Genomic DNA, 72,089 nt, shown 5'->3' on the forward strand with positions numbered 1-72,089 from the left:
ACTGAATGGAGTCATGCATGAAGCAAGCAATGCATGAAGCAAGTATAATAAGAATGTACTTTCTTATTAAATGAGCCAACAGATTTCCTTTTTCAACCTAAGCTAATTTGGGTTGGTTTTCTGTTCCTTGTTAAATAATAATATCCTGATGACTTGTATAGACACTGCCTGAGTATATAGCTTCCCACTTCAAGTAAAACTAGCAAAAAGCAATCTAAATCCTTGTAACCTAGTGTAGATTTGTGTAGAATGCTGCAGCAAGTGCAGAGAAGCTCCAGCAAGTGCAGAGAAGCTCGACTAAGTAGAGTAACTTGTGTTAAGACCTCGAGGTAAGAGAGATACCAAGACATATTAAGAAAATGAACAGTTAACAATATTTGCAATTTTCTGCTTCATCATGTAAGGAAGCCTGGAAGATATCACTTTGTCTTAACAGTAAAATGCTGCAAAAACTGAAAATATACAACCCTTCTTAGATCCACCAGAGAATTGAGATCACAAGACAAACTGCTGTCTTTCAAATTGGAGAGGCAGAAAGGCAGATACAGAATTGACATATTACTGATGAATCAAGTCTAAGATGTAAAAACGCCAGGGGGTCCAGGCTTGGGTTGTTGGGAGCGCCACACGTGAGAGTTTTACCTCCAGAAGCCCTATCAGGTTCTTACAGATGATATTGGTGAAAAATGCTCTCATGCCTTCAGCTGAGGGAGGAAAAAAATTAACTATTATGTAATAAATGCAGAGCATTCTGTTCTTCTTAATCCCTGATGTCAAGAGGTAATAATTTACTAGAGTCTAAACTATTGGGGTTTTGCCAGAGCCCAACTGTATCCCAATCTAAACATCCTGTCCCACCTAAGGGTGAGGGTGCGAGGAACTGAGAAGCAGCTGTGAAGGTCATGACCCCTATGCACAGGCTTACTAAAAGACTGAGATCTAATCATAGGGCTCTAGACTATTTTCTCTTTCCCCACATCTTACTTACCACCACATCACTAAGAGCAATAAGAGCATATTCACTAGTTTCTTTTATGCAATACATTATGTCCAGCTTTCAATATGTACAAGGCATAATAAAAGCAGAAAACAAAGTTTGAAGAGATAGAGCGAGCATTAGAATCAGACTCATTTGGCAGAAATGTTGGAATAATCATACAAGGAATTTTTAAAAACTATGATAAATTTGCTAAGGACTCTAATGGAAAAAGTAGGCAACATGCAACAACAGGCAGCTAATTTAAGTAGAGGGGTGGAAATTCTAAAAAAAAAAAAAAAAGAAAACATATAAAAATGCTAAAAGTCAAAACTACTGTAACAGAAATGAAGAATGCCTTTCATGGGCTCATTGGTGGACTAATCAAGGTGGAGAAAAAAAATCAGTGATCTTGAGGATATCTCAATCAAAACTTCTAAAGTTGACAAGCAAAGAGAAACAAGCAAACAAAAATCCTCAGAACAGAATATAAGAACTATGAGACAACAAAAGGTGTAAAATATACATAATAGGAGAAAAAAATAAAGGGACTGTAGAAATATAGAAGAAATAATGACTAAGAATTTCCCCAAAATTGACATCAGGTACCAAATCACGGATCCAGGAAGCTCAGAGAACATCAAGAATGATAAATGCCAAAACAAAAACAAAAATAGCATATACCTAGCATGGTATATTCAAAGTGTAAATTCAAAGGCAAAATCTGGAAATAAAATAATCTTGAGAGAAGCAAGGGTGAGGGATTTCTATGTATAGAAGAGCAAGGATAAGAATTGTATCAGTCTTTTCCTCAGAGCCCATGCAAGCAAGAGAAGAGGGGGGTGAAATAAAGTGCTGAGAGTAAAAACCCACCAACATGGAATTCTGTATCCTGTGAAATTATCCTTCAAAAGCAAAGGAGAAATAAAGACTTCCTCACAACAAAAATGAGGGAATTTGTTGCCAGTAGACCTGCCTTGTAAGAAAAGTTAAAAGGAGTTCTTCAGAGATTAGGGAAATGACAGAGGTCAGAAACGGATCTACATAAAGAAAGGAAAAGCAGTTGAGAATGAATAAGAGAAGGTAAAATAAAAACCTTTTTCTTATTCTTAATTGATCTAACATAATATTTTGTTAAGATAATAATAGCAACAATATAGTCAATAATTATAGCTATGAATAAATAAAATGAATGACAACAATGATACAATAGATGAGAGGGAGGAATTAAAAATAATTTGCTATGGTAAGGTACTTGTACAACCTGGGAAGCAGTACAGTTTTATTTGAAAGTGAACTTGATATAACAGTAATAGTTGTAAATGTATATTGCAAATTCTAGAGGAACTGAGAGGTGACAATGTGCTAGCAGCCCTCACTCTCAGCGCCTCCTCGGCCTCCAGCCCTGACGTCCACTCTGGCAGCGCTTGAGGAGCCCTTCAGCCCGCCACGGCACCCTGGGAGACCCTCTCTGGGCTGGCTGAGGCCGCAGCCTCCTCCCTCTGCTTCCGGGGAGGTGTGGAGGGAGAGGCGCGGGTGGGAACCCAGGCTGCGCTGCCGGGCCAGTGTGAGTTCCTGCGGGTGCGGGCTCTGTGGGCCCCCGCACACGGAGCGGCCAGCCTGCACCGCCAGCCCAGGGCAGTGAGGGGCTTAGCACCCAGGCCAGCAGCTGCAGAGGTTGCTCAGGGTCCCCCAGCATTGCCCGCCCGCCACCACACTCAAATTCTCGCCAGGCCTTAGCTGCCTCCCCGCGGGGCAGAGCTCAGGACCTGCAGCCTGTTATATCTGAGCTCCCCCGACTGCAGTAGGCTCCGCGCCGACTTAGCCTCCCCTACAGGCGCTGCCCCCTGCTCGGTGGCACCCGGTCCCATCCACAGCCCAAGGGCTGTGGAGTGCAGGCGCCGCTGGGCTTGGGACTGGTGGACAGCTCCACCTGCAGCCCCCATGCAGAATCCACTGGGTGAAGCCAACTGGGCTCTTGAACTGGATGGGGACTTGGAGAACTTTTATATCTAGCAGGAGGATCCTATGTGCACTAATCAGCACTCTGTATCTAGCTAACCTAGTAGAGACTTGGAGAACTTTTCCATCTAGCACTCTGTGTCTAGCTCAAGGATTGTAAATGCACTCTGTGTCTAGCTCAGGGTTTGTGAATACACCAATTGGTACTCTGTATCTAGCTAACCTAGTAGAGACTTGGAGGACTAGCACTCTGTGACTCTCTGTCTAGCTCAAGTATTGTAAATACACCAATCAGTACTATGTGTCTAGCTCAAAGTTTGTAAATACACCAACTGGTACTCTATCTAGCTAACTCTGTATCTAGCTAACTAGCACTCTGTAACCCTGTGTCTAGCTCAAGGATTGTAAACACACCAATCAGCATTCTGTCAAAACGGACCAATCAGCTCTCTGTAGAGTGGACCAATCAATTCTCTGTAAAATGGACCAATCAGCAGGATGTGGGTGGGGCCAGATAAGGCAATAAAAGCAGGCTGCCCAGCCAGCGGCAACCCAGTCCGGTCCCCTTCCACACTGTGTGGGCTTTGTTCTGTCACTCTTTGCAATAAATCCTGCTGCTGCTCACTCTCTGGGTCCACACTGCCTTTATGAGCTGTAACACCGAGGAAGGTCTGCAACTTTACTCCTGAAACCAGCGAGACCAGTAACCCACTGGAAAGAATAAACAACTCCAGACAGGCTGGCTTTAAGAGCTTTAACAGTCACCGTGATGGTCTGCAGCTTTACTCCTGACAGCGAGACCACTAACCCACAAGAAGGAAGAAGCTCCAGACACATCTAAACGTCTGAAGGAACAAACTCCGGACACACTATCTTTAAGAACTATAACAGTCACCGCAAGGGTCGGCGGCTTTCTTCATTCTTGAAGTCAGTGAGACCAAGAACCCACCAATTCCGTACACAGAACCACTAAGAAAAGCTTTTGAAAAGTATAATTTGTGTGCTAAAAAAAACACAGAAAAAGAGTCATAAGAAAGAAACCAAAGAGGAAGTAAATACATGAAAATATGTATCATTTTATTCCAATTTTGTGGATAGGAATACTTAATATTATCAAGATTTCAGAGTTTCCCAGCTTGTTATATAGATCCAACATAATACCAAATAAAATTCTAGCAAGTTATTATGTGGGTATCAACAAACTGATTCTAAAGTTTTTATGGTGAGGTGAAAAACTGGGAATACTTAAGACAATATTATAGGAAAAATGTCATAGACCTGAGTAGTCTTTTTTGTTTGTTTGTTTGTTTGTTTTTCCTTCAATATTGAAGGGAACTGACTGACACTTCTGCTCTGCAAAAGACACTGACAAGATAATGAAAAGACAGGACACAGACTGGGAGGAAATATTTGTAAAAGACGTATCTGATGGAAGACTGTTATCCAAAATATACAAAGAACAATTAAAAATAGAAAATAACCACATTAAAGAATGGGAAAAACATCTGAACAGTCACTTCACCAAAGAGGATATACAGATGGCAAATAAACATATGAAAAGATGCTCAACATTCATGTCATTAGCGAATTACAAATTAAAACAATAGCAAGATACTACTACTCACCTGCTAGAATGGTCAAAATCCAAAATGCTAACACCAAATGCTGACAAGGATGTGGAGCAACAGGAACTCTTATTCATTCTAGTGAGAATGCAAAATGGTACAGCCTCTTTAGAAGGTGGTTTGGTGATTTCTTATGACACTGAACATATTTTTATCATGAAATCTAATTATTGCACTCCTTGTTATTTACACAAATTAATTGAAAACTGATGCCCCAAAACCTATATACAAATGTTTATAGCAGCTATATTCATAATTGTCAAAACTTGTAAGCAAACGAGATACCCTTCAATAGATGGTTTATCCAGACAATTCTGGTTTATCCAGAATATAGTTCAGCATTAAAAAGAAATGAGCTAGTAAGACAGAAGAGACATGTAGGAATCTTACATGTATATTAGTAAATGAATTAAGCCAGTCTGATAGGATTACGTACTATATAATTTTAACTATATAACACTCTGGAAAAGGCAAAACTGTGGAGACAGTAAAAAGATGGTTGGTTTCCAGAGATTAGAGAAAAGGAAGGGATGAATAGGTGGAGCATAGAGAATTTTAGGGCAGTGAAACTTCTATGTATGACAGAGGTCCTCAACCCCTGGGCGACAGAACAGTACATATAGTCCCTGGCTTTTTGGAACCAGGCCAGGGCTACATAGCAGGAGGTGAATGGCAGGTGAGCAAGCCAAGCTTCATCTGTATTTACAACTGATCCCCATCACTCACATTACTGCCTGAGCTCCGCCTCCTGTCAGATTAATGGTGGCATTAGATTCTCATAGGAGCATAAACCCTACTGTGAACTGCAAGGGACCTGGGTTTCGAGCTCCTCATGAGAATCCAATGCCTGATGATGTGTCACTGTCTCCGATCACCTCCAGATGGGACTGTCCAGTTGCAGGAAAACAAGCTCAGGGCTCGCATGGATTCTACATTATAGTGAGTTGTATACTTATTTTATTATATATTACAACGTAATAATAATAGAAATAAAGTGCACAATAAATGTAATGGGCTTGAATCATCCCCATGCCACCCCACTGCAACCTGGTCTATGGAAAAATTATCTTCTATAAAATCCATCCCTGGTGCCAAAAAGTTTGTGGACCACTGCTCTGTGATACTGTAATGGTGAGTATATTGACATGATACATTTATACATCATTATGAACAGTTAAAAAATACAGAATGCACATCACGGGGTGAACCCTAGTATAAACCATGTGCTCTGGGAGATAATGTTTCAATGTATGTACCTTGACTGTAACGAATATACCACTCTGCTGCAGGATGTTGATATCCGGGGAGGCTGTTTATGTGTGGAGGCAGGGAATATAGGGGAACTCTGCGTACTTTCCTTTCAATTTGGCTGTGAACCTAAAAGTACTTTAAAAAATAGTCAATTAAAAATGACCTAGAATATAAGACCAGGAATAAGGCATATGAGAAAATTACAAGGGCCCAAGCATAAAAATCATGCAGTGTTCTTGAATGTTGTGATAACACGTTCAGGTTTTATTCATAATTGGGTGCTTTTTATGTACTTAAAGCAAGACGATTATATCAACTTGTTCCATATATAGAAAAATTGCTTTTCTGAATTGTGATAAATTGATCTGATGAGTTAGAATGGAGAAAATGAGACCAGTTCAGGGAAGACTATTGTAATCATCTAGGTTAAATGCATGAGAATGTGAATAAATAAATGGCAGATAAAGGGAAAGATTCAAGAAGAATTTAGGAACTCGAGTAGTAGGACTTGGGTTAGTATCAGGACGGGGATTGGATGTGGATAAAGAAGACCAGGCTGGTCCCACACATTTCAAGGTGCCAGTATCTGAGTCAAAGACATTCTTTAAACGTTATAAATAGAACCATCAGCCTTTCAACTAAAATATGCTCTATTCTCCTATCTTGAAAAATATAGCTTTATAACAATAAATTAACCACAGTGTTAATCTGTGATTATTATATGATGATGTTGGTAAAATATCAAAGACAACTCAATTTAATAATTATTGTACATGTCTGAGTGTTTTGGTCAGCATTTGTTACATAATAGCAATCATTTAAGGACTTAAAAACTAAAATGTAATTTTACTTAAAATATATATAATTTAGTATATTTTCAACAAAATTGTAAATATAAGTAAAAATTGTTTATTATACTTTTATGAAGAGTTTTGCCTCCAAAATAATTCAAATTATATATTATAATTAAAATGCAATAAGAATACTATAATAAAAATCATCATTTTAAGTACAGTTTTGACATTCACTGTCTATCTGGTTGCTAATGTAAAGAATTGGTATCATGCTTCATATATGTTTCCTCTACACCTCTATATATGCAAATATATATGTACTATTACATATACAAATCAATACGAATTTTTATTATTGCTAAGTGTTCTACAGTCTCCATTGAGCAGTTTTGGAAATACAATACTAATTATTGAGGACCTCTGGAACTGCAAATTGGGATATGAAGAGAACAATAAAATGGATGCTTGTTGCTAATGGGAAATGATATTTCATTATTGCAAACATTTATTATAGTCACGCTTGCTGAAGAAGGATTTAGTAAGTTCATTAATTTATCTTTTCATTTAACTAAGCACATCCACAGCCTGAATCTTCATACCTCTCCAAGCAAGTTCTCTCTGTGAAGTCAGTAGTGACACAATCCCCACATCTTCTCATCATTAAGAAATGTTCCCTTTTGTTTCAAGATTATCAGACAAGAGATGTGAGAACCTTTCTCATGGATTCTAAAGGGTGCTAGTTAGTCAAGAGAAAAAAAAATGGTTTTACCGTTCACCTTGTGCCAATGCTGAGTGCCAGATCCAGAGTGACAGAGGTGCTCACGCCTCCCTTTATAATTGTGTGTGTGTATCTGTGTGTGTGTGTGTGTGTGAGAGAGAGAGAGAGAGAGAGAGAGAGAGAGATGTTCAGTCTCCTCTAAATGTGTGACTCCATGCAGGGATCCCTCTTGCCTCAGTACAAGGCCACTTGGAGGAAGACTATGGCGATTTTACATTGTGCCTGGGTAACTGGTATGCTTTCAGAAGGGACAGGGATAATCATTGTAAGAAGAACAGGTTTAGAAGAAAATTATAGGTTCAATTTAGACAAGTTAATTTTGAGATAATGGTGGGATAGCCAAACTGAAAGAGTTAGTTGAGTTAGAATACAGCTCTAGGCTACTGAATAGAACTGAGTTTGTAGTATAGACTTGAGAATTGTCAGCTTTGTAGGTTCTAGAGAAAAGGAAGATTTCAAGGCTTTAGCCTCACATTTTCCTCCTTATTTCTCCCGAAGGAGAAATCTATTTATTAGATCCCACACTGAACAGGCTAGATCAGCCAATGAATGAAGTTAATTTGTGTTAAATGGCTAACACCATTTGAATTTATCTCTCATTTCTCCTTTACTCTTGAAGTTAACTTGTTCTTCTCAACGTCCTAGGGTCTGCTTTCTTTGTCTTTCTTTGCATATATCTGCCTCTTCCTGCCATGATGTTGTAATGTGATAATAGTGAAAACCTGCCTTAGATTGAATTGGTGTGTGTCTGAGAGTTTAAGTGAAATAGAGAAGGTAACAGATCACGCTCCAAAAACCCCAGTTTATAAGGGTCATAAGTTTTGAGAGTTAGGGTTAAAGACAGCCTTTGCTAAAAGCTTCAGTCTGCCATTTTTCATTGTTCGTTGCGTGTCAATCTCTGAAATACAGTGCAGTGTAGGTTAAGATTTCAGTATTACTAGATATCTAGTTTATCTAGAGTTGTGAAATGTTACTATGATATTAAGTGCCAGGATATTAGATAGTAATACTCTTATTATTTGCATCGATAGTAATAAAAGAACAAATTCAAATGGTAGCAACTGAACATATGCACAATAAAAAGTTTTTATCCCAGTCTAGGTCCTGAGTCCCAATTGTCAGCACAAACAGGAGCATTCCCTACATATTCCTCAGTGCTGTACTTTCTTCATTTAACAATATGCTGATGGACAACAGCACTGTTAATAAATGCCAGTACTTATATTTTGTATATATGTACATATAAGAATATATTCCCAGAAGTAAAATTTCTAAATCAAATAATTTGTGCCTTTGAATTTTTATTTTGTCAAATTGTTCTCTAAGGAGATTGAGTCAATTTTTTTCCCTTCACTAGTGTATGAAAATGTCAGATTAATATTACTAAATACTTTTGGTTTGGGTAATGTTTATGGTAAAGATGATATTAATTTTTTATTTTAAATTGCATGTTGTTGATTATGATAAATTTGTAAATTTATAATATTTCTTGTTTATATAATCTATCCATTTTTAGTGGGTTGTTGTGTTGTTAATGTGTTATCTTTAATGCCTTTATATCTTCAAAAAACATATTCTTCGCTTATTATTTGCCATTTGTACTTCTTTGTAAGATTTTCTCCTGTACTTACATTTAATAATTTTGGTATAGGCAATTTTAACAATAGTTTTCTCTATAGTTCCTGGGGTGTGTGTCCCATGAGAAAAGTTATTTCCTACACTAAAATAATAAATAAATGCACTCGTTTATTTATTCCTTATGACATTAATTTTTACATGTTCCATTTTGATCTGTCTAAAAATTATTGTGGTAAAAGTGTGAAGATACAGATTTATTTATTCCAGATTGCTAGCAGTTATTCCAAACCACTTTAATAAAACAATCTTTTCTCTTATTGGTGTAAAATGTCACATCTCTAAATCTCCATATATGCATTTGCTTCATTTATGGTTTGTATTCTATTCTTTGGATATGTCTACTTTTCTCACCCCAAGAAAGATAAAGTGAACAACAATTATGAAATTTAAATAACCTTAAAATCAATAGAGTAGATTTTATACAAACACATATACCTGCACATAAATATATATATATATATAACCAGCAAATATTATGTATAGACAATTTATAGAAGAAATGCAAATGCCCTGTAGAATTCAAAGTATAACCAGTTCACTCAGAATCAAAGACAATCAAATTAATATGACAATGACATTCCATTTTTTGCCTCTCACGTTGGCAAAAGTTAAAATATTTGATTAACACAGGCGCTCGCTCACCATTAATGGAATTAAATTGGCACTTTTTCTTTTGATTAACCACTTGATAGTAACTGTCAAGACCGAAATTGCTCATAATCTTCAACCCAATGATTTCCTACAGATATACTGGTATACATTTAAAAAGATACATATACAATATGTAGCATTACTTGTAGTATCAAGTACCAGAAATGACCAATCAGAAGTATGAAACATGTTTCAGTGAAATATTACATACAGATCACACGTGATAGCTTACACCTCTGATCCCAGCACTTTGGGAGGCCAAGGCAGGAGGAATGTTTGATGCCAAAAGTTTGAGTCTGAAGTGATCTATAATCACACCACTGCACACTCTCTAAGTGATAGAGTGAGATCCTTTCTGGAAAAAAAAAAAAATGCATACATTTTAGTGTTACCAGTCTTTAAAATGAAAGTGTTAATATATATTGATGATTAAAAAATAACCTCTGCAAATATACTATAAACAAAAAAAAAATAAAAGCTTATTAAGCAAATACTGAATAGCTTGTAAGTTAAGATGTATGATAAAGGAAATACATCCCTTATATAGAAAAGGTATACACATATATAGCTGCATATGGATAAAAAAATTCTGAAATATACAAAACTACTGACGGTTGATCACTCTAATCGGTGATGGGATGGAGTTTTTGCAACATAATTGACATATGGATTATTTATTTAGTTATAAGATGTTTTTATACATAAGAAAGTCAACAGTTCTTTTAAAAAGGGGACAAAATAAACCAGTAAGCACTTTACATAGAAGAAATCAAATACAATTGGCCAACCATACCACAAAATGATTCTTTTTTTTTTGTTCTTTTTTTTTTATTATTATACTTTAAGTTCTAGGGTACATGTGCATAACGTGCAGGTTTGTTACATATGTATACTTGTGCCATGTTGGTGTGCTGCACCCATCAACTCGTCAGCACCCAAAATGGTTCTTAAAATGAAATTTTGTTCTTTACCTATTAGATTAGGAAAGTGTGGCAATAGAAAGTGTTAGTAGTTTTTCTTCATAGTTTGTAATGTAGGATTACTTTATGTCTAAGGAGAGCTAAATAGTCTATTTTGTGTGTGCAGGGGGGAGGGGTGGGTGTTTTCTGGCTTTTGAAAATAAAAAGATACTATAGATGTCTTTTTTTTTTTTTTTTTGCTATATATTCTTGATTTTCTGTTTGCCTCCACTCCCACCTCAGACACCTTCTCTGACATCTTTGCGCAGCACTAGTACCCAGGGAGCTGACCTTTAGAGACTGTTTATCCAAGCTCTTTTCTGGCTGGCTTCCTTTTAGGTTTTACAAAAAAAAGAGGTATTGAGATCATTACAGAGAAATCAGAGAGAGATTGGGAAATTTCCTTCTCCATCATCCATTCTACTATGATACTGTTGAAACAGGAAAAGTTCCCTTATTCCCCTCGCAGGACTTGTGACTAGGGGTGTGACTCGTGCCCTGTTGTTCAAATCCCTAGGGGGAGAATGCAGATGGGCAGGTCATGGTCATGGTCTCCAACCCCAAGGCAGTGTCCAGGGGTGAATGTATACAGCTCCTGAAGCCCCACCGGGCGGGCGTTACAGTGTGCTCTTTTAGTTTTGCCACTTGTAAGTGGCTTGTGTTAATCAGCTCAATTAGACCCTCTGCCTTATCCTAAGAACAGAGGGCTTTCTGTATCCCGCGGTTCTTGTCCTAGTGTACTGGAAAAATTGGATCACATGTGGGCTTGGAGAACGAGTGCTGGTTTTATTGAATGATGCAGATAGCTTTCAGCAGATGGATGCGAGCCAGAAGGGGGATGGTCCCCCCCTGAAGTCAGGCCGCTTACCAGTGGGGCTCTCCTCTGACCGCCCTCGACTGAGCTCCACACAGTCCGGCTGTAGATGGCCTCCTGGCCTCTGCTGGTTTTTGCCGGTGTGTTCCTCTCGACATCCAGCTGCTTGTGTATGTGCGCGCTAGGGTCTCAGGGTTTTTATAGGTACAGGATGGAGGCGTGGTGGGTCAGAATGGTCTTAGAAAATCAACATTTGGACATGAAAACTGGAGTGCCTGTCCTTACCTAGGTCCGTCGGCACAGGCCGGAGGGCAGAACCCTTGCCAAGGACCCTGCCTTTCTCTATCCAGCACTTCCCTGTCCCCCTGCCATATCACTCTTTCTCTATAAGTTGCTGAATCCTTCTTCAGTTAAAGCATGCACCAGTTGGGTCCTCTTGCCTGGATCCAGTTCTCAATGTGTTTCAGGAGTACCCTATCCCCTTCAAGCCTAGGAGTGGTAATGGCTTCTTTTGTGAGTTGCTGCATGCTGTTTCCCTAGTTTGTTATCTTAACCCTTCCAACACTTCTGCAAATAATCTCTTCAATAAAATCCCTTCATTTAAACATTAAGACAGGAACCACATAAGGAAATCTGTGTGAAAAGCCTCAGAGTACAAGCAAAACCAAGAAAAAACATTTACACAAAGGGCAATGCAAGGTGAGATTTTAAATTACTAAATATTATATGAGATCTTATATAACAATGACATCAAATCAATAAAGCAATGAAATTTGGCATTCAACATAAGGACAGCATTGGTGACTTGGTGGTCTTATTGCAAATAATTTCAGCAGAGGACTGGAGCAGAACAAATAGATTGGGTTGGTCATTATTGGCATACCATATTTAGAAGCCTTAAATAAAAACTCTATTGTATTTATTTCATATAAAACGACAATTCAACCAACCCAGTGAATTAAAACACTGGTTAATTTTTTTTTTTTTTTTTTTTGGACTAAACATAGTGTATTTTCTCATCTTTGTGAAATTAAAAACTCAGCTATGGAATGTGAAGGCAATAGAGGATAGATTTAAACTACTTTTCATTAAGATTTTTCACCAACCACCCAGTCACTAAAGTGGTTCTTAAATTTATTTTCAGAAAGGTTTTGTATAACCAACCCCATTCACGAATACAGCTCAATAGTGATACAGTGCCTTTAAAATTCTGTTACCGTATACTGGAATTGAAGATCACTCCTCTATCACCTCTCTTAATATGAAATATTAATAACCACCTAACTTAATATTTTCATAGATGTCAATATCTAAAAAAAACTCTAACATCATTAGAATAATATGTACATTAGAGTTGATAAATAAAACATAAATAAACAAGCTAATGGAACTATCCAGTGAAAATGCTTGCCAGAAAAAGTTTAGTTTAATGGAAACTCATATATTTTTCATAATGTTCCTGAGAAGGAATTTTTTGGATAGTGTCTTACTTTGCTTAATTGCAGCTGAATCATGTCAATTTTAGTATCATTTTCAATATATCAGTTTAGAAATGTAATGTTTTCTGGAAAATCAAGCACTAAAAAGAAAGCAAAATCAAGACCTTTACCCACATCTTATGAAATGCAGATAGGACACTAGATTTTGGCACAGTTTTCAGGCATGAGTTAGAAGACTATAGACATCAATTAATATAAGACTTTCCAAGCATTTTAAATTTCAATGAAAAGCCATGTCTATTGTTTTATCTAAAATGAGTGTTGACTTTATATTAGTAGCAATTAAAATTATCATCAAATTTAGTTCTGAAGAAAAGCATCCACCTTCAAGAAAGAGTAATTTTCTATATTATTTAACTTGGGCACTGGATCAGAACACTGTGTTTTTTACCACCCAAGTCACATAAGCCATGCCTTTTTATGAAACCCAAGAGGGCACCGAAGGTAGAGCCAGAGACGTGCAAATCACTTGATTGAAATGATACTAATAGAGTCAGATATAAAGAGAGCCATGTTCTATGAGAAGGAGAATAAAAAAGTAAGTGAAACTGAAGGAAACATTTACTGAATGAAGAAAATAACTTGACGGTGGCTGATGGTCTGATAATTCTGCTTTGCAATAATCTGTCTACACAGTGTATCTAGATGTGGCATGGCCAACTGTGTCAAGATAGAAAATTAAATTTTCTATAAGGATAGAAGGTTAAAACTTTTGGTGGAACCTGACTTTGTCTGCCACAGTCTGATCATTTTTCTTTGCAAAGACATGGAAAACAAGGTGATGATTTCCATGGTAGGTGGGGTCTAGATGGAAGAAGATTAAGTGGCCGGCTCTATGCTTGAGACATGGAAACAGAAACCCAGAGTAACCAGAAACAGTATGCCACATAATTTATTGTAACATAAGAGAAGTTAGCTTTTCTTACCTTGTGTCCATGTTTTAATCTCAGAGCAGTGTTGATAGTTCTGAGATATTTCTAACTAAGAAATTTACTGTGTATTTTTCTCACTAGATGTTTTGGAAGAAAAACAAAGAGAAATGTCTTTCTCTTTGCCTTTTCCAAGATAGCCATAATTTTTATCTCTCTAGGCTCTCTTGAGAATCGGCGAATATATAATAATTGAATCTCTTTGTTTGGGGGGTTCACCTTAAAATAGGTAACAATGTAGGCATTATTTATGAAGACAGGCTCATCAAAAAGCTTATCTGAAATTGTCCGTGAGCAGCATTGTCCAATAAAATATAATGTGAGCCACACTTGTAGTTTTATTTTATAGCTATATTTTTTAAAGTAAAAGGAGTGAAAATAATCTTAATAATATATTTTAGTTAACTTAATATATCTAAAATATTCTTTCAATACGTAGTCAGTGTAAAAATTGTTAATTTAAGTACTTTAAGTTCTTCCTTTCATATGAAATATTTGACACACAGTATGATTTTTATATCTATAGAATACCTAATTCAGACTGGCCACATTTTCATGGTGCTCAATAGCTATATGGAGCTAATGGCCACTGGATTGGATAGCACTGCTCTTGAGAGTTAGAAGCAGAGAGAGCAGGGTGGGGATAGCCTGATCTGGGAAAAAGTGTGAAAAATTCTCTCACACTGTGAGAACTGAGAGATGTCAGAAATCTATTCTCCATCTCCTGCAGTGTGACAAGAGTTCAATGGGGGAAGGCTACAAAATACCTATGAAAGTTGGTTCATGGACACTGTGGCTGTGAGAGCAGTGATGAAGGTTCTTATTGAATAATACTGGATTAAAGCTTTAGGAGCATCTCTGTGGTTCACCAGAAAGAACACGGCTCATTCAGGATTTATGAATCAACATTAGGCAGCTACATACTCTATGCTGTCTCCCATGTTCCTGAAAAATATTGAGTAGGCCTCAATATTCTTATAAAATCTTAAGGAGAAAGGATGGAGTTCTCCAAATGCTTAGACATTCTGTCATCTTAGTGGCTGAAGACTGCAAGCTAGGATAATTTCATTTAAAATATGGCATTTCTTGCATTTGGTTACTTTTTATTGAATTCACACCCCTTTTCACGGGCGTTTACCTCCAAATAAACAGTTTTATTTTATTTATGTATTTTTTCCCCAAAATGGAGTCTCTCTGTGTACCCCAGCCCGGAGTACAATGGCGTTATCTTGGCTCATGCAACTTCTGCCTCCTAGGTTCAAACAATTGTCCCTGCCTCAGCCTCGCGAGTAGCTGGGATTGCAGGCACCCACCACCAAGCCCAGCTAATTTTTATATTTTTTAGTAGAGATGGGATTTCACCATGATGGCCAGCCTGGTCTTGAACTCTGGACCTCAAGTGATCCACCCACTTCGGCCTCCCAAAGTGTTAGGATTACAGGTGTGAGCCACCGTGCCTGGCCCAAATAAGCAGTTTTAGACTAAAACTTCTAAATTGAGTAAGGTATACACAACACCTCTACTTGAAAACCTACCACTTGTGACTCAATCTGATGTGGCCTAATTTACACTTTAATCCCCTGTTAAAATTAATTACACTAGTACAAAAAAGAAGAGAGTTACTAAAATCAGGAAAAAAAAACCCCTCATAATTAGAAATTGATATGAATAATACATTTTATGAAACTGTTATCATTTTCTTCTACAGCAAATAAAGCTGGTTAATTGAGAATAAATTCTACATGCCATGTAACTTGATATTTTTATAGTACCAAATGTTTCATTAAGGATTTATAGTATACTCAGTATTACTTTACTCCTGGGGAAATGAGGTTTACAATAGAGGAAACATAACAAACACTTTTCATTTGATATGTTAACTCTAAAGATTTGGTAATGGCCACTCTCAGCTCTTTGTGAAGAAAGTACCTGGGGCTACATTCAAATGTTCTGGGGTTGATTAGCAATGTCTGCATTGAGTTCAGGAGGTAGACTGGATTAGATTATGCTTTAGATGGATTGGATTATGCTTTTACTGGACTAGATTATAAAACTGCATACATTTTCTGCAAATATGTTAGACGCTTTTCCTCCAGAAGTCATCTTTGGAGAGGAAGACACACCTTAGACTTGTTTCTATCTCATTTTAGTGTGCAGCACCAAATCTCTGCTCAAAGACCCTCTGTGACTATCAGGAACAGACACAGCATCAGTTAAATAGAAGCATGGTGTAGTGGAATGAGAACATGGGCTTTAGAATTACTTTGATGTTAATCTTAACTCTGTACACTTAGTTATGTGTCTTTGGAAAAACTGATTTCCTCTTCTGTAAATGAGGATAGTACTAATAACTGTCTCACAGGAATGTTGTGAAGTACTCCTTAATGAATAAAGTGTTTGACATTTATTGTTTTTACCTAAGTATGCTTTGGGGCCACTATGAAAATTTTAAGGGCAGGCACCATGACTTATTTTTTTTGTATGTATGTATGTATGTATTTGGCATAGGTAATCAATAGGTGTTAAAGCAAATTAAAGACTTTTAAACTGGAATGTTTTCAAGTTTTACTTTTTGTGCACTTCAAAGCAAAAGGATAAATTTACATTCTTTTTGAGTGGATCTAAATCTAGGCTTTATTAGAGACAGGATAAGACACTGAATTACTTCTTTGAGATGCTTCCAGCCCTTTGTTTCTTTGCCACCTACATATAAAGGCAACAAACAAACAAACAAACAAAAAACCTGCCCATGAGAGTCTTCAGTAGGGATTCATTGGTAGTCATCATGCAGTTGTTGTAAAATACAGTTTAGTATTTTATGGCAGCTTAATCTACTTTGCCTTTCATCTGTGCATCTGTGAAAAAATAGTGACAACATGGAAAATATTCTAAATCAAACATATGGAGTGCTGGATACTGCAGCCAAATCCTGTCCCTACCAAACTGTTATTGAGAGAAAGTAGAAATTTCAAGGCTGGTTTGTATACTAGATGTTTGTAATGTGCTCAAATAGCCACTCCCTCAAGTTAAGATTGTGTTTAAAAAATACCCCCTGGAAGAGAATAAAGCGCCACTAGAAACATTTTTTTACTGATCTTATCAAATGTTTATAAAAGAAAGAAAATAATTTTCAGTAAAGCCATATATTATGACCACACACAGCATGCATACTTAAGAGAAGATTTGAACACAAATTAATATGTGTGTATTCAAAATTAGAGATTTTGAAATAAAAATAAGCTGTTAACACACATTTTCTGTTTCTTACAGTGTTGTTGTTGTTTTAGTGCTGTACTCTGCCTCATGCATATGCATATAGGAGAAAAATGGAGCTCACAAAGTGCTACTTGCAGAAGATGCACAGTGTTTTTTCATCCTGACTCTACCATCCACATCTGCAGAGGAAGTCAATCACATAGATATGGTGTGTAGGGCAACCTTTTGAATTGTGCATTGAAGACGCATCCAATTTAGAAAGATGTTCACATCATATGAACTTCAAATAAATAACTTTTGGGGTGATGGGATGGTGATGCCATCTTTTAGTATGACATTGTAAGTTACTAGATTTTCTACCTCTTGGCACAATATGCATTACTTAGCAATCTTTCTGCTAGAGCAATATTCTTCAAAGGTTAGCTGCATTATAATCACTGGAAGGTTTGTTAAAAATTCCTGAACTCGGCCGGGCGCGGTGGCTCCCACCTATAATCCCAGCGCTTTGGGAGGCCTAAGCAGGCGGATCACCAGGCAGGAGATCAAGACCATTCTGGGTAACACGGTGAAACCTCATCTCTACTAAAACTACGAAAAAATTAGCCAGGCGTGGTGGCAGGTGCTTGTAGTCCCAGCTACTGGGGAGGCCAAGGCAGGAGAATGGCGGGAACCCAGGAGGCAGAGCTTGCAGTGAGCCGAGATGGTGCCACTGCACTCCAGCCTGGGCGACGGAACGAGACTCTGTCTCAAAAAAAAAAAAAAAAAGAAAAAGAAAAAAAGAAAAAAAGAAAAAGAAAAACAACACACAACAACAACAACAAATTCCTGAACTCCACCCATAGTTTCTACATTTGGGATAGAGTTAGTAAGTTTTGGGTAGAGAACAAGAATTTTAATTCCTACCTAGTTCCTGGGTGATACTAATTCAGCTGGTCCGGTGACTACATGTTGAGAACCACTTTCTTTGAGTGATAGTCGAAACAACATACATATGAGTAAATGAGCAAAACAGCAGAGCTGTCAAAACGTTTTTAGTAATTATTTTTTTAAATTTGCACACATGGAAATTTATTTTATATAGCACTCTGAATAGAAAATGTCATTGTTGATTATTTAATTAGACGCTTTTTTTTTTTTTTTTTTTTTAGACAGAGTCTCACTCTGTCACCCATGCTGGAGTGTAGTGGCACGATTTTGGCTCGTTGCAACTTCCATCTCCCAGGTTCAACCAACTCGCCTGCCTCAGCCTCCAGAGTAGCTGGAATTAGAGGCACGTGTCACCACACCCGGCTAATTTTTGTATTTTCTTTTTTAGTAGAGACAGGGTTTTGCTGTGTTGGCCAAGCTGGTCTCAAACTCCTGGCCTTAAGTGGTCTGCCTGCCTCGGCCTCCCAAAATGCTGGAATTACAGGCATGAGCCACTGCACCGGGCCTTATTAGATGCCTTTTTACTCAACTTTAAATATCCAGATATTTAGCACCATGTAGACACTTGCTTTGATTACCCTATATTTTACCTTCTGCTTCTTTATATGAACTTGCTGGATGTGAGATTATATTTCTAGTCAAGTTGTTAAAATAATAATTTTAAAAGAAATCAGACTAATTGGGAATATTCTTGCTTCAAGAGGGGTTGTTCAAGCATTCAAGATGTCAAGAAAAGTTTCACTTCAGGGCTTGGTTATTGAGTAATATTTATTCTTTTTCTGTGTACAGTCATCCCTCAGTATCTGATAGGAATTAGTTCTAGAACTCCTGCAAATACCAAAATTTGTGCATGCCCACATTCACAGTAGGCCCTGCAGAACCCACATATATGAAAAGATGACCCTCTGCTATACACAGGTTTTACATACATGTGTATTTTATTCACAATCTTTGTTTGGTTGAAAAAATCTGAGTGTAAGTGGACCTGTGCAGTTCAAATCCAAGTTGTTCAAGGGTCAACTGTCCTGTGTTTTCAATTATTACGTCTATCACTTGGTGCTTGTTAATTGTGATGTAGGCTTTGCAATTAGGCTACTTCCAGCCATAGATTAATTAAGAGATAAATAAACCATAGAGAATTTGGCATATGAATCAAACCCTTCAATTCCAAGTTAAGGAGAAATTCTGACTTTTTTCTTAAAATTAATATTTAATGCATCAAATAATACCATAGGATGTTCTTTTAAGGAAAAACAACCAAAAATACCTAAAAATAAAACCAAAATAAAAAAAATGGAAAACAGCAAAATGATTACTGATTACATTCATTGTATTGTTTAATATTTCTATTCACCTTAATTAAATATAATGAATGGTATTTTTGAAAAATACAAAAAATTACAAAACATACAAAAACATAAATCAGGAAAATTAACACAAATTGTACATACAAACACAGCAGAATAATTGAATACACAATTTTTAGACTTTGACATCCTTTCTTTTGTTGATCAGAAACAGAAATCCAATCAAGCTTAACCACAGAGAAAAGATACAAAAATCCCATAGAAATCCACAAAAGCTGAAATACTTCTCCTTAGACAATCAAGAATTGGAGTAGCTTCAGGTGACCACCACCTGGTTCTGGAGGGCTTCTCTCTAATTTCTCTTACTTCATTTTCACGTACATGTGCTTGCTTTGTGTGCTTTTCTTACAGTTTTGCTAAACTGTGTCTCAGTCTGTCAGTACCTGTACTTAAATTCCAAATTCCAAATTTAACGGGTGGCCTAATCTGTGGGTAGAATAGTCTCAGGCCAATAGTTTGTGGGTTTGTTTTTTCTTTTTTTCTTTTTCTTTTTTTCTTTTTCTTTTTCTTTTTTTTTTTTTTTTGAGAGTGAGTCTCGCTCTGTCGTCCAGGCTGGAGTGCAGTGGCGCGATCTCGGCTCACTGCAAGCTCCACCTCCTGGGTTCACACCATTCTCCTGCCTCAGCCTCCGGAGTAGCTGGGACTACAGGCGCCAGCCACCACGCCCGGCTAATTTTTTGTATTTTTAGTAGAGACGGAGTTTCACCCTGTGAGCCAGGATGGTCTCCATCTCCTGACCTCGTGATCCGCCTGCCTTGGCCTTCCAAAGTGCTGGGATTACAGGCGTGAGCCACCGTGCCAGGCCGGTTTGTGGGTTTCTTAATCATCTTTGGTCAGATATCATAGAGGCACATGTTATATGGAATAGTCTTTTCCAGGGATTCTGGCTTAGTAGAGTTCAAATATGAAGGCTAGGTGGATATCATAGGCAAATAATTTTTTTAAAGCATTCTTAGAGGAAGTCGGACTGGTTGGGTCATCATATTATAAGTAAAACCAGTGATTCATGTGCTGAGGGAGTACTCATTTTACAGAGAGAATAATAAAGGGGAAATAAATGACCTTTTAGGAATGAGATTAAAATTTAAATATACAAAATAATGAAATCACACACAATAGGAACAAAGCAGAGGCCGTTGAGGAAGCAAAACATTTCTTGTAGTAAAATAGTATTTGATATAGAGGGAAGTAAACAGCATTTTCTAGGAGAAATCAAATATACTCAGTCCATTAGAAGTGCCTTGAGAGTTTTGATGAATAGCTTACCTTTATACTTCATAATAATATTATGTTATAACTTTAATAATTCTATTTATAAAATGAAAAATTTAAGCCCTCATGTTTACAACTACTAATGTCATCTAGTATTATCTGGTTATGGATCCCTTATTAAATGTTTTTCTATTTATTATCGAACCCTTCAAATTTAGAAATACATATATTTTCCTGTCTTGAAATTAAGCTTTACATTTATGTTAACAACCAATTTTCAACAATGGAAGAAATGGATGAAAACTGATAATATACTTTGTCACCGGAACTTTTTGCAATTTACAATTCAATTATATAGTGATTGATGTTCAAGAGTAATGTATTATACCAAATAAGAAAAGTCTCTCATTAAAGAAATTTTTTAATATAGTTTTAAATTAAGTTGGTTTAACCAATCTTCAATATTGACCATAACCAAAATTTGTAATGAGAACATGCTTTTTCACTAAGTGGAATGTTTTTCACCTAGTTATCCCTTTAGAGTTAGCCATTTAATTCAACAGATTAAATTTTAAAAATCATAGATGACTTTTCATCCCCAGAAAAAAAAAAAATCTTCTCTTTCTTATAGTTTCTCTTAACCAACTCATATACTTTCCCATATGTAATAATTTATTTCTATAATCTAAGGTCACACATTAGTTAGCTGTCTACACTTTCTCATGCATTGAGTGGATAAAATGAAAGAGAGAGAGTGAAGACTGGAAAGGTAAATTAAGGCCAGATTTCTGAATTAACTGGCAGGCTTTCCTAAGACTTCTGGCTTTGTGACCCTTGAAATGAGTTGTGCCTTTAATCATGTTTTATTTATTTTAAAACATTTTGGGTACAATGACCTCGTAATATAGATTTGTATTAGCAAAGTTTCGGATAAGACCTTGGAAACTATAGGTTGAAGAACAAGCACTCTGATATTTAGAAAAATCTATCTTTGATATTTGATAGTGAGAGTCAATGAATTTTTTTTTTTTTTTTTTTTTTTTTTTTTTTTTTTTTTTTCTTGAGATGGAGTCTCCTTCTGTCACTCAGGACGGAGCGTGGTGGCACAATCTTGCCTCGCTGCAACCTCCACCTCCCGGATTCAAGTGATTCTCCTGCCTTAACCTCCTGAGTTGCTGGGATTACAAGCATATGCCACCATGCCCAGCTAATTTTTGTATTTTTGGTAGAGACGGGTTTTCGCCAATGTTGGCCAGACTGGTCTTGAGCTACTGGCATTTAGTGATCCGCCCTCCTCAGCCTCTCAAAGTGCTGGGATTACAGGCGTGAGCCACTGTGCCTGGCCTCAGTGAAGATTTTTGAGCACAGAAGTATGAGCAAAGATATACTTTAGAAAATCCCTTTAGAAAATGATGAGTTTTAGGAGTTGGAAACTTAACACAGGGAAACAAGTTAGAAGATAGTTACAAGAAGCTGAGAAAGAGTTGATGAAGGCCTAAATCAAAAAACACTGGCAATGAGAATTGGAAGAAAGAAAAAGATTCAGTAATGGAACAAAAATTTGCTGAGTGTTTCCTACAAATCAGGTATTATACTAGGTATTATGGATACAGCAGAAAACAAAACAGAAAATTGAAACATGTTTATTCTTGGAGATGTTGTATTCTATTAGTGTGAGACAAAAAGCAAACACATTAATTAAATAATAATATATGCATGTCAGAGAGTCTCAAATACTTTGGAGAAAAAAAAAGAGAGACGAATAGGAAGTACCTAGTAGAAGAAAAGGTTAAATAAGATGATTTGGGAAAGCTTTACTGAGAAAGCAAAATGCTTTAGACACATTTAGAGGAAATGAGGATTCAACACTTGCAGTTGTCTGAGGGAAGGTTATTCCTGGCAGAGGATAATGCCAGTGGAAATACTGAAGCCTGGAAGTGTGTCTTGCATGTCCCAGGAAAGACAAGGGGGTCAGTGCAGTTGGATGGAGGAAGAAATGGGAGGAATAGTAGAGAATTTGGTCATATTGACCTTGGGATGCCAGATTATTGAGAACTTTGTAGGTTCTTGTAAGAACTTTGGCTTTTGTCTAATTGCAATAGAAAACCATTGGAAAGTTTTGAGCAGTGGAGAGACACAACATGCTTTAAGTTATAATAGAGTCACTCTGACTGCTGTGTTGATAGACTATGGGTGTCAGGGGTAGAAAGAGAGAGAGAGGTTAGGAGAGTATTGTAATAATCCAGTAGTTGGTCCAGTGTGGTAGCAGTGAATGTATTGAGAATGTGTTAGTGTCTGGAGACATTCTGAAGATAGAGACAACAGGATTCTCCGATAATTTGATGTGACATATGAGAAATAAAGAGATGAAGTGGCTATTAAGTGAGAAGGACAAGTTGCAGGTAGAGAAAATGGGGGAGAAGAATATCAGGAGTTCAGTTTTGAACAGTTAAATCTGAAATGAATATTAGGGCCTCTAAGTAGGGATAGTAAGTAGGAATTTCAATCCTACAACTCTGGAGTTTAGGAGAGAGGTCACTCCTGAGACAAATTTGGCAGTTCTCAATTCATAAATGATATCACCAAGGGATTGATGTTGACAGAGAAGAGGAGATATCTAAGGACTAAAACTTAGAGCATTCCAACATTAAGAAGTTAGGAAGATGGAGAGGAACAATTAAAAGAGACTGAGAAGAAGCACCAGTGAGGTAGGGGAACACTAATAAATTAGGCTGTCTTAGAAGCCAGCAGGAAAGAAAAATATTTCAAACTGGGGAGAGTAATTAACTGAATCAAATGCTGCTGATAATTCAAACAGGAATTCCAAAAATTGACCTTGGAATCCCATACAATCTGAAGAATTTTGCTGACATTGGCAAGAAGAGATTCTGTGGGGAGATGAGATGAAAGTCTCACTGAATTGTGTTCAAGGGACAATGGGAGCAGAGGAATTGGAGCATTAAAGAGTTTTGCCTTCAAGGACCCAAGAGGAGATATCAGATGGGAGAAAGATTTGAAAAGCTAAAAAGGAAAGGTATTTGGTGGTTGCTCGCTCCCGTCACAACAAAATTGGTTCATATGCCTAGACTGATGACAGCATGCATATATCAAGAGGGTATGAAAAGCTCACATAATGGGACTATCAGTGACAGCAGGATAGGCACAAAAGCTTGAGCAAAAGGAAGGGCTTTGTTTTTATTGTCATTAAGGGCAGCCTATAGTAAGAGTTTCTATGTGTGTGGTTTAAACAACTTCCTGCCAGTGGCAAGGGAGGAAGAGTGAGGGCTTCCTTATTGGCTTTTCCAGCTGTGGGACAAGAGGAGAAAAGGGATTTGGACATACAGAGGCCAAACATCAAAAATGGAGTCAAATTATAACAAAGGAACTTGGTGGAAAATTTTGAGTGAGGTTATGAACACGAGATGAAGATGGTTCTCTAATCTGAAGCTTGAGAATTGAAGATATTGATGCTGTTCAACTGAGATAGGAAACATAAAATACAATCAGGTCACATCTAGAAATGCCAGTCCATTCTGGCCATAAGAAAGAAGCAAGAGGAATAAGGGAAGAAAGGTGAGCAGAAAGTTAAGGTAAAGCAATAAATGTTGACAGTGTGAATTTTGCCATTTGGATCTTGAAGCAATCTTCTCCTGTATCTCAATTTATCTACGTTAAAAAAACAGTTCTGGTTTAGCTAGGATTTTTGAATTGTGAGAGGCAGAGCCAAAAGGATCACTTTCTCTGGAGTCTGCCTTGTCACTCATTTTTAATTACTCTGAATCTTTTGTTGTCAATGTAATCTTTAATAGCATTCAGTAAGGTTCTGTTATGAATCTTCTTGACTTCTGATTTTAGTTCTAAAGTGTAAATAGTTTGGAAGTCATCTCTGTTGCCCTTACAATAAGAAAAAGAGCTGAAGAAATGGAAAAGCAATGACTTTTCTTGACTCCATCAGATAACTGAAATTGCAGGGCAAATCATCACCTCCAAATCTGGGAGAACATGTGAATCGAGAGAATCACAGTAAAAATCCTGCTTACCTGGAGCAGAAGACCCTTGGGCCATAAATTGGCAGAAACACGAAATGGTAATTTTGGTGAGTTGCTGGAGGCTGAGTGTAGACTAGCATGAATGAAAGAAACTCACAGGAACTACAGTCTGATGAGATCCCCACACTCTCTTGGGTTTTACCTGTAGGAACCCCATTCACCTCTTAGGTTGAAGAACTAAGAAAGATCCCCTCCTGGCTCTGGTAAGGGTAAGAGAAGACTAATCACTATGAAATATACATGATCATTCTTCATAATAAATACCTACACTTCAGTAGAAAGGGTCTTATTAGAGAATTAACTCCCTGGAGACAGGGCATTCTTCATACTCTAGCCCCCTCTAGACTTTCTGCATCAACTGAGGAGAAAAAAAGTTAAGAAACACTTGTGAAGGTCACAGTCCAGTATACCAGCCTTCTAAAAGCCTGATATTTAATGGTAAGATTATGGGATATTTCCTCTTCCCCAAATGTTACCCCTAGAGAAAGAAGGCTTCCCTGTAATAGCATTGCAATATAGCTAAAAAGCTCCAAATTGTAGACTCCCTTTGAGAAGGAGTACTTAGGAATCCTGAAAGACAACAGGAGAGGTAAAAACAAGCATACTATAGGAAGTTGAAGTCTCTGGCACCTACAACTACTGCAAACATTAAACATAACAAAACTCTTAGCCATATTCAGATAAATGTCTATTTATTTCAGATCCTATTATCTGATCATACATATCTGGCTTTCAACAAAAAAGTCACAAAGCCCGAGAAAGACAAGAAAACACACACACACACACACACACACACACACACACACAGTATGACAAGAGAAAGCAATAAGCAGAACCAGACTCAATTATGACACAGATGCTTGAATTATTGGACTGCACATTTAAAATATCTATGGTTAATGTGTTAAGGGTTCCCAAGGAAAAAGTAGACAGCAGGCAGCAACAGATGGATATTATAATCAGAAAGATGGAAACTCTAAGAATAAAAAGGAAATGTTATACATGAAAACCACAATAAAAGAAATGAATTATGCCTTCTGATGGAATCATCAGTAGAATGAACAGTTCAGGAAAGATTTAGTGAGCTTGAAGAAAGGTCATAAGAAACTTCCCAAACTTAAATTCCAAAACAAAAGGATGAAATACACACTCATACATAACATCAGACACACACACACACACTCACACACTAGGAGAGAACACCCAAGATCTGTGGGGCAGTTTCAAAAGATAAAATATATATGTAATTGGAATTCCAAATGTAGAAGAAAAAGAGCACAGAGAAGAAGAAATGTTTAAAGTATAATGGTGAAAAACTTCCCCCAAATTAATGTCAAACATGAAACCAGAGATCCAGGAAGTGCAAAGAACACCAAACAGAATTAATTACAAAATATCTATACCTAGGCCTACCTTATTCAAATTGAATAAAAGAAAAGGCAAAGAGAAAAATTTTGAAAGAAGCTAAAGAAGATGAGGTAGGCAGGGGATCTTACTTATAAAGGAACTAGAATAATAATTAAATGGTATGGGTAAGAACATGCATCTACATAAAGAAAAAGCAACAGAGAAAGAATAAATTAATATAAAATAAAATGATTTATGATGCTTAGAATAAAAGTTAAGTAAGGGGACTGGATTCAATGTCACAAAAAATTTTGGCCAATGAATTTTAGGAAGAAAGTTGTAATTGGCACTTGTTAACATGCAGCAAGTAAAAGACATACTAATTCCATATGTAATTAATTGAAGAAATACTTTTCTAAAGACGATCATGAAAACTACAGCAATAAAATGATTTTTATGCTGCTCAATGTTTTCTATATAATTCCTTCTTCCTCAGGGTGAATACCCAGATATATGCTCTGTAGAGGTGAGACTTGTTTTATTGACTGCAGTACTTCCCAGTACTAAAACTGTTCGGGATATAGCAGGGAGTCACTACATTTTCTTAAATAAAGATAGCTAATGAAGAATAAGCAGATGAGACAGAGAAGAAGTGAGGGTTTCTAAAGCTATTTCGAAGTTTAAATGAACTGATTCAGTTTTGGATTCTTTGGTGCCTTGATAGATAATGGGGGCATTAGCTGACAATGGCAAGTAGGAGGAGAAGGAGCATGTGAAGGGCAATTTAATTTTGGATTCCTTGAGTTTCAGGCTTCTCAGGGACACACATGCAGTGATATTTAGTAGTTGGAAGAGATAGAATTGGTAAACGTTAGCATAATGATCAAAGTTGAAGCCCTAGGAATACATAAAATTAAGTATTATGTAGACCAGGGGTCCCCAACCCTCAGGCTGGTTAGGACCAGTACTGGTCCAAGGCCTGTTAGGAAGTGGGCGACACAGCAGGAAGTGAGCAGCAGGCAAGCAAGCATTACTGCCTGAGCTCCACCTCCTGTCAGATCACCAGCAGCATTAGATTCTCATAAAAGCCGAACCCTATTGTGAACTGTGCATACAAGGGCTCTAGGTTGCGTGCTTCTTATGAGAATCTAACTAATGCCTGATGATTGGAGGTGGAATAGTTTATTACTGAAATCATGCCCACCCCTGTTTCCTGTGGGAAAATTATCTTTCATGAAACCAGTCCCTGGTGCCAAAAAGGTTGGGAATTGCTGATATATATCTGAAGCATATCTACCCTCTTCCAAATTCACTCATTTATGTTCAACCTCAGCAAACAGTAGCAACCTCCACATATTTACTCAAGTCAGAAAGATAGATGCTAGTTATGATGATCTTTACTCAACAAATCCAATTTCATTAACAAGTATGGGCTGTAATAACAAGGCATATAGTAAATCTGTTCACTTCTCTCCATCCTATTTTTCTCCCTTCTCCAAGGCCCTTACACTCTCATCTGGACTTCTGTGTTAGTTCCCAACTGACCTTACTGCTTTTAGGCTTGCCTTATTCCTACATTTATCTATACCCTACATGCTTTCCAATGGCTATACATCATACTTAAAATCCAAACTCCCTACTTGGTCTGGTTCTCCTCCATCTCAGACTTCATCACATACATTTTCCCCCAGGCAATGATACCCTAGCCTTATTGACTTAGGAAAGTAAAAAGAACAAAGCTGGAGGCATCACGCTATCTGACTTCAAACTATACTACAAGGCTACAGAAACAAAAAGAGCATGATACTGGTACCAAAACAGAGATATAGACACATGGAACAGAACAGAGTCCTCAGAAATAATGCGACACATCTACAACCATCTGATCTTTGACAAACCTGACAAAAACAAGAAATGGGGAAGGATTCCCTATTTAATAAATGGTGCTGGGAAAATTGGCTAGCCATATGTAGAAAGCTGAAACTGAATCCCTTCCTTACACCTTATACAAAAATTAATTCAAGATGGATTAAAGACTTAAATGTTAGGCCTAAAACCATTAAAATACTAGAAGAAAACCTAGGCAATACCATTCAGGACACAGGCAAGGGCAAGGACTTCATGACTAAAACACCAAAAGCAACGGCAACAAAAGCCAAAATTGACAAATGGCATCTAATTAAACTAAAAAGCTTCTGCACAGCAAAAGAAACTACCATTAGAGTGAACAGGTAACCTACAGAATGGGAGAAAACTTTTGCAATCTACTCATCTGACAAAGGGCTAATATGCAGAATCTACAAAGAACTTAAACAAATTTACAAGAAAAAAATCAAACAACCCCATCAAAAAGTGGGCAAAGGATATGAACAGACACTTTTCCAAAGAAGACATTTATGCAGCCAACAGACACATGAAAAAATGCTCATCATCACTGGTCATCAGAGAAATGCAAATCAAAACCACAATGAGATACGGTCTCACACCAGTTAGAATGATGATCATTAAAAAGTCGGGAAACAACAGGTGCTAGAGAGGATGTGGAGAAATAGGAACGCTTTTACACTGTTGGTGGGAATGTAAACTAGTTCAACCATTGTGGAAAACAGTGTGGCGATTCCTCAAGGGTCTAGATCTAGAACTACCATTTGACCCAGCAATCCCATTGCTGGGTATATATCCAAAGGATTATAAATCATGCTACTATAAAGACGCACGAACATCTATGTTTATTGCAGCACTATTCACAAAAGCAAAGACTTGGAACCAACCCAAATATCCATCAATGACAGACTGGGATAAGAAAATGTGGCACATATACACCATGGAATGCTATGCAACCATAAAAAAGATGTGTTCATGTCCTTTGAAGGGACATGGATAAAGCTGGAAACTATGATTCTGAGCAAACTATCGCAAGGACAGAAAAGCAAACACTGCACGTTCTCACTCATAGGCAGGAACTGAACAATGAGAACACTTGGACACAGGGCAGGGAACATCACACACCAGGGCCTGTCGTGAGGTGGGGTAATGGGGAAGGGATAGCTTGAGGAGGAATACCTAATGTAAATGATGAGTTAATGGGTGCAGCACACCAACACAGCACATGTATATATATATAACAAACCTGCACATTGTGCATTTGTACCCTAGGACTTAAAGTATAATAAAAAAAAAAAAATCAAACATGTTAAGTTTGTTCCTACCCTGTGACTTTTGCACTAGTTCCTTATTTTGCCTGAAATGCTCCTCCCAGTCCTTGATCTTGCTGTTAGGTCCTTATCATTCAGAACTTAATGTAAATGTCATACTCATAGAGGTCTTATCTCACCAACCGATTTAGTATAGCTAGGCTGTCTCTCACTTTCATATTTCTCTGTTTATTTAAAAAACATTTTTATTCACAGCATTAACTATGATAAAATATTATTCTCATTTATTTGTCTATATCTTGTCAGTCTCCCTCAATAAAATATAAAGTCCATGAGTATAAAGATTATAGCTGTCTTGTTCCCTATCTGCAGTGCTAAAACAGGGCCAAGCACATAGTAGATAGTCACAAATATTACTGAATGAATTAATTTCTTTGAAGAAAATATATTTGATATTAGGTTTCATTTGCTTTTCAAAGTAAGGTATTGCATCTTACACATCTTCAAAACCCTCAGATGCTCAATGGATTGCTTTACACAGAGCACTCAAAGTGTGAGCTCATGTATGTATTATTGCAAAGTTTGTGTTTTCATGAAAATACTATATATTCTATACTCTGAATATTCAGGTCTCTCTGTCTCTCTCTTTCTCTGTCTCTTCATCTCTCTCACTCCCTTATCCAAGTGTTAACAGTATTTTTATCTAGGTATTGAAATTATAGTAGATTTTTCTTTATTTTTGGGAGAGGGCTGAATTTCTGTGGAGCAGAACATTTCTTCTTTGTTGTGCCAGGATCAGAGAGAGTCCATCAACTGAAACAGTAATTTAAGGTAGAGTCATAAAAATGTTACATAATTGCTGCTTTACTTCACGTCATGAGTTCCCTTATTAGCATAAACTAAGATGTGGTCTGAAGGGCCCACCATGATGACAAATAAATTCTTACTACTTAGAAAATTCCAAAAGTTTAAGAGATTACCTCACAGGAGTCAGGAATAGTTTGGAACTCTCTTTGGGCAAGGCCAAATCCATTATTACACAAGTCATAATTATAGTAACATGAACATCTGAAACAAGTAACTCTGGTGACAGACACAATGGTCCTATTGCAATCCTAAAGTTCAGTTCTTGAGGGCTAGAAATTCATATGCATCATAGGAAATGAATAATAGAGGGAGAATTCACTTGGTCAGTATACTTTCAAGGAACTTGTTAGTATACTTCATGTTATTTGTGGAAATGAACATGATGAAGTCATGAGGATTTTCTGTTGATATTTTGAACTCTTAAAAATAATTATGGATTCCTTGACTTAAAAACATACAATTAAATACAATTATTAAAATAGTTAAAAGGTAATTTTTAAAAGTTTGATATTGTTTGAATGTTTGTTTCTCCATAAAATTCATATGTTGAAGTCTTAATCTCCAAGATGATAATATTAAGAGGTGGAACTCTTGATACATGATTAAATTATACAGATGGAGCCCTCATGAATGGAATTAGTACCCTTATAAAAGAGACCCAAAGCTCATTGGTCCCTTTTACCACATGAGGACACAGCTGGAAAGCACCTTCCATGAACCAGAAAATGTGCCCGCAGCAGACACTAAATCTGCCAGCACCTTGATGTTGGACTTCTCTGCCTCCAGAACTGTGGGAAATTTCTGTTGTTTATAAACTGCCCAGTTTGTGGTATATGTTTTAGCAGCCCAAATGGACTAAGACAAATAAGTATTAGTAAATAGGATTAAATATTTATGATTTTATCTGAAAAGAGTTTATTTTTAATTATATTACAAAGTATCTATTAAAAATCATTATTTATTGTTACCTTACCTTCCAAATATCAAAATGTATACTGTTGGAGGTGGAAAGATCTTCAGAGTTCCTAGTTCAGGCTCTCATTTTTTATATGAGGAAACTGTAAGATGTTAAATAACTTGTTCAATGTCAAACAATTTCTGGCAAAGCCTTCACTGCATTCACGGTTCCTGAGTTCAGTGCAGAGTTCTTTATGTAGAACCGAAAAGGCAAAACGTATGACAATTGCTTATGTTCTAATTGAGAGACAGCATGACACAGGAGAAAGAGCTTCATTTTGGAATCCAGTCTACAATTATATATATATTTTAATTATTAAATGTTAGGTACTTTCAGACTTTCTACATTTCTGTTTGAACTAGAATATGAGTAAGGTAACTTATCATTTCCAATAAGGTAACTTATTTCAAATCTGAGCCCTTCTGATTTCTAAATCCAACCATCTGAGTTCATGCTTTGCAGTTCATTGCTTCTTTAACTCTCCCATGGAGACCATTATTGCATCATTCAAAGGGCTGAAATGAAAGATTTCTATTTCCTGGAGTGTTTTAAAAGTCACTGAGAAAATTCACTGAGGCTTAAAACTTTTCAGGCATGCTCAAATACCAAGGCAGGTTTCTTGTATGAAATATAAAATATATTGAGGTAAAAATATGGACAAGAGGCTAAAAAGGAAGAGAACATGATTGTAACAACTTCTTAAATAGGAGTAATGTGAAATAATTATGTTTTAGTTTGCAAAAGTGCACTTTAAAATTTTGGCTGAATGCTAAGCTTTCAGTTAAATGTATTTTTTAAGTCATTTACAAGTCATTTCATTATTTTAAGATCTCACTTGTGGCACACTTCTGTATATGCCAAGTTACGAACTTTGTAGCAAAACATCTACTACATATTTCTCTCTTTCCGTTCCTATCTTATTTGTATAATGGATTTATGATGTTAAAAGACAACTGGGAATTATGTGCAGTAACTGTAGCACAAAATTCTAAAGATATTATCTGCAACAAATTTATATCATGTGAAATATGAAATCATTTAATTTAAAGACATAAGAAGAGTTCACTTGAATGCATAAACATTTGTTTTTCTGTGTGTGCTGGGCACTCTGCTACGAACTAACATAGAAGTTAATAAGACATAGCTGCTGACTCTTCAAATTTCTCAAACTAGTGCTGGAAAATTGTATTTGTCCATTTGCTATGGGCAGTTTCTTCACTTTTACCTAGACACACATGATGATTAGGGGACTTCCAATCTTAATTGGTGCAAACAATTAAGATTGGAAGGGAAAGGGAAAAGCAAAGGTACTTTTTCAATTTATTTAATACATGTGGTTGAGAGTTACTCAAAGCCAATACTGCTGTGTGTCATGCGATGCTTTCTCTTCAAATATTTCACTCTGGCAGAAAAGACTGTTTATTTTTAAGAACCCAAAAGGAGAAACTAGTTGATGTGATAACATACTACCAAAGTATGGTATTTTGAGTCTCAAATTAACATTGCTTTAAGTTGCCCAAGAAGATGTTTTGGGAGTTAGGCAGACCCCTGAGTAGTGCTCCTAAGAACACATACTACTCAGATCACAGAACTAAAATTTAAGAGAAGGTTTAAACCATGCTCTTTTCCTGATAGAATTTTATTGAAACCAGATACATGAAAAGCTGTTACCTCTTTGGTTATTTGAAAAAAAATAATAAGGATGGAAAAAGGCATAAGTCAGGTACTCTACACTTTGATCGAAAGACCACAGACAGTCTGAGATGTGCAATATGACTTCATACCACAAAGATAGAGGCATAATTGGAGTGGCTAAGCTTTTCAAAGGCCATGATCAAAGGAGAGCTAGAGCACATGGAAAGAAGAGTGCCAGATCAAGCACTACTAGATTTCCAGAAGACTCAGTTATGCTGCTGGAACACAGAATTGCCAGGCTTAGGACAAGGGTCCTTGGGTTACATACAAAAAGAAAAAAAAATAGCAATAATTATAACCTTACATGAAAGAAAGGCAAGAGAAAAACAATGTCATTTTAGCAGTTAAAAAAATGGGACAGAATTTGAGGCAGTGGCTACATCCTCTGGGACAAATGTTATGAAGTCATATAAATGTGTTGCAATTGAATAATGACAGCAGGAAAGTGGGATTACATTTATAATTACAAAAATTATGTTTTATATACAGGTCTAGTCAATTGTATGATAATACTCTAATTCACTCAAGACAATAATACATAGTCAATTTTAAAATACATTTGGGAGATAAAAAGCAATTCTGTAGAGTTTGAAATTATAAAGGAGGTAATTGTGAACAATTTTCAAGTGTTTAGCAATTAGAAAAGCTATATTTGAGATAAATAATTGAGCACAAAAGTTAGGTTAGATTATAAAATTTGTGAATTTTATATTGTTTAAAACATACATGAGAGACAAGGGTTCTACAAGAAATGTTAATCATATTGTTAAAATCCTGGTATAATTGAGTAAAATGGAGGTTCATCAGTTATTGTTTAAGAACTATTAAAAAGAGAAAGATGAGAGATTTTATTTTTACTTTTTGAAATACTAGAAACTGGTTTGCTTTAAGGAGAAGAAAAATGATGATTCTGTAAAGGCAACTTTAAAAATAATTTCAACTTAATGCTTAGCTACAAGACATATGGTTACAATGAACGTTCTCTATGCTAAGAACGTGTACTTTTTTTCTCTACTGTATTTAACACTGCTTTGTTGGAACTATACAACAATGCATGCATGATTGAGATAAGAAAGTCGGGTCTAATACTTACTCAGATGAATGGAGAATGAACTATCTATTTAAAAACAATAGGAGATTAAATTCATGTGAAAAATGTGATGTCAGCAGTTGACTACATGTTTTGATGCTTAAAAAGTTTTAATTTTATAATCCCTTTTTTTTTTTTTTTTTTTTTGAGACAGAGTTTCCCTCTTGTCACCCAGGCTGGAGTACAATGCCGTGGTCTGGACTCACCGCAACCTCTGCCTCCCAGGTTCTAGCGATTCCCCTACCTCAGCCTCCCAAGTAGCTGGGATTACAGGAGCCCACAACCATGTCCAGCTAATTTTTGTATTTTTTTAATAGAAATGGGGTTTCACCATGTTGGCCAGGCTGGTCTCGAACTCCTGACCCCAGGTGATCCACCTGCCTTGGCCTCCCATGTAGAATATGTTATTCTAAGAAAGGCAAGACAATTTTTTTATATAACTTCTTTTACAGCTGTATACAGTGAATGGTAGATAGGAAGATACTAGCACTTAAGAAAGGATTTAAACCATATCCTTTTCCTTAGAACTTTACTGAAACCAGGATAGTGCTTCTTAAACTTTATGATGCATCTGAATCATTCACTATCTTGTGAAAAGTGCAGATTCCTGTTCAGTTAGGTATGGAGTGGGGTCTGTGATTCTACACTTTTATTTTTCTCCTTGTCTGTGGGCCACATGTTGAATAGCAAGTCTCTATATCATGTCTGTAAAATGAAGGATGTGGACTACCAAGCCTCTGAAATCTCTAAGTGTGCTTACATTCTGCATTCTTTTAAAGCTGACACTTTTGTGACAGGATCAGACTTAGCTTGTATTTCTGGAAAGATGTATTGTTCTGAAACACACCCCAGTGAAGATGATAGGCACTGAAGGACACTGGGAATGCACATCCAGATAACTGGAAGGAGCAGATATTTTCTTATGAGTACATAATGCCTCACTAAGATATTAGTTTTCACAACTTTTATACCACCATTAGAGTACCTTTAAATTCCATTTATGTGTACTATAAAAGCTTATATTCTAGTATAGATGGGATGATGTAAACTGATGCTTCCTTGGTAAAAAAGATAGACTGGGAAGTAAGTTTCCAAATGGAAGAAGACTGGGATGATTATAAAACGGCTATTGATCAGAAGTGAGTGGCTTGAAGAAGGGCTCTCATCTGTGTTTCAAAATGAGAGGGACTCAATTTGAGCAGATACTCCTGACATAAAGATAGCAAAGTTTTTTAAAAAAGGGCAAGTCAGGGAAAGTAGAGGTGAGCCACAAAATTTTATGTAGTGCAAAAAAAAAGAAGTGTCTCGGATAAGAAAAGCTGGTCACTAAGTACATGGGTGAATTGTCAAGCTTTAGTACAAGTAAGTATTTTTTAAAAACCCTTGAAATAAGGACCAGTAGGAGATGATGATGAAGTGAGGTAGAAGGAAATGAGAAGCACATTTGAAAGTCCAGATTTGGGCAGATCTTTTTTTAATGACCTAAAAGAACAGTGGTTTTTGGTTTACTATTTTAAGTCTTTAGAAAGGAAAAACTTGGAGTCTGGAATTTTCTTATTTCTCAAAAACAAAATAAATAATAACAATAACAAATAGGATGAAAAACAATTCAAAAAATTAATGAAAAGAGGAACTACTATAACACTATAAATCATGATTTATCAAAAAGAATAAGAAGTTATAAAGTTAATCTGTTCATTTTCCCATAAGTAATTCTTAACTCCTTCCCTATCTACCAGCTTGATGCTGAGAACTGTCTAGGAGATGGCAGGGCCATAATATGGAAATAACCAGAATCCCAGAATCATCATGTGGAGGAAAACAACAGGAACGTACGCATAGAACTGCTATATGATTGAGAAACGCTTTTGCAGTCTGGTCAGCCACTTATTCGGTGGTTGTTTATTACAGTAGTTAGGTTAACCTAACATAACAATGATATCAGAAGTGGGGTGCTGATTTAAGAAAGCACTTAAATTTGTGCCATTGGTTCAGCAGGTGGTTGTAGATAGTAAATATTGAAGGCCATAAAGCTGGAGATCCTTATTTGTCAAGACAAAAACATTTGATAAAACTGCCACTTGTGATAACTTGGAAAGTAGATCAAGTGCCTACTAAGGTCTGTGTCTCTTAAGAAGTTTTTGAAAAGAGCCAAAATATTAGGATATATTGTTTGCCTTTCACTGGTATTACCAACGTATCACAAAAAAAAGATAATTTTCAGGCATAAATGATAAAGATTTTCCATGATTGCAAAAGCCGATCAATAGCTTCTGGAGTTCAAATAATAGTAAATAAGACAGAAAAGACATTGAGGGCATAAGGACCATCTAGACTTCTCAGGTAACAAATGTGGCTCGGTTGTGGAGCCATATAATTATAAGATTAACAGAGTTGGCCTTCAATTGAAGCATATTATTTCAACTGGCCTCGAAGTAGCAGAAATTTAAATTTCAAAGTAGTAGTAATAGACCTTTCTTTTGTGGAGGGAGGAGCAGAGATGAAAGAAAAAGATACCGTAGCAAGGAAGACTTGAGAACTATATTTAGAAAAGACTTTTGAATGTTTCAGAACATTAAACTGTCTGAATGACAATAGATATAGTTTTTGAGGGAATTTTTTTTCTGTATTCTCTTATGGAACTGTATTGGTAAGGAAACCATGAGCCTCACCAAAAATAACTTGACTCTAACCAGTCTTTAACACATACTTCCAACTTGCCACAACAACAAACAGCCCAATAAGGTTATGCAGACTGCTATCTCCTAAGGAGGACAAAATTTCCTACACCCTCCCAGTGGGCGCAGCCAGGTACTACCTAGTCCAATGGATAATGTGGTTGCTTCCAGGTAACCAAGTCCGGGTCTGAGCAAAGAGCCTGGAAGGGATCTTCACAATCACTGCACAGTAGGATTTCCTCATTCCTGTGGATCCATGACTGCTGTGTGTTTCCTGTTTTCCCTTTTTAGAGTAGGATTCATGAGGTATATCTTGTCCCTGCTTCATCATTGCATATTGGGTTGTTTGTATTAGCTGGCGATGCAGCAAGTTTGTCACTTTGGTTTATATGTTGCTACACCATAAGGAGTACCTTAGGACCTAAGGGAGACGATATTACATTACCTAAAGATCCTGCAATGCAAGCTGGGTTAAATAGCCAAATGGAGCTTTGGGTATTCTTTCTTTAAAAGGGGAATGAATGTGTCCCGAGAATTAAAAAAAAAAAAAAAAAAAAAAGATACAAACAGATAATTGGTGTCAAGAAGAGAGATTGTAGCAAAAACCAGTAGCTATTTGCCAAATCTGTTTCTTTTTTTCTTGGGCACAGAGCGAGACTACATTTCTCAGGCTCCCTTGCAGTTAGGGATACCTATGGGACTGAATGATATCCAATAGAATGCAAGCAGAAGTAATTTGCACAACTTGCAGACGTGACCCAAAAACTATCATGGACAGTTATGTGCCCCATAATGGAAAATATGATATATAAAACATTACAGACATAATAGGGAATAAAGAGATGAAAAATCCTAATAATCAATTTCTTTGTAATTAGCAGTGGGTTTAAAGACAATCTTACTTGAGTTCTCCGTGTACTATTGGCTGCCGTTGATTTATTTTTTACCTTGTGAAAGAACAGACTGATTGAAGGAAAAATTTAAAAAGTGGCATAGTGATATGTTTTCTCTCCTCTTCCTCTGGAAGTCATATTTGTAGCTCTTGCCCTATGATAAAGTATTATTTATTTGTTTAAAAGTTTTAATCTGGCCTGTTATTGCCCCTCTTCATTAATTTCTTCATTTTGGCAGGATACTAAATAAAAGCACTTTTACAATGGCAATGCACAGAGCAATACTGATTGCAATTGGTCTATGTGGATAGGCATAATAATGAGCCAATGATGAACTCTGACTGCTATGCTTAAAAGTACATTTCCAACACAAGCACTAATGAGTCCTTTGGAGCCATTATATTTTGCCTGTGTCATTACCAGACTGAGAAAAACTTTTGGAGAATGTGGGACCGCTGAGTCTGAGTTATATCTGAATTCCTTTTCTTGATCTATTCCTGTAGTTCTTGATAATTTCTCAATACAAAAATTATAAAAATGTGAAAGTTGGACACATATATAAATATTATATTTTCTTAATTCTATATGGGCAGTTATATGTGATTTTATGTATATCTGAATTATATACATGGATTTATATGTAATTTTACATCTCTAATATAGGTAATAACAGAAAAGTCATCTTTTGGTGTCTGATTTGAAAGATAATTTTTTAAGTCTTGGGAGGTAGATAGAATTGTGTCAAGGACATTGTATTTTACAATACATCTCATAGGCTATTAGCTAGCAGCACTTGTGAGGGTAGGGTGACCAACTGAGGAGGTGAGTACACCAGACTATGAGTGAATTGTGTATAAATTGAACTAAAAGCAAAAGCAAAATCAAGAGAAGAAAAAAATAGAAGGTTAAAACAAATGGACAATTAAAGAGGCAAAGTAAAGGGTAATCTAAAATAAAAGAAAATAGTGTAGTAAGTGAAATAACTTAGAAAGGAAAGGTTATGTCCATACTACTACTGTGCAGAGAAATTTCATTTTCACGAGAATAAATTAACCAGTCACCCTCACATGTCATATGTTCACATGTGCACACACACACACACACACACAACCATTCTGTAGCAACAGTTGATAGTTATAAAATACTGGTTTAGAGTGTTTCTCTCTCTCTGTGACAGAGTGTCTCTAAGTAACTGAAGGACCCCTTTGTTGAAGTCTAGGACTCTTGACCAGATCTCTCCTTTTGCCATATATTTTCTTTATCAATTGTTGCCAGGCAAGGTTGAGGCATGCTTGAGCTTGAAATAAAAATGTTTAATTTATAAAATGAGCCAATTTGGTATACCTGAGGTGGAAATCCTTTTTATTGCCAAGGTCTTTGCTTTAGCAGAAATGAGGTTGCCTCTAATTGTCTGCTTATTGAAGATCTGTGTATGAGGAAATATCATCAAATCAGCAATATTTTGTTTTGTTAAGGCAAAACAAAATTTTGTTTTGTTAAGGCAAAGACCTATGGTCAATTGTTAACTGATCCACCGAAACTTGAGCCTGTTTCTTCCTACACTGATGCAAACATATGTATACCATTTGCAGACACTCTCAGTACACATGGCCCATTCATCTCCTTTGTTTTACTCTCCCTAATTATTGAACCATGAAAGTAGTTAATTACTAGCAAAACACCACGGATATGTTTTATGTATAACTGCTGTAATTGTTATACCATCATCTTTATGATTTCCTCTTATGATTAACTATTGCCATTACCATGATTGGTATACGACTTGACCCATAACAACTACTCACTTGTAGTTGCCAGCAGAGGTTAAATGCATGTGGGGAAGATCAAACGCAGTTAATACTCCAACTTGTGAACACCAAATTCTTGCTAAAATTTTTCTCTTATGCATGATATAAGATTTCCTTTAGAAAGAGTTGGGCATGAGAGCGGCAGAATCTAAGCACAGATCTTAGGGACAGAAATCCACACACAGGAGAGTTACTAATAGAGGTGCTACATGCCAGTCAATATCTTTCCCAACATTGTTGTGTTAAAAAAAAATGTAATTTCTTTGTTTTTTTCCAGTAGAGCTGTCACTCTTCCCTGATTCTAATGCTGTATGTAAATCAACTATAATAGATTTCTAGAGCTGCCAAAATAAAGTATCATAGAATCTGTGGCTTACACAACATAAATTTATTTTCTCAAAGTTCTGAAAACCAGATATCTGAGATCAAGTTGTTGGGAGGGTTGGCTTCTTCTAAGGACTGAAGAAAGAATCCATTTCAAGCCTTTCCCATTGGCTTATAGAAAACCATCTTCTCCCTGTGTCTTGACATCATCTTTTTTTCTGTTGTCTGTGTCCAAATTTCCTTTTCTTATAAATACACCAGTCATAAAGGATAAGGCTCCATGCTAATGACCTCATTTAGCTCAATTACATCCTTAAATAATCGATATCCAATTATAATTACATTGAGGTACTTAGGATTAGGACATCAACCCAATCTGAATTTTGGAGGAACAAGATTAGTTGTATATCATTCACCTTCTTAATAATTTTTTATCTCTTATGGTGCATATCCCACTGTGAGACACATTGTATGTGGAACGTATAGAAGTTAAATACATTTTTTTTTTTTTTTTTGGAGACAGAGTCTCACTCTGTCACCCAGGCTGGAGTACAATGGTGCAATCTCAGCTCACTGTTACCTCCACCTCCTGGATTCAGGTAATTCTCCCTACCTCAGCCTCCCAAGAACCTGGGATTACAGGTGCCCACTACCATGCCTGGCTGATTTTTAAAATTTTATTATTTATTTATTTTTTTTTCGTAGAGACAAGGTTTCACCATGTTGGTCAGGCTGGTCTCAAACTCCTGATCTCAGGTGATCTGCCCACCTCAACCTCCCAAATTGCTGGGACTACAGGTGTGAGTCACCATGTCTGGCCCATTTTAAAATAGATTTAGGGGGTACAAGTGCAGTTTTGTTACATAGATATATTGCATAGTGGTGAGGTCTAGGCTTTTACTGTAATCATTTCCCAAATTGTGTACATTGTTCCCAATAGACAATTTCTGATTCCTTACCCTCCCACCTTTTGAAGTCTCCAAAATCTATTATTCCACTCTGTATATCCGTCTGTACACATTGTTTAGCTCCCACTTATAAGCGATAACATGTGGTACTTGATTTTCTCTGAGTTATTTCACTTAGGTTCATGGCCTCCAGCTTCATCCATGTTGCTACAAAAGACATGATTTTGTTCATTTTAATAGATGAGTAGTATTTCATGGTATATCTGTGTATGTGTCTGTGTGTGTGTATGTGTGTGTGTGTGTATCTCACGTTTTCTTTATCCAATTATCCATTGATTTGATGGACAGTTAGATTGACTGCATGACCTTACACATTTCTGTGCTATTGCGAATAGTGGTGCAATAAACATAGGAGTACAGGTGTTTTTTCTTTTTTTTTAATACAATGATTTATTGACCTTTCCTCCTTCTCAATTTTTTGAACCAGTTTCAGTAAGATTGCTAGAGGCTGAAAAGCAAACAATTGCTTGAGAAATTTGCATAACTAGAAGGGAGTTGAGTGCTGATAGCAAAGACAATGGGAAAAAGGCTTCCAAGGCATTTCAAAGATCTCCAGAGTAGACCCCTCCCATCATTGGCCCTGAGGCCTAAGAGGACTGAATGGTTTCATGAGCCAAGCCTAGGGCCCCACTGCCCTGCAGGGCCTTGGGACACTGCTCCCCACATCTCTGCCACTCCAGCTCCAGCCTTGGTTTAAAGGACCACAGATATTGCTAGGGCCTTCACTTGGTAGAGCTGAAGCCACCATAAGCCTTGGTGGCTTCCATGTGGTGGTAAGCCTGCAGGCCCATAGAGTGCAAGAGTGGTGGGGACTTGTCAGTCTCTGCCAAGATTTCAGAGGATGTATGAGAGAGTTTGGGTGCCCAGACAAAAGCCTGCTGCAGGGGTAAAGGTCTCACAGAGAATTTCTCTAGGACAGCATGAGGGATTGGAGGCACCACATAGAGTTCTTACTGGGGCACTTCTTAGTGGAGCTGTGGGAAGAGGGCCACCATCTTCCAGACCCCAGAATGGCATATCCACCCGCAGCTTGCAATCTCAGCATGGAAAAGGTGTAGTCACTCAATGCCAATCCATAAGAGCAGCTGCAGGGGCTGAATCTTCCAAAGCCACAGGGAAAGAGATGCTCAAGGCCTAGGGAGACCACACCTTGCACCAGTGTGCCCTGGATGTAGGACATGGAGTCAAAGGAGATTATAATATTTTGGAGCTTTAACATTTAATGACTGCCCTGCAAGACTTCAAATATGCATGAGGCCTGCAGTTTGTTTCTTTTGGCCAATTTCTCCTATTTGGAATGGAAATGTTTAGCCAATGCCAGTGCCACCATTGTGTCTTGGAAATAGATAACTTGTTCTGATTTTACAGGCTCATAGGTGGAAGGAGATAGGTCTCAGATGAGATTTTGGACTTACACTTGGGACTTTTGAGTTAATGTTGGAATGAGTTAAAACTTTGGGGAGACGATTGAGAAGGGTTGATTGTATTTTGAGATGTAAGAAGATGAGATTTGAGAGGTATCAGGGTGGAATAATATAGTTTGAATATGTGTCCCTGTCCAAACCTTATTTTGAACTGTAATTCCCAGTGTTGGAGGTGAGGCCTGGTGGGAGGTTATTTGTTCATGTGGGTAGATTTCTGGTAAATGGTTTAGCAATAACCACTTGGTGCTGTCCTCATGATAGTGAGTGAGTTCTCATGAGATCTGCTTGTTGAAGACTTTGTGGCACTTCCCCACTCCTTACCTTGCTTCTGCTCCCACGATGTGAAATGACTGCTCCTGCTTTGCCTTCTATCATGTGTAAAAGCTCTCTGAGGCCTTTCCAGAAGCCAAGCAGATGCTGGCACTATGTGTGTAGAGCCTGCAGAACAGTGACCTTTAAACCTCTTTTCTTTATAAATTACCCAGTCTCAAGTATTTCTTTATAGCAATACAAGAATGGGCTAACACAGGGGTCTCCAATCCCCTGTTAGGATCTGGGCCACACAGCAGGAGGTGAGTGGTGGGTGAGCAAGTGAAGCATTATCTCTATTTTCAGCCCCTCTCCATTGCTTGCATTACAGCTTGAGCTCCGTCTCCTGTCAGATCAGCCACAGCATTAGATATCATAGGAGTACAAATCCTGTTGTTAACTGTGCATGCAGGAGATCTAGATGGTACACTCCTTATGATAATCTAACGCCTGATGATCTGTCACTGTCTCCCATCACCCCCAGAGCGGACTGTCTAGTTGTAGGAAAAAAAGGTCAGGGCTACCATTGATTCTATAGTATGGTGAATTGTATAATTATTTCATTATATATTACTATGTAATACTAATAGAAATAAAGTGCACAATGAAGGTAATGTGCTTGAATCATCCCCAAACCATCCAAACCCCCAGTTCCAGTCTGTGGAATAGTTGACTTCCATAAAACTGGTCCCTAGTGTGAAAAAGGGACCAGACATGTCTCCTTGGTGACCACTGGCCTATTAATTTTAGGATTGTTTTTAATAATTCTATGAAAAATGATGTTAGTAATTTGATAGGAATTGTGTTGAATCTGTATATTGGTTTGAGCAATATGGTAATTTTAATGATATTGATTCCTCTAAATCCATGAGCATGGATGGTTTTTCCATTTGTTCATGTCATCTAGGATCTAGGATTTTTCTTTTACTTTTTTTTTTTTTTTTTTTTTTTTTTTTTTTGGAGGTAGGGTATTGCTCTGTTTCCCAGGCTGAAGTGCAGTGGCACAATCATGGCTCGTTGCAGCCTTGACTTCCCAGGCTCAGGTAATTCTCCCACCTCAGCCTTCTGAGTAAATGGGACTACTGGTCCATGGCAATTCACCTGGCTAATTTTTGTAATTTGTGTGGAAATGGGGTTTTGCCATGTTGCCCAGACTTTTCTTGAGCTCCTAGGCTCAAGTGATCGACCTGCCTCAGCCCCCCCAAAGTGCTGGGATTGCAGACATGAGTCACTGGACCCATCCCTATGATTTCTTTCATAATTATTTTATAGTTCTCCTTATGGAGATAATTTCCATTCTTGGTTAAATTTGTTTCTAGGAATTTTAATTATAATATATCTATTTTAAATGAGATTAAGTTATTGATTTTGATCTCAGATTGATTGTCATTGGTGTATAAAAATGCTACTAATTTTTGTACATTGATTTTTGTATCCTGTAACTTTAATGAATTTATTTATCAAATCTAGGGTTCTTCTGGAGGAGTCTTTAGGGTTTTCTAATGTAAGATCATATGATCAGTAAACAGAGATGATTTGACTTTCTTTTTCAACTTGGATGGCCATTATCTCTTTCTGTTGCCTGACGCTATAGCAAGGTCTTCCACTACTCTGTTGATGAGGAGTGGTGAATGTGGGCATCCTTTTCATGTTCCAGTTCTTAGGGGAATTGCTTTCACACTTCCCTGTTCAGCATGATGTTAGCTGTGGGTTTGTCATCTGTGGCTCTTACAGTTTTGAGATATGTTCCTTTTATGCCTAGTTTGTTGAGGGGTTTTATCATGAAGCATTGCAGAATTTTATCAAATGTGTCTTCTGTATCTGTTGAGATCATCACATATACTTTTGCTTTTAATTCTGTTTATGTAGTGAAAGACATTGTTTGATTTACATATGTTGAAGCATTCCTTCATCCCTTAAAGAAAACTTACTTGCTTGTTATTAACATTTTTATGTGCTATTGGATTTGTTTTGCTAGCATTTTGCTGAGGAGGTTTGCATCTGCATTTATCAGGGATATTGACCTGTAGTTTTCTTTTGTTGATGTGTCCCTGTCTGGTTTTGGTACCAGGATGATACTGGCCTTGTAGAATGAATTAGGGAGAATTTCCTCCCTCTCAATTTTTTGAAACAGTTTCAGTAAGATTGCTACCAGTTCTTCTGTTTACATCTATTAGAAATTGGCTGTGAATCCACCTGGTCTTGGACTTTTTTGGGAGGAGACTTTTTATTACTGACTCAATCTCACTACTCATTATGTGTCTGATCAATATTTCTGTTTCTTTTTGGGTCAGTTTTGGAAGGTTGTGTGTTTCCAGGAAAGTATTTATTTGCTGTAAGTGTTTTAGTTTGTGGGCATAGAGATGTTTATAGTAGTCTCTGATAATCTTTTGTATTTCTGTGGTATCAGTTATAGTATTTCCTTTATCATTTCTGATTTGGCTTATTTGAATCTTCTCTCTTTTTGTTTTTGGTAAATTTAGCTAATGTTCTATCAATTTTGTTTATCATTTCAAAAAGATAGCTTTTCATTTTAATGATCCTTTGTAATTTTTCTAGTCTCAATTCCATTTAGTTTTACTGTGATCTTTGTTATTTATTTTGTTCTGCTAGCCTTGAGCTTGGTTTGTCCTTGTTTTTCTAGTTCCTTGAGATGCAACATTAGGTTGCAATCTTTCTTTCTTTTCAGTATAGGCAATCAATGCTATAAACTTGCCTCTTAGTACTGTTTTGCTGTATCTCATAGGTTTTGATATGTTATGTCTCCATTTTCATTTGTTTCAAATAATTTTTAATTTCCATCTTAGTTTCATCATTGAACCAAAGATCAATTCAAGGGCAGGTTGTTTACTTTTTGTGTGTTTTCATGGTGTCAGTAGTTCTGCTTGTTCTTGATTTCTAGTTTTATTTCACTATCATCCAATAAGAGTCTTGATATTATTTAGATATTTAAAAATTTCTTTAGACCTGTTTTATGGTTGTTGTCTATCTCTTCTTAGGTGTGGTATTATTTGTTTTATGAATCTGATTGCTCTAATTTGGAGTGCGTATATATTTCATTGTTATATCTTCTTGATTAATTGATCCCTTTATCATTATATGACGATCTTCTTTAACTTGTTTTCCCTGTTGATGATTTACTCTTGCTTACTTTTGGTTTCCATTTGCATGAAATATCATTTTTGAACTCCTTACCTTGAGTATCTCAGTGTCTTCACTAGTTATGTGAGTTTCTTGTAAGCAACATTGTGTTGAATTCCTTTTTTAAAAAATAAACACCATTCCTCCCATAATGTATGTAAGGATACATTTATACCATTTACTTTCAAGGTTATTATTGATATGTGAGGTTTTGTTCTTGTAATAATGATAGTTGTCACCTAGTTGCTTTGTAGTCTAAATTGTGTTATAAAAATCGTTTTATAAAACCTGTGAGTTATGTTCTTTCATATTTTTTAAGATGGTGAGTATGACTTTTTGTTTCCATATTTAGAACTCTCTCGGCTATTTCTCGTAGGATCAGTCTAGTGATGAAGAATTCCCTAAGCATTTACTCTTCTGAAAACAACATTATTTCTCTGTCATTTATTAAGCTTAGTTTGACTGGATGCAATATTCTTGGGTGATAGTATTTTTCTTGAAGAAAACTTATAGAACTCCAGTCTTTTTTTGACTTGGAAGGTTTCTGCTGAGAAGTTCAACGTTGAGCTAATGGAGATTCTTTTATGGGAGATTAAACCATTTTCCCTTGTTGTTTCTGTAATTTTTCTTTCATGTTGATTTTATGAAGTCTGATGAATACATACCTTGGTGAAGTCCATCTTGCAATTTATCTTTCTGGAGTTCTCTCGGCATCTTATAACTGGATGGATAGATCTCCAGCAAGGTTAGGGAAGTTTTCCTAAATTATTTCCTCAAATAAGTTTTTCAAACTTTTTACTACTATTTCACCTTTTCACTCAGGAATTCCTATAACTTGTAGATTTTGGTATTGTACATTATCTCTTTGAAAACTTTATTAGTTTTTAAAGTATTTTTCCTTTATTTTTGTCTGTCTTAGTTAATTTGAATGATTTGTCTTCAAACTCTGAAGTTCTTTCTTCTTTGTCTAGTTCATTGATAAAGCTTTCTGCTGTATTTTGTAATTCCTTCAGTGAATTTTTAATTTCCAGAAGTTATATTTTTTTTTAAAAAAAGTACCTATCACTATTGAATTATTTACTCATATGGCAAACTTTTTCTAGTCTCTTTATGTTGGTTGTCTACTTTCTCTTGGACTTCACTTAGCTTATTTAAAATTAACGTTTTGAATTACTTATCAAGTATTTCAAAAAATTCATTTTGATTAAGATCCACTGCTGGCGAGCTTGTGTGATCCATTGGGGGTGTTATAACACTGTTTTTTCATATACCAGGATTATTTTTTTGGTTGCTTCTCATTTGAGAAAAGCTATCTCATGATTTTTTTAATTTACTTGTTTTTGGATGGGTTTACTTTCCCCTTTGAGGATATGACTATACTGTATGTTTTTTATGGTTGTTTGGCTTTAGTGTGAGTGCTTTCAGTGGCAAAGGCTCTGTATGTATTCTTTGGGTATAGATAGCCATTGTGCAGTGTCTTTTTTAAATGCTGGTTTTAGTAGCAATATACTGATGTATGAGTAGACTCACTGCCTTCTGCAGGCCCGAGATTGCAGAGGTCTCAGTAAGCTTGTGTCATTCCTCAGTGCTATGCAGTTCTTGTGTTGTGCAGCTCAGCTTTCAGGCCAGTAGGTGGGGCTAACAGGTAAGTTGGCTACAGCAGAGGCACATGGGTATATGATTGATCTCCGTTTACCAGAGGAAGCTGTTTGTTGCCTCAGGCAATGAGCTAGCCTGTGGAATGCCTGTGCTCTGAGCTCTCTGTTCAGCCTTACCAGAGGGACAAACGAAGGTGGAACTGGACTGCCAAGCTCACTTTTGTATACCCCAATGGCAAGCACAAATACCATCCCTGATGGGGGTTTTGGAAGTAGCTCCTGGTGAAATGTCCTGAGGTCTCTGTAGGGATGGGGAGCTGGCTACCCCAGCTTCATGATCTGGGCAGGTGGTAATGCAATCAACGTCCCTGTCACAACCCTGTCCTGGGGCTCAAGTTCTCATCTCAGACAGACACTGCAGTCTATCTCTAGGCCACAATGTAGCTGAGAGCTGTGGAGGATGCCTGCCCTTTGGTGCTCCATCAATATGGCTTTGGTGTGGAACCTCTTTCCTCAGCCCCAAACAGACAGCTTTGTGGCTCACCTGTCCTCCACTACAGGAATCCTGCCATTTCATGTAGAGAGGAGGAAGGGCCCTGTCTTTTGTGCAATCCTAGGCCTGGTGGGCACACCACCAATGGAGGCACATCCACCCCCTAATATCCCAGGAATGGCCATCCACGGATGGTCCATTGCCTAATCACCTATGGGAGCAGCCACAGCATTTGCAGCAGAGAAGCAGAGGGAAAGTCCACATCTTCATGTCCATTCCTGAGCACTGGGGCCACCTGCCTGCTGGAGTGGAACTAAACTCTTTTCCCATAGAGATGAGCATAGCACCCATATCTCCACTGGAAAAGATGCAGTTAGTATCAGCCCATAAAGGAAGAGTGCCTAGACACAGGAAAGTTTATGCTCTGGTTTCCATTGGCTCTAGGTGTGCTCCCTTGGCATGCTGCACTTTTCCTTCCCTAGGAGCAGTATACCCCAAGATCCACACCACCAGGAATCCTGTAGCTACTCTAGGTCCAGCCAGCTCTGTGGGGCTTCCGCAATTTGAGCAGGTGCTAGGGAATGCTTTTGGGAGAATCTGGTGATGTGGAGACATACGGGTTAATGTTCCCTGGGTAGGAAACAGTACCACAGTAGGTGTGCATCCGGTATGGTGTGTGCCACCACCGTTCAGGTCTGGGGGGTAGGAGAGCAAATGCCCTCAAGAAATTCCCAAACCACTGCCCATGTAGTGCCTTGAACTTGCAAGGGCAGAGGAGCTCTCTGGGCAGAAGTCTGGCCCAGGAGTAAGGGGGGCCAAAAATATCTCTACCTCCCCTTTCCTCAGGACACCAAGTCCCTTGGGGTTTGATCTTTGCCAGACTCTTGCCTCCTGCTTTTTCTGTGCCCTAACTTCTTTCTATGAGTTTTCTGGTAAACTCTGGATTGTTCTCCATAATATTTTATTTGAGTTTCACTTACTCATTTGTAACTTTATTCTTCTTTCTGAGGAAAACTGGTATCTGATTGCTCTAGTCAGTCATCTTGAAAAGAAAGTGTAAAAAAAAAAAACAACCACCATTTTTTAAAATACATACTTTTTATGGACTCAGACTCCCAAAGCTATTGCAAAGCAATTTGATGGCAAAGTAATAATTGATCACAACATTAATCACCCTTCTTTTCCCATAACTCCCTTCTGTCTATGTCATTGTCAAATAAACATTCTAAAGCAATCAATGTTGAAGACTGAAACATACCAATATATTGCTAGAGCAACCAAAATAATCATTTAAGCTTTAAGCATCACTTGCACCCAAATTTCAATTAATTTTTATAGACATACAAAACAAATTATGAACTAAATAGATCTGAGCAATATGTCATTAAATTGAAAATATTTTAAAATCTTAAAATACTGTATCTTGGAATGCTTATTACCAATATGACTTCCAGTTAATTCCTTCAGAAACTGGCAGGCATAGAAAAGCGCGCGCACACACACACACACACACACACACACACACACACACATAAATAAATAAATAAAATAAAAAATAAAAAACAGAGGAAAAGTTTGTAAATACTTCTTGATATATTTTTACCTTAAAGGAGAAAGTAAAAAGTAGAACTCAGAACTTACAAATTTAAGCAGGAAATAAAAAGAAGGGTAATCATGTGAAGAAAAATAATCTTACATGGTTATACTGTGAGCACAGAGAGCTGGATAGAGAAATAGGCCACTGGACAGTCATAGTCAATTAGAAATAGATTTTAAATGTTTTTTTCTTTTAAAAAACAAAATATCCCATACTTGTGCAATGAAATTAAAGTCCTGCTCAACCCATGCATCTTCAAAAGAATCATATTATGTTCAAACTTTCTTCTCTGAATACAGAAGGAATTAAGCACCGAAACAGCTATAAAGTAGAGGAATCACAGTGTTGATTTAGGGTGGAAGGTAAGGATTCTCCATAAGTAGCTTCACTGCCAAATGCCCTGTGATGGCTTTTAGATAACCAGTTATCTAAAGATCAAGTACACAGCTCTTGCATATCTCTTAGCTGCTCACTTGACTGACCCAATGACCCTGGGAAGGTGTGCCTGGAAGCACTTATCAAAATTAGTTTTGCAGGCATTGGGATGCTAAAGCTCTCCAACTGACACCTCCAGAAATGGATACAAAATAGGTGTTATTTGACAGTTGATTTGAATTTGAGAAGGAAAAATTAAAAAAATAAGTAAATACCCTCTAACATGATAAATCTTAAGGGAGTCCCTTAAGACTTGTAACTTTTGCCTGCTTTACTGATGGTTTTATAGTTAAACATAAACATTTCAGTGCCAGGTACTTCTGTTTAGAATGCCCTGAATTGAATGCTGCCACTCATAAAAACATTATTTGCTGACCTATTAAAACAGATAATTTAATGAGATTGACATATACCGCTTCTCTGATGTATACCACATTATACAGAAACAGAAACAGCAAACTAAATTTAAGAAGATCTAAAAAATCAGGGTGAATGATGGGATTTAAGGGATACAACAAGAAATGTCAGCTTTCTGACACTACCCTACTTAACCATTTTTTAAAGAAGCTAATGCAGATTATAATGTCAAGTTCTGATCACCATGACAACTTTTATGCATGCAAAAGGCACTCACATGGTTATGAAATTCCTTGATTCACATTCTGGAGTCAGAGTTTAATCAGTTCTCTATCCTCCTGGGAATAGGAAAAATAGGGGAAGCATAAAAGGAGTCAGTATCTACTGACAGTTGCAATCTGTCACTTTCATTTTCCTGAAGGCTAAATAACAAAGACCTTTCCTTGACCAGAGATTGGGATTTCGAGAAAAATTTTATCTCTTTTGCTGGCTCTGGTAAAATGCTGCCACAATTTCTTAATATAATAGGAGATAACCCTTAGAAAATGTCAAGGGAATTTTCCTTCCCCTGTTCAGTTAAATTGTTCCATTTTCTCCAAAGTACTGTAGATCTTTAAATTATTAATAGAGTTACTTAGTAAGGGGGAGAATATATTCTGCAAAATACATATAGTCTATCCAGTGTGATCTTTATTCTATTTTATCTAACTATCATACATTTTTAGGGTAATTTTTCTTAACTATGTAGTTAGCCAATTATAGGGTGGGACCATGAAATATACATAAGAGCAAAGAGGAGGCCACCATGATATTTTGATATCATTAATTACTCAAGAATAGCAGTGATATAGATACGAGTCCATCATTGATTTATGTCTGTGAAATACTTTAAATCAAACATGTTTTTCTTGTGGCTAGCAGACAAAATATGACATTCTTACCATATCATGAAGCATACCAATTCTAAAGATCTGAATCATACTAAGCAGGTTTTTAAGAGTTATGATTTCAGAGAATCCACAAAATGTCACTTACACTTTCAGTTTATACAAATGCACTATGTTCAAACTTGATAATTCTTATCTGCAACTAATATAATAAATAATAAAATTTTGATTTCAAATATAATTAGACTTATAGAACAGCCATAACATATTATTACTATGTAAGTTCTGGAGAACAAGCATGCATCTTGAACAAATTTATACTAATTTCTAATTTTCATTTAAGTTTTGGACACCTGGACCCCTCCTTTCTCCTATTACTTGATATCACATTTTGTTTATATCATCAATTTCATGAAACATCATTCAATAATTTAATAATAATAGGACTTCCAATAATGATACCAAAGAGGATATGTGATTCCTGAAGGAAACAAATATTAAGATGGATAAAATTGTCCAAAACAATCATTGCAAGGGCTTCAAATAAGCATGGTAGGAAAGAGTGGTCCTTCTTGCTTAGGGCTGCTCCTACTCTCTGCCTCCCTGCAACACGCACTTAGCTAAATATTCAATAATTATAACTTTATCTTGAAAACAAGGACTCTGCTGCCACAAAGGTCAAACTCAATTCTGGATGGAGGGTGAAAACCTGCATCTTTGCTGTCTCAATGTGGCAGTTTGGTTTGTGCAAGCATAAGGCTATAAATTGATGGAGAGTTCCTAAATATGAAAGAACCATAAAGTGAATAAGATAACTTCTCCACAGGTCACTGGTTGACTGTTAAACCTTGCTTGTGTGAAAGAGACAGTGGAAAGATGGGCAAAATGTGAAAGGCAAGGAAGATGGAGAATGGGTTGCAACTCATTCACATACTACTCTATTAGCAGAGGATGGAAGTCTTTAGGGTTAGACTTATATGGGCACAATCTCTGCCCATGACAGTCAAAGTGCTGAAAGTCAAAGCAAAGAGTGTATTACTTAAGCTACAACTGAAAAACAACTCATCATAAATGCCAACAATGTTAATTATTTCTCGTTAGGAACAGTAAGTTAAAAAGGCTGTAGGATGGCATATTCAAAGTTCTAAAAGAAAGAAATTATACATCAAGATTTTATATTCAGCAAAATAATCTTTTACAAATGACTGCAAAATAAGGACAGCGTGAGATAAAAATTGAGATTGGTTTTATTAGCAGACATTCACTACAAAAAATTTATGTAAATAATGTATGTATATATAAAAACACAAATATTTATATCTATAATGTTAGTAGAAGGGAACGGTAAGGAAATGAAACTAATCTGTTTAAAAAATTCCTAGATTTGGCAGGGCGTGGTGGCTCACACCTGTAATCCCAGCACTTTGGGAGGCTGAGGCAAGCCTATCACGAGGTCAGGAGATCAAGACCGACCTAGCTAACACGGCGAAAACCCATCTCTACTAAAAATACAAAAAATTAGCCGGGAGTGCTGGCAGGTGCCTGTAGTCCCAGCTACTCAGGAGACTAAGGCAGGAGAATGGCGTGAACCTGGGAGGTGGAGATTGCAGTGAGTGGAAATTGCACCACTGGACTCCAGCCTGGGTGACAGAGAGAGAGAGAGAGACTCCATCTCAAAAAAAAAAAAAAAAAAGGTTCCTAGATTTTACTGGAATTAAATCAGCATTTTCCAAAACTAGATTGTGAAAAGTTAAAGATACACATCAAAACTACAGCAACCACTATGAAAAGCTCAAAAATATAGGTGAAAAACAGCAGAGAAATTAAAATGATATAAAAGGAGGAGGTAAAGAAAGATCAGAGGCACTCAAAAAAATAAAATATATATGCAAATCAAATGGGAAAAGGGTAAATGTAAATCAAAGCTACATCATTAATTACATTAAATGTGAGTGGATTAAACGTTCCAATCAAATGTCAGAGATGGGCAAAGTGGATTAAAAAGAAAGGATCCTACTTTCTAAAAGAAATAAATTTGTAGTGCTACATAAAGCAAGTGCTCAAAACAAAAATAAAAACAAACCTATACTAATGAAAGTATGTGAAAGGGAGACAATAGTAAACTAGAAAAGTTTATGAAGGTCAAAGCTGGAACAATTTAGTCAACACAAAGTAAAGTGGTAAAGGATTTTAATCCAATATAAGATAAAATCCATGAGTCTATATTGATATAAACAAATATTGAATAAATATATGGGAGAGAATAGACAAATTTCTTATACAGAAAAATTCCAAATAATTTATCTAACTATTTCACTCTTAATGAAGTGGAGCATGACTCTCCCCCTCTTAAATGGAGTCTGCACATAGTAACTTCCTTCTAAAGAATACACTATAGTAAAGCGGGAAAGTGTGAATTTATAATTGACAAATCTAACAAAAACTATTTCAGTAGCTTTATCAAGGTCAACATCAACAGTGGTAAGTCATGTTGATAGTATGAATAGTATTTTTTTTTTTTTTTTGAGACAGAGCCTCTTTCTGGCACCCAGGCTGGAGGCGCAGTAGCATGATCTCAGCTCACTGCAACTTCTGCCTCCCGGGTTCAAGCAATTCTCCTGTCTCAGTCTCCCAAGTAGCTGGAACTACAGTCGCACACCACCATGCTCGGCTAATTTTTGTGTTTTTAGTAGAGATGGGGTTTCACCATGTTGGTCAGGCTGGTCTCGAAATCCTGACCTCAGGTGATCCACCCACCTGGGCCTCCCAAAGTGCTGGGATTGCAGGTATGAGCCTGGCCTGTATCCTTGTTATATATTATATTATAAGAATGGCAATTCTCCTCCATAGTCTTATACCCCCATAACCATAAACCCAGTCTAAACATGAGAAAAATATCAGATAAATCATAATTGAGGGACATTATACAAATACCTGACTAGTACTCCTCAAAATTCTTAAGATCATCAAACACAAGGAAATTCTGAAAAACTGTCCCTTAGGCCAAGAGGAGCCTAAAGAGACATGATGACTACATGTAATGTGACATCCTGAAAGACATCCTGGAACAGCAAAAGGACATTAGGGAAAACCTGAAGAAATCCAAATGAAGTATAGAGTTTTACTCAATATTGGTTTATTAATTGTTATAAATGTGCCATAAAAATGAAGTATACCAATAATAGGGAAAACTGCATGTCAGGTACATGGGATATCTAAACAATACTATATGTGGTATATCTAAAATTATTCTAAAATTTTGAGAAATAATAAAAATTGTCAACGTTATCTAAAAATGTAAATGGAAATGGGTCTGAAGTTGATAGGAAGGCCATTGCACTCCTACTTAATTTATATAAGCAGAAATCTTGTAGGTCGAATGGACAGAAGACTAATTTGAATTGTAAAAACAGAGAATCACAGCCCCTCAATAAATTTCTAGACTTGAGTTAGTTTACAGACCCAGAACCCCTTGAATGAAGGGGAGGCCAGTGTCCTTGGGGAAGGACCCCACTACATTACAGACAATTTCTGCTGTTAATCTTTCTCCCACCCTTCCCCAAGGAGCCCTTTGGTCTTTTACCAGAGAAATTGTGCATTGAGGAAGGGAAATGATCAGACATTTCAGGGACTACTGGACACTGGCTCTGAACTGATGTTGATTCCAGGAGGCCCAAAACATCACTTTGGTCCTCCAGTTAAAGTAGGGGTTTATGGAGGCCACATAATTAATTGAATTTTAGCTCAGGTCTGACTTACAGTGGGTTCAGTGGGTCCCCAGACTCTCCTGTGGTCATTTCCCCAGTGCCAGAATTATAATTGGCATAGACATACTTAGCAGCTGGCAGAATTCCTACACTGGTTCCCTGACTGGTAAGGCGAGGGCTATATATGGTGGGAAAGGCCAAATGGTGCTGCCATTACCTAGAAAAATAGTAAATCAAAAACAATATCGCATCTCTGGAGGGATTGCAGAGAATAGTGTCACCATCAAGGACTTGAAAGACGCAGGGGTGGTGATTGTCACAGCATCCCCATTCAACTCTCCCATTTGAGCTGTGCAGAAGACAGATGGATCTTAGAGAATGACAGTGGATTATTGCAAGCTTAACCAAGTGGTGACTCCAGTTGCAACTGCAGTACCAGATTTGGTTTCATTGCTTGAGCAAATTAACACATCTCCTGGAACCTGGTATGCAGCCACTAAGCTGGCAAATGCCTTTTTCTCCATTCCTTCCCATAAAGCCCACCAGAAGCAATTTGCCTTCAATATACCTTTAGTGTTCTGCCTCAGGGGTATATCAACTCTCTGGCTTTGTGTCATAAACTTATTCGGAGAGACCTTGATCGCTTTTTGCTTCCACAAGATATCACACTGATCCATTACATTGATAACATTATGCTGTTTGGATTCAGTGAGGAAGAAGTAGCAAACACATTAGACTTATTGGTGAGACATTTGCATGCCAGAGAATGGAAAATAAATCTGACTCAAACTCAGGGACCTTCAACCTCAGTAAAATTTCTAGGGGTCCAGTAGCATGGGGCCTGTTGAAATACTCCTCAGGTGAAGGATAAGTTGTTGCATTTGGCCGCTCCTATAACCAAGAAAGAGGGAGAATGCCTGGTGGGCCTATTTGGATTTTGGAGGCTATGCATTTCTCATTTGGGTGTGTTACTCCAGCCCATTTATCCAATGGCCCTAAAGGCCGCCAGTTTTGAGTGGGGTCCAGAAGAGGAGAAGGTTCTGCAACAGGTCCAGGGTGCTGGGCATGCTGCTTTGCCACTTGGGCTGTGTGACCCAGCAGATCCAATAGTGCTTGAGGTGTCAGTGGCAGATAGGGATGCTGTTGGAGCCTTTGACAGTTCCTGAACATAACTACTCTCCTTTTGAGAGACAGCTCTTGGTCTATTCCTGGGCTTTGCTGGAAACTGAAGGCTTGCCTATTGGTCATCAAGTCACCATGCAACCTGAACTGCCTATCATGAAATGGGTGCTTTCTGACCCATTCCATAAAGTGGGTTGTGCACAGCAGTATTCCATCATCAAATGGAAGTAGTATATATGTGATCGGTCTTGAGCAGGTCCTGAAGGCACAAGTAAATTACATGCAGAAGTGACTCAAATGCCCATGGTCTTTACTCCTGCCACCATACCTCCTCTCCCCCTAGGATGGTCTCATGGGGAGTTTCCTATGATCAGTTGACAGAGGAAGAGAAGACTAGGACCTGGTTCACAGATGGTTCTGCATGATGTACAGGCACCACCCGAAAGTGGACAGCTGCAGCACTATAGCCCCTTTCTAGGACATCCCTGAAGGACAGTGGTGAAGGGAAATCTTCCCAGTGGGCAGAACTTCTAGCAATGCACCTGGTTGTGCACTTTGCATGGGAGGATAAATGACCAGTTAGGCAACTTTATACTGATTTATGGGCTGTAGCCAATGGTTTGGTTGGATGGTCAAGTACTTGGAAGAAGCATGATTGGAAAATAGGTGACAAAGAAATTTGGGGAAGAGGTATGTAGATGGACCTCTCTGAGTGGTCAAAAACCATGAAGACATTTGTATCCCATATGAGCTCTCACCAACTTTTGACTTCAGCAGAGGAGGATTTTAATAATAATCAAGTGAATAGGATGACCTGTTCTGTGGACACCATTCAGCCTCTTTCCCCAGCCACCCCTGTCGTCATTGACCAATGGGACCATGAACAAAGTGGCCATGGTGGCAGGAATGGAGGTTACGCATGGTCTCTGCAACATGGACTTCCACTCACCAAGGCTGACCTGGCTATGGCCACTGCTGAGTGCCCAATTTGCCAGCAGCAGAGACCAACTCCAAGCCCTCCATATAGCACCATTCCTTGTGGTGATCAGCCAGCTACCTGGTGGCAGGTTGATTATATTGGACCTCTTTTACCATGGAAAAGGCATAGGTTTATCCTCACTGGAATAGACGCTTACTCCACATATGGGTTTGCCTATCCTTCATGCAATGCCGCTGCCAAGACTACCATCCATGGGCTCGTGGAATGGTTTATCCACCATCATGGTATTCCACCCAGCATTGCCTCTGACCAAGGCATTCACTTCACAACTAAAGAAGTGAGGCAGTGGGTTCATGCTCATGGAATTCACTGGTCTTACCATGTTCCCCATCATCCTGAAGCAGGTGATTGGCAGAATGGTGGAATGGCCTTTTGAAGTCACAATTATAATGCCAACTAGGTGAGAATACTTTGCAGAGTTGGGGAAAAGTTATCCAAAAGGTTGTGTATGCTCTGAATCAGCATGCAATATATGGTACTGTTTCTCCCATACCCAGGATTCATGGGTCCAGGAATCAAGGGGTGGAAGTGGAAGTGACACCACTCACCATCACCCCTAGTGATCCACTAGCAAATTTTTGCTTCCTGTCCCTGAAATATTATTTTTGCTGACCTAGAAGTCTTAGTTCCAGAAAGGGGGAATGCTGCCACCAGTAGACACAACAATGATTTCATTAAAATGGAAGACAAGATTGCCACCTGGACACTTTGGGCTCCTCCTATCTTTAAGTCAGCAGGCTAGGAAGGGAGTTAACAGTGTTGACTGGGATGACTGACCCAGACTATCAAGATGAAATCAGTCTATTACTCCACAATAGAGGTTAGGAAGCGTATGCATGGAATACAGGAGATCCATCAGGGCGTCTCTTAGTATTACCATGCCCTGTGATTAAGGTCAATGGGAAATTACAACAGCCCAATCCAGGCAGGACTACAAATGGCCCAGATCCTTCAGGAATGAAGGTTTGGGTCACTCCACCAGGAAAAAACCCATGACCTGCTGAAGTGCTTTCTGAACCAAAGGGAATAGGTAGTTATCAATACCATCTATGACCATGTGATCAGTTGCATAAATGAGGGCTGTAATTGTCATGACTATTTCTTCCTTCTTTTGTTAAAAATGTGTTGATGCATGTATGCACTTGTACTAAAAAATCTTCATTTTATTTATTTTTTCTTTATCATGTGACATAAGATGTATTGACTTGATATCAGCATTTAAGTATTGTTAACTTATAGAATTTTGGTTGATGATTGGTGTGCTTCCAGTTGTACAAAGGATAGTTGTATTATGCTAGGTGTAATTATGACCTTATTATTGTCTTTAATTGAAGATTATGTATGATCTCAAGAGATGTGTATGGGTTCAAGTTGACAAGGGGTGGACTTGTGATCATTAATGATAAGAGTTAACTTGATTGAATTGAAGCATGCAAAATATTGATCCTGGGTGTGTCTGTGAGGGTGTTATCAAAGGAAATTACCACTTGGGTCAGTGCGCTGGGAAAGGCAGACCCACCCTTACTCTGGGTGGGTGCCATCTAATCAGCTGCCAGTGAATATAATGCAGGCAGAAAAATGTGAAAAGACCAGACTGGCTTAGCCTCCCAGCCTACATCTTTCTCTTGTGCTGGATGCTTCTTGCCCTTAAACATTGGACTCCAAGTTCTTCAACTTTGGGACTTTGACTGGCTCTCCTTCTCCTCAGCTTGCAGAGGGCCTATTGTGGGACCTTGTGATCTTGTTAGTTAATACTTAATAAGCTCTCATATTTTTTTTGTGTGTGTGTGTGTGTGTGTGTATTTTATATCAACATATAGATATGTGTGTATATATATTATATTAGTTCTATCCCTCCAGAGAACCCTGACTAATACAATGTGTGAGAAGGAAATTTTTGAGATTATTTTTGGTATCTTTTTTCCCTGGTGCTAGGAACGGAATAAGATATTAGGACTAAAAGACGCTTAGTGTTTAATGACTCTCTATGAATTTTAAATATATATACTCCCTTAGCAACTAGTGGTATACAAAAAATGTCATAATAGGTCCAAAAATGGCAACAGCTGATCATGTGTATGCCAATCCCAAATTCTAGCAAAACATCACTCTAAAAAACATTTACCATACATGCTGGTATGCCTATTCCCAATATTCACAATTCCAGAATTAGTACAAATTTCAACACCCTCTCAGTCACTTTCTGAGTAAAGACTAGGATGATGAGAAAAGGAAGAGGAGTGTACAACTACTCTGTCTTTAAGTGGTGACTGAAACTAAATAGGCAGGGTGTTGGGAGAGTGTGAATGTTGGGGATAGGGGAGAAGTAGAAGACATCCAAACAGCTCACCTATTCTGCTAAAGAGTTAACTAAACTTGTGTAATATGGCTTAAGTGCCTTTACCATTTTATTTATTCATTTCTTTCATTTACCTCTGCAAGCCAATGCTCTGCATAAGCTGTAAGGGCAAAAAGCATTTGAGCAAATACAATTAAAAGTGCTAAGGGGGTATGGATACTTGCATACTCCCACCAGTGCTGCATGGCTACTGGCATGCTCAAGCTAGCACAGACCCAGTTGCCACCACCCTGATGAATTGTCTTGGCTGGCAACCTCAATCAGAGTGTTGTGACCACCAGACTGAGAACAGCTTGGTCCCTCCAGTGCAGCAGTTTCTTAACCTCAAGGGGCCAAAGAACGAAGTTGAAGGGCCTGGTATCAACCCCTCAGAGTTAAAGCTTACAGCCTGAGAGTGCTGAGCCTCTGAGCCTTGACCACAGGTAAGATTTGATATCTTACCAAAATAAAGCCTTTTGACTCTACCCACTTTATACCACAATCAAACCTCTAAGGGCATCAAAGAAGATAAAAGCAAAACATTCCATCCAAAGAATAGCAACTTTAAAGATTAAAGAAACATCAGCCCACACAGATGAGACAGAACCAACACAAGAACTCTGGCAACTTAAAAAGCCAGAGTGTCTTCTTACCTCCAAATGACCACACTAGTTCCCTAGCAGTGGTTCTTAACAGGACTGAAATGACAGACATTTAATTTATAATATGGATAGGAATGAAGATTTGGGAGAAAGTTTAAGCCCAATCCAAGTAATCTGAGGAATATAATAAAATCATATGCAATGTTAAAGACAAAATGGTCATTTTAAGAAAGAACTAAACTGATCTGATAGGGCTGAAAAACTCACTACAAGAATTTCATTATACAATCACAAGTATTAACAGCTGAATAGACCAACCTAAGGAAGGAATCTTAGAGTTCTAAGACTAGTTCTCCAAATTAACTCAGATAGAGTTCAAGTTTGACATGAAAGAAAAAAACATTAAAGACAGCTAATGAGAAAGGGCAGGTCACCTACAATGGAAACATCATCAGGCTAACAGCAGAACTTTCTGTAGAAACCCTACCAGCCAGAAAACATTGTGAACCTATATTTAGCGTTTTTGAAGAAAAGAAATCCCATTAAAAATTTTTATATCCAGCCAAACTAAGCTTCAGAAGTAAAGGAGAAATAAGATCTTTTTCAGACAAGCAAATGCTAATGGAATTAGTCACCACTAGACTTGCCTTACAAGAAATCCTTCAGGGAATGCTAAATATGGAAATGAAAGATCATTACAAGCCACCAAAAAGCACAGTTAAGAACATAGACCATTGACACTATAAATCAACTGCACTATCGATTAGGCAAAATAATCAACTAAGAACATAATGACAAGATCAAATATGCACATATAAATATTCACCTTGAATGTAATGGGCTAAATGCCCTAATTAAAATTCACAGAATGGCATGTTGTATAAAGAAGCAAGACTCAATGGTATGCTGTCATTGATCGATCCATCTCATATGCAATAAAACTCGGGCACAAATAAAAGAGATGGAGAAATATCTACCAAGCAAATGGAAAAACAAAAAAATAAAGAGTAGGGCATGCAATTCTAATTTCAGACAAAACAGACTTGAACCAACAATGTTAAAAAATGACAAAGAAGAGCATTACATAGTAGTAAAGGGTTCAATTCAATAAGACTTCACTATGCTAAGCATATATGCACCGAACACAGGAGCATGAAGATTTATAAACAAGTTACTGGAGACCGGCAAAGAGAATTATATTACCACACAATAATGGTGGAAGACTTCAACAACCCACTGACATTAGACTGGTCATTGAAGCAGAAAAGTAATAAAGATATTTGGGACCTCAACAAGATGCTTGACCGTATAAACCTAACAGACATCTGCAGAACTCTCCACTCAAAGGAACAGAATATACATTCTTCTCACCTACAAATGGCACACATTCAAAAACTGACCACAAAATTGGACATAAGCCTCAGCAAATTAAAAATAAAAATGGAAATAATACCAACCATAGTTTTGGACCGCAGCACAATAAAAATAGAAATCAATACTAAGAAAATTACTCAAATCCATACAATTACATGGAAATTAAACAACCTGCTCCTGAATGACATTTGGGGAAATAATGAAATTAAGGCATGAATTAAGAAATCATTTGAAACTAATGAAAACAATGATAATACATACCAGTATCTCTGGCACACAGCTAAAGCAGCGTTAAGAGGGAAGTTTATCACACTAAACACCCACATCAAAAAGTCAGAAAGATCTCATATTAACAACCTAATATCACACCTAGAAGAACTAGAAAAAACAAGAGCAAAGCAACCCTAAAAGTAGCAGAAGACAAGATACGACCAAATAAGAGTCGAACTGAATGAAATTTAGACATAAATAGCCATGCAAAAGAGTAAGGAATCCAGGAGTTGGTTTTTTGAAGAATAAATTAGATTGCTAGACCACTAGCTAGACTAATAAGGAAAAAAAGAGAGAAAAATCCAAATAACCACAGTGAAAAATGACAAAAGAGACATTACCTTTTATCCCATAGAAATACAGAAAACAGTGACAATTATTAAGCCTGTCTGCACACAAACTAAAAGCATACAAGAAATGGGTAAATTCCTGGAAATATACAATCTCTAAATATTGGACCAGGAAGAAATTAAATCGCTGAATAGACCAATATTGACTTCCAAAATGAAATCAGTGATAATAAGCATTCCAACCAGAAAAAGTCCAGGAGGAGACAGACTCACAGCAGCCGAATTTTATCAGATGGATAAAGAAAAGCTGGTATCATCCCTACTGAAACTATTCCAAACAAATTGAGGATGATTGCCTCTTTCTTCATTTATTCTATGAGGCCAGCATCATCTTGACACCAAAACCTGACAGACACACAACAAAAAAGGAAATCCTCAGGCCAACTTTTCTGATGAATATCGATGCAAAAATCCTCAACAAAATACTAGCAAGCTGAATCCAGCAACACATCACAAAGGTAATCCACCACAATGAAGTAAGTTTTATCCTGAAATGCAAGGTTGGTTTGATATATGCAAATCAAAAAATATGATTCATCACATAAACAGAAGTAAAAACAAAAGCAACATTATTACCTCAATAAATACAGAAAAAGCTTTAGATAAAATTAAACATCAATAAACTGGGCATTGAAACAACATAACTCAAAGCAATAAGAGCCATGTATAACAAACCCACAGCGAACATCAGACTCAATGGGCAGATATTGAAAGCATTCCCCTTGAAAACCAGAACAAGGCAAGGATGCCCACTGTTACCACTCCTATTCACTATAGTACTGGAAGTCCTATTTGGAACAATCAGGCAAGAGAACGACATAAAAGTCATCCAAATGGGAAGAGAAGAAGTCAAACTATCTCTGTTTGCAGACAATATGATTCTGTGCTCAGAAAACCCTGTAGCTTTTGCCCAAAGCCTTCTAGAGCTGATAAACAACTTCAGCAAAGTTTTGGAATACAAAGTCAAATTAGTAGTATTTCTGTACACCAGCAACAGCCAAACTGAGTGCGAAATTAAGAGCTCAATCTCATTCACAATAGCTGCAAAAATAAAAATAAAATCCCTAGGATATAACTAACCAGGGAAGTGAAAGTTTTCTATAAAGATAATTACAAAACACTACTGAAATTAGAGATGACACAAATGGAACAAAAAATTCATGCTTACGGACAAGAAGAATCAATATTGTTATAACGGATATACTGCCCCAAGCAATTAACATATTCAGTGCTATTTCTAGTAAGCTATCAATGACATTCTTCACAAAATTTAAAAAATCCACTATTCTAAAACTTATATGGTACCAAAAGGAGCCTAAGTAGCCAAATCATCCTAAGCAAAAAGAACAAAGCTGGAAGCATCACATTACCTGACTTCAAATGTACATTAAGGCTATAGCAATGAAAGCAGCATGGTACTGGTACAAAAACAAACACATAGACCAATGTGAAAGGCAAGAGAATCAGAAAAAGGTCACACATACAACCATCTGACATTCAACAAAGTCAACAATAACAAGCAATGGGGAAAAGACACCCTCTTCAATAAGTGGTTCTGGAATTACTGGCTAGCCATATGTCAGAGATTGAAACTAGACCCCTTCCTTATACCATATATAAAAATCAACTCAAGATGGAATAAGACTTAAATATAAGACCTAAAACTCTAAAATCCCTAGAAGAAGACCTAGCCAATAGCGTTCAAGACACATGTCCTGGCAAAGACTTCATGAGAAAGACTCCCAAAGCAATTGCAACAAAGACAAAAATTGACCAAATGGGACCTAATTACACCAAAGAGCTTCTGCATGACACACACAAAAATTATCACCATAGGAAACTGACAAGCCACAGGATGGGGGAAAATATTTGCCAACTGTGGATCTAACAAAGGTCTAGTATCCAAATTGTATATCTATACAGAACTTAAACAAATTAACAAGCAAAAAACAACCCCATTAAAAGTGGACAAAGGACGTGAACAGACACTTCTCAAAAGAAGACATATACATACACAACAAGCATATGAAAAAATGCTAAGCATCCCTAATTATTAAAAAAAATAGAAATCAAAACCATAATGAGACACCATCTCACAGTAGTCAGAATGACTATTCTTAAAATGTCAAAAAATAGCAGATGCCAGCAAGCTTGTGGGAAAAAAACAGGAATGCTCATATACTGCTGGTGGGAAGGTAAATTAGTTCAGCCACTGTGGAAAGCAGTTTGGCAGTTTCTCAAAGAACTTAAAACAGAACTACCATTCAACCCGGCAATCCCATTACTGGGTATATACCCAAAGGAACAGAAATAATTGTACCATAAACACTTATGAATGTATATTCACCACAGCCAGCACTGTTAACAATATCAAAGACATGCAATCAACCTAGATGCCCATCAATGATAGACTGGATAACAAAAATGTGGTACATATATACCATAGAATACTACACAGCCATAACAAAGAATGAAGTCATGTCCTTTGCAGGAACATGGAGGGAGCTGGAGGCCATTATCCTAAGCAAACTGTTATAGGAAAAGAAAAATAAAATACTACATGGTATCTCTTACAAGTGGGAGCTAAACATTGAGTACACATAGACATAAATAAGGAAACAATAGACACTAGGATCTACTTAAGAGTGAAGAGTAGGAGAGTGGTGGAGACAAAAAAAAAAAAAAAAAAAAAACACAAAACTACCTATTGGGTACTATGTGTATTATGTAATGAATGAAGTAATCTGTACACCAAACCTCCATGACACACAATTTACCCATATAGCAACCTGTTCATGTATCCCTGAAACTAAAATAAAACAGTTTTACAAGAAGTTCCAGGGAATTTTTGAAAATCCGAATTCTGATTTAGATTCCCGATCTGATTACCCTTATTACTTTGCTGCAGTCCTTCAGTTTTTGAATTATATGCTATCTCCAGGACCAACACTGAGAATCATTTTATGCTGTATAGTTTATTTCAAGCATTGGTACACTTAAAGTAGCCAGACTTCATTTTAGACCTGGCAATTACAATCCTGGCTTATTTATTCTGGAGCACACTTTAAGTTAGTCCTTCTGCTAAGTTTTCTCTCTGATGCATCTGATGTTATGCTCTACATACTCCTCTTACCCTCATTTGATTGCTTATCCTTTAGCTTGGGATTAGTGTAATACGGATTAATTGACATGACTGATGGTATGTTTATTCTCTAGGAAACCGCAGTGCTGGAGATTATAATACATATGCCAAATTTTCTCTTGTGCTTCTATGATTTCTCTGTTCTTATCTTCATTTATTCCCTTCACAGCATGTAAGCCTAATGGGTATCATGAATGTTAGCTTTAGAGAGTCCTGTTGGAGAGGTTAATAAATTTAGTAGCAGGATAATTTTAATTTTGTACACTCAATAAAGGTATCTTTTTTTTTAAGTGAGATTTTAAAAAGCGATGGTGGGTGAGTATAAGGGAAAAAGCTACTGCCTTTTTTCCTTGTTAAGAAATAGTTTGGTGATAGAAGGTTTAAAATGGAATGAATAGATATCTTTTTTATTTTCACCTTTTGATATATTGACAGCTATTCAAAGAAAGAAATAAGATAGTAGAGCCCCATCAACTCTACGCTTCTGTGGTTTAATCTTCACTTCACATGGCAATTTCTATTCAAGGAATTGAATTATCATTATCCAAAAAATTAAATAATAAAAATGTCTGGCATGTATCTGTGTAACTTGTGGATATTATATTTCAAATGAGATGCTCTTGGGAGGGTTCGTTTGGGGGGTGTTAAATTGGACTTCTTTGTAAAAAGCATGAATATTTTGAGCATTTTTTTTCCCAGAAATGAACTGAGTCAGGTGGCCTACCTGTTTTCACTTAGGTGCTCAAATTATTTCTCTACAAAACTCTCTTCAATTCCCTGGAAAACAAAATCACCTAAGAAAGTATTAGATGTGTGACTTAATAGAGATCCCCTGTCTCTGATACTAGCTTTCTTGAATTTTGGTCCAATTAAATAAATCTTTAAGAGGGATGAGTAATGTGCAAGACTTTGGTTGGCACCATGAGGGAAGAAACAGTGATTCTGACATTCCATTAATCCATATTTAGTGGACCAGTTATATTGAGTTTAGCATAAATATTTTTGCTAGAATTGTGATGTGAGTGAATTTATAAGGTCACAGATTGGTAACCATAGAGACATAAATAAGATAAACCACCCAGCTTTGCATATTCTAGTTAAGATGGTCAAATAATTCATTAGTTACATTGATAGATATTTGAGAATTAAAAGAGTGGGTAACAATAATTATTTAAGGACAATAGTGAAAACATAGACTTTCTCAAACAAACCAGGGAATGTAATCAATTAATATTCAAACCAGGGAATATAATCAATCAAATCAATTAATAGTAAGTTTTATGCAGAGAAGCTCTGTTTCAAAGGATTATATCATATCACAGCAGTCAAATTCTTGCCAGCTAACTCTCTGGGATATATAGACACCTTTCCACTTTCACTATGATTTTTTCTTGATCTGGGTGAATAAAATTAAGATATCATGCTTACTCTGAAGATTATGCTTTAATAGACGTAATTGGACAAGCAGATAGATAGTAGTAAAAAACATGTAAAACATGTGCAATAAGTGCCATAAATAAAATAAAATAAAATAGAATGTGCACAGAGGAAATCATCATCATATCCATACTGAGGAATCAGGAAGAGTTTCATGAGAAAGAAGACATTTAAAACAAATCTTTTTTTTTTTTTTTTGAGACTCACTCTGTCGCTCAGGCTGGAGTGCAGTGGCAGGATCTCTGCTCGCTGCAAGCTCCATCTCCCCGGTTAACGCCATTCTCCTGCCTAAGCCTCCCAAGTAGCTGGGACTACAGGTGCCCGCCACCACACCTTGCTAATTTTTTGTATTTTTAGTAGAGACGGGGTTTCACCGTGTTAGCCAGGATGGTCTGCATCTCCTGACCTCGTGATCTGCCTGCCTCAGCCTCCCAAAGCACTGAGATTGCAGGCATGAGCCACCGCGCCCGGCCCATTTGAAACAAATCTTAAGTAGATATTTCAATGAGATTAAGTGGAGGAAGAGACAGAGATCACATTTCATAAATAAATATAAAACAAAAATATTAAAAATTAAGACCGTAAAGTTTAAATTAATGTGGTAACTGGTTGGTGGGCAGATTATCTTATTTATGAACGTATTTCACCATCTACATTAAAATAGAAATTCAAGCTGTATAATTGGTTAGGTTAATTTATGTGGAGGTTTAATAAAAAGCATAGAACTGAGAAATGGACTTTGAAAATTGTCAGTTTTTATGGTGTAGATAATGACAACAATTATAAAGAGCTACCAGACCTTTGAAAAAATGAAATAAGGTAGAGCTAAAGATAGAAATAATTTCAATAATTTAATTAATGAAGACTAAATTATTTAAGGAAATCCACGAATATATAACAAAAAATGAAAATATTTTATTTGATGATGTCAGTGAGAGTAATTTTAGTGAAGTAGTAAATGTAGATGGTAGATCTGAAAAGTTTAGAATTGAATTGGTAAAGGGATGAAGACAGCCTGTATAGATTACTTTTATCCAAAAGTTGGCAATAAAAAGAAATGGAGCATGATCTGCATCATACCGGAAACAAAGGCAACAGCTAATTGTGACCTGTAGCAGTTACATTGTCCTTTCAGTGAATTAAATAGAAAATAAAATTTTTAACAGATGAAATGAGGAGGTATTTCACCACACCTTCCATTTTCCTAAACTTTTTCAAAAGCCAAACATCAACTAGAAATGCCTGTGGCAAGATTTAAAAGGAGAGAAAGGGCTAAATGTAGTCTAGTATTTGGATTAGAATATAATCAAATGTCATAGTCTATGGGAAAATATCTAACCCTACTATGAAGCCAATTCAGTTGAAAAACAAGAAAAATGGGTACGTTAATCATGAAGGATGAAAATTTTCTTGAAGAAATACTTATTGATAATTACAGGGTTTTTAAAAATTACGACCTCTATATATCTGTTTTAAATGTGCTATTTTCATTTTCCTTCACACTTTTAATTCTACTTTTAATGTTTCCCTGGAAATATACCAAAATAAAATCAAATACCTTTGAGTTACTATTACTTTATTTTAAAGTGTATCTTTCTATACATGTAATACAAATGTAATATTTTGTTAATGGACTGTGTAACTGAATTGGTTTAAAATGGAAATATTGATCTATGGAGTACTTCTCAATTACATTGTGGTCTTGATACTGTTATTACAAAATGCTCGATTCACATCCAAATAAATTTAAATATTGGTCTCCTCCAAACTGTTGCCTCTGGTAAATATTTTCTTTTTTCATATTGACATAAATATGACGTAAAATAATCCCTTTCTTTACATGAACACTCTCAGTGTGATGCAGATAATCAAAAACAATTATTAGATGATTAAGTACCAAACAGTTATTTTCTTTCAAAATTAAACACTAAACCAAATTTCAGTGATTTCTTTATCTTAAAAATTAAGCTTAAAAACAGTGTTACCAATTTTGCTGGCAGATTAACCTTTTATATGAGGCACGGAGAGAAGAGAAAGTTTGAATTAGTATTTCCAGAATCAAAGTAGAAAATAAGTGGCAAGTAGAAATGCAGAGAGAAAATAGCCTGTTAGGTTTTGGTAATTTAGAAGGAATCTTGTGATGGCATTCTAAATTCAGATGGGTAAAGACTAAAGTGGGCCACCAACTAGGTAGTTGTCTATGAATTCTCTGTAGAGAAAATCAAAGTTTTCCACTCTGTTAAGAAGATAAATAAGAACAAGTAAAAAGAAAATGCATAAATGTGCTCAGAAATGGAACCTAAGCATACTGGGGACTTGCTATATAAAACTTTTCCATCTATTGTGCCAAATAAGAAAATCTAAATGATTTAGTTTAAAGAAATAAAAAAAAAGTGTACCAATTATTTTTGCAACTTTATCATAAAAATAGAGTTCTTCCTCCTTATTTTTTTTTGGATAATTTCTTTTTATTTCATATTGTGGTGTGTGATCAATAATTTCAACATGTATGTCTGATTTCCCAGTGCAGATCTGCCAACCTCAGTATTAAAGCAGATTCTGAAACAGCACTGTAACTCAGTTTCACCTCCTCTCAGCTATGGTCTGAGAGCAGTCCTTCACATCCAGGACTCAGAGGGAGGCATCCACATCTGTACCCCTGTAGTCAATCCAGCTAAATTTAGTTCCACTGCAGATCTTGAAATGGCCTTGTATCTCAGTATCAGCCCCTGTCACCTGTGTTCTAAGCAGTATTGCTTGCCCAGAAACCAGCGTGAGATATACCCATCCATACTTGCAGAGGCAGTCCTGAAGGACTCATTTTGGCTGTGGACCCTGAAGCAGCCATTTGACTCAATTAGAGCCCCACTCAGTCAAAGAATGGGGCAAAGGATTCATGGCCAGGAGTCCACCCAGGCACCCATTGGAAACTTCCCCGAGATCCATGGGAATCAAACCTGTCTGTGCACTCAAATCTATCTGTGCACTTTAAAGCTAACCTTCATCTTAGTACCAGCTTTACTTGCCAAAGTCCTTGAGGCTGTTTAGTTGACCCAGAGACCAGACAAGATCCACACCCACTTGAGCCTTGGTAACAGTCCTGCTGAGTACAGACCACACTGAGGACTCAGTAGAGGTCACATAAACTGGCTCCAACTCTACTCAAGTGCAATCCAAGAGTCAATTCTATCAACCTGAAACCCAACAGGAGAAGGTCTTTACCTGCCAAAAGCAGTCTGTAAAGACTGGATGAGGTGTTTTTTTCTTCAAATGAAAGACACTAACACAAGGATACATGGATAATAATGAATCAGTTAAATGTGACACCAGTAAAGAAAATGAACAAAGTTTTAATAACTGATCTCAAAGAAAAGGAGGTATACAAATAACCTAGAAAAAAACCTCAAAATTATCATTTGAAGGGCAATGAGATGCAAGCAAACAGACAGAAAGCTAAATAAAATTTAAAAAATGATGAATGAGAAAAAAAAAAAACAACCTTAATCCTTAATAGACAAATAGCATAAAAAGAACCAAACAAAAATCCTGGAGTTGAGAATACAATAACAAAAGTGAAAAATTCCATAGAGAACTTCAACAGAAGACTTGATCATGCAGAAGAAAGAAATAGCAACATTAAATACAGGTCATTTGAAATTAGCTAATTAGAAGGAGCAACATAAGAATGAAGAAGAGTGAAGAAAGCATAAGAGCCTTACAAGACACTATCAAATTATGAATAAACTATATGTCACTTAACAATGGGGATATGTTCTGAGAAATGCATTGTTAGATGAATATGTCATGTGAATATCATAGAATATATTTACATGAAACTATAATTATAGGCTACTGTATACCTGGGCTTTATAGTATAGCATAGTGCTCCTAGTCTGCAAACTAGTACAACATGTACTGTACCTGTACAGTAGGCAAATACTGTAGGCAATTGTAACACAATGGTAAATATTTGTGTATCTAAACATATCCAAGTATTAAAAAAGGTACCGTGAAAATACAATATTATAATCTTATGGAAACATCATCATATAGGTGGTCTGTTTACCAAAATGTCATGATTTGGCTCATGAATATATACAAATCATGGAATTTTCAAAATAAGAGAAAGAAAGAGATAGAAAGCTTATTTAAAGAAATGCTGGCTGAAAGCTTCTCAAATCTTGAGAAGAATGTGTACATCTGGATTCAGGAATCCCAAAGGACTTAAGTAAAAGCAACCCAAAGAAGAATAATTTGAGATGCACTATAATCCAATTGTTAAAAGTCAAAGACAAAGGGAGATTCTTGGAAAGGGCAAGAGAAAACAGATTTGTCAAAGACAAGGGAACTTCCATAAGGGTATCAATGGACTTCTCAACGGAAACCTTGCAAAAGTGCAGGAAAGAAAACAAAAACAGAAACAACAACAACAACAACAACAACAACAACAAAGCAACCTGCCAACCCAAAATACTATACCCTGAAAATCTGTCCTTTGGAAATGAGGAGGAAATAAAGAGAAATTCATCACCATAAAAACAACCTTATAAAAAATGCTACGGGAGTTCTTCAAGTTGAAACAAAAGGACACTAAATAAAAACATGGAAACATATGAAAGCATATAATTCATTAAAAAGGTAAGAATACAGTCAAATTAAGAATATTTTAATATTGAATAATGTAATGGTGATGTGTAAATCACTTTTATATTTAGTTCAAAATCCAAAAGATAAAAACATTAAAAATACCTATACATTTAATAAATTGTTAATGGATACACAGTATGTAGGCATTAAATGACCTCAACTGTGAGAGGAATAAGAAATAAAACTGTAGTGTTTCTGTTCGTAATTGAAGTTGTTAGCAGTTTTTAAAAGAATGGTATAACTATAAGATATTTTATGCAAGTCCCATGGTAACCACAAAGAAAAAAAAAAACAACTTCTAGTGGATACGTAAAAGACAGAGAAAGGAATCAAATAATACCACTACAATAAACCATTATATCATCAATAAAGACTGAAAGAAAGGAACAAATGAACTACAAAGTAAGAAAACAATGAACATAATGACAATTGTACCTCCTTGCCTATCAATAATCACTTAAACTGTTAAGATATTCCATGAAAAGTATAACCCAAAAATATACTGTTTATACTTTTATAAGTATAAGCAGGGCTGCTTATACTTATATTAGACAAAATATACTTTATATCAAAATCTCTCAAAAGAAATTAAGAAGGTAACTACATTTTGATAAATGGGCCAATTCATCAAGAAGATATAATAATTGTAAACAAATTCATCCAAGAATAGCCCAGCTCAGTATATAAAGCAAATTTTGACAGACCTGAAGATAAAATTGACAGGAATAAAATAACTGTATGGAACTTCAATACCTCACTTTCAACAATGGGTTGATCATTCAATCAGAAAATCAATTGGGTAACAGTGGACTTGAACAATACTATATGCCAAATGGACCTAACAAACATACAAAATGTTCCATCCAATGTAAGTAGATTATATTATTCTAAAAAGCACATAGTACATTCTAGATGGTAGACTATATTATGGACAACAAAACAAGTCTTAACAGATTTAAGAAGATTAAAATCATCTCAAGTATCTTTTCTGACCACAGTAGTATTCAGTTAGAAATCAGTGCCAGGAGAACTTTTAGCAAATTCGCAAACATGTGAAAGTTAAATACACAATCCTTAATAACCAATGGATCCAGGAAGAAATCAAAAGGAAAAATTTAAAAACTTGAGAAATGCAGAAATGGAAACATATTTTCAAATATTTAGGATGCCACAAAAGCATTTCTAAAAGGAAAGTTTATGGGAATAAATGCTTACATTAAGAAGAAGGTAATATCTCAAATAAACAAGTTAATTTTACACTTAGAGAAACTAGGTATAGAATAAACTGAGCCCAGAGTCAGCAGAAGGGAGGAAATGATAAAGATTATTACATAAATAATAAAATAGAGATTAGAGTGACAATAGAAACAATAAACAAAACTGAATTGGTTTTTGAAAAGATAAAATTAACAAATCAGTAGCTAGATTA

General features: G+C 36.8%; 1 pseudogene; it reads left to right on the forward strand.

The window, feature by feature from the left end:
- Positions 1 to 5,406: 5,406 nt before the first annotated feature.
- Positions 5,407 to 57,112, forward strand: LOC140710515 (uncharacterized; annotated as a pseudogene).
- The last annotated feature ends 14,977 nt before the right edge of the window (positions 57,113 to 72,089 follow it).

This window comes from Chlorocebus sabaeus, chromosome 27 (genome assembly GCF_047675955.1).
Source record: "Chlorocebus sabaeus isolate Y175 chromosome 27, mChlSab1.0.hap1, whole genome shotgun sequence".
NCBI lineage: Eukaryota > Metazoa > Chordata > Mammalia > Primates > Cercopithecidae > Chlorocebus > Chlorocebus sabaeus.